Raw genomic sequence first — 72,089 nt, 5'->3', positions numbered from 1 at the left:
TCTCTTACTCCACAACTGTGACTCCCCAGCCCTGGTCACTGCTGAGCATGTACATAAAGTGCAGCACAGATTCATCTCATCTACAACTCCCCAGCCCTGGTCACTACTGAGCATGTGCATAAAGTGCAGCACAGATTCATCTCATCTACAACTCCACAGCCCTGGTCACTACTGAGCATGTGCATAAAGTGCAGCACAGATTCATCTCATCTACAGCTCCCCAGCCCTGGTCACTACTGAGCATGTGCGTAAAGTGCAGCACAGATTCATCTCATCTACAACTCCACAGCCCTGGTCACTACTGAGCATGTGCATAATGTGCAGCACAGATTCATCTCATCTACAGCTCCCCAGCCCTGGTCACTACTGAGCATGTGCATAAAGTGCAGCACAGATTCATCTCATCTACAGCTCCCCAGCCCTGGTCACTACTGAGCATGTGCATAAAGTGCAGCACAGATTCATCTCATCTACAGCTCCCCAGCCCTGGTCACTACTGAGCATGTACATACAGTGCAGCACAGATTCATCTCAGCTAAAAGCCGAGATCCTTAGATCAGGAAGAGAACAGACATTTATACACATTTCAGAACTTTCCCAAATTCTTATGAAAACATTTACAGCTCATTCCTGTTTTCTGTTCCATTTGTACAACAGCAGAAGAAATTTATTCACAATCAGTGTTGCTTCATAATTGGACAGGTTAATTTCACAGAACTGTAGTTGACTTGGAGTTACGTTGTGTTGTTTAATTATTCCCTTTATTTTTTGAGCAGTGTACATAAAAGCCCATAAAAGTTTTTAGAAGTGTGCTATATCCAATTTTTATCCATTTTTGGTTTGTTTTTCAGTTTTTACAATCATTGTGGCATTCATATTTCTTATATGCGTAAAAAAAGTCATTTCAAGCAATCCATATTCTGTTTTTTTCATAGACCCTTTGAATTGAATGGGTGAGTGTGATCTGACACGGGTATAAATAAATGGACATGTCTCCATGTTTTTTTTTTCTGGAGTAACTCAGTCTGCCAATAAACAAAGACATGTGAAGAACCACATAGACAATAATTGGTACCTGTTCTACTTGTGAAAAGCAAACATCAGAAAGAAGACTGAGGCTCATATGAAGTTCAACGCACACCACAGCTTTTGTAGAGTTAAAGAAAAGGCAATCATTCTGATTTTGCTTTACTCTTTCCCCTTTTGTTTTATACAGTGTTAGGGCTCGGGGCTTACATCAATTGATTATATCAGAAGGGTATTACGAAGCGGCTAACTCAAAAACAACCCTTATAAAATATAACTTTTAGTAAGTAAAATTAAAAAAAGTTTTAGACACAAGAAAAAGGTGAAAAAATGCAACATATTTCCCCCATGACTGGGTTCATCAGGAGATCTATAGATGTTGGAGTATGGCAGAGGATCAGTGTCCTGTGGATGAGGCTGCTGCAAGCTTCACCCAGGTTAAAAACACAGACGCACCGAAAATTGCTCCAATAAAAATATATAAAAACTATATAGAATATATATGAAAATATAGATTCAATAATCCGATGCTCTGTGAGAGAAGCGAGTAACACCAAACAGGAGAAACAACCCAAACAACCAATCTATGGATTACCAGAGAGGCACCACGCAGGTAACAGATTATAAAATGCCTTTATTAAATATTGGTGGCAAGATTAAAAAACAACAAATATCTGTGCGCATAACAGGACTGGGAAACAACACATATAATTGCTTCACGGCTTAGGTAGTAATGGCCGACCCTGTTTATATATAAATCCCTTAGGAGTGAAGTATAAAAAATAATGTGCAAATATATAACCATTAAAGCTGTGTAATCAAGTAATTCATAAGTAACCCCTTAATGTGTCAGGGGGTGCTGTTTCTTCAATGGTATCACTTTTGGGGGTTTCCCAATATATAGGACCCCTAAAGTCACTTCAAACATGGATAGGTCCCTACAAAATAAATTTTGTAAATTTGCTTGAAAAAATTAAAAATTACTACTACATTTTTAAACCTCCCAAAATGCTAACAAAATAAAAGAACATTTTTATAAATGGTGCTGATGTAAAGCAGACATGTGGGAAATGTTATTTATTAATGTTTTGCTGTGGTATGACCATCTGGATTAAAGGGATAATCAGTCAAATATTCAAAATTGCTATTTTTTTTTACATTTTTCTAAACTTTCTGATATTTTTTTATAAATAAACACAAAACATATCAACTTAAATTTACCATTATCATAAAGTATAATGTGTCATGAAAAAACAGTCTCAAAATCACTGGGATTTGTTGAAGCGTTCCAGAGTTTTTACCACATAAAGTGACACTGGTCAGATTTCAAAAATTTGGCTCCGTCACTAAGGGGGTAAAAAAGTGTATCAAATCCAGATATAGTATATTATATCATACAAAGTGCAATGTGCAAAGCAGTAATTCACATACCAAAATCTGGTCACACCACATAGTGTTTCAATAGAACGAAAAGTGCAATGTGCAAAAAGAGGGATAGAGAAATGCTCAATATCTACCTTTAGGGGTCGCCACGTCCCGTAAATGCGCACCCCGACGCGCGTTTGGGAAGTTATCCATCGTCAGGGGGTGGCTATTGTTAGATCCGGGGGTCTTTTTATACCATCCGTCCTCTCAACACTGTGGCCCGAGCATATCTGGCGCATGCGCGTTCAGGAAGATCCGGAAGTTCCAGCGTCAGCGACCTCTAAAGGTAGATATTGTCAGGGAGAGACTTGGTGAGCGAGAGCTAATAACCCGGGCTCCTGCAATTTCCCTAAGACTAGGGAAATCCTGACTGACCCTCTACCTGAAGTTTACACTGATGGTGTGCATGTTCAGGCCTCGAACCTCACCCTAACTCCTGAGCTCAGCCCTAGGCTGAAACCTCCACCCACCACCCAGTGAAGAGGTAATACTTAAATACCCACAGTTAGCACAGACAAGGGTAAAGGAAAATATACACCACGCCGCAGACACTCAGGAATACACTATAAATGTGCAGGGCAAAATAAACACAAATATAGGAAGGAGTAAATAAGACGAAGGAATATACACCACCAGCAACGAATCTCCAACCACCAGCTCTCCACTCCAGACCGAGATAACAACGCAAGACAGAAGCTATAATCGGTGACGCCCAATGATCAGGAGAACTATTTAAAGGCCATGGAAATGGCCCAGCTTCCAATCCGAGGATCAGGTAAATTAACCCCGGAAAAGCTAGACAAAATCTAGCAGACGCCAATGAGTAAATAGTGGTCAAAAGTGGAATTACCGCTGTCTGTCGGACGACCTGGTCTGAACAGCGTCCGACATGACAGTACCCCGCCTTCTACGAGGGACCCCAGGGCCCTCACGGCTTATAGGACCCGGCTTGTCCGGATGACGGCGGTGAAACAACCTGACCAGCCGGTCAGCATGAACGTCCGAGGCTGGTACCCAGGACCTCTCCTCAGACCCATAACCACGCCAGTGTACCAAGTACTGTAAAGTGCGACGCAATACACGAGAGTCAACCACCTTGGAGACTTCAAACTCCAAATTACCATCCACCAATACTGGAGGTGGCATAGGCGCCGCGTCCACAGAACCCACCACCTTCTTTAGAAGAGACCTGTGGAACACATTGTGTATCTTATACACCGTAGGGAGCTCCAATCGGTACGCAACTGGGTTAATGACGGCGGTGACCCTAAATGGACCAATAAACCGTGGACCCAATTTAAGGGACGGTATCTTGAGTCTTATGTTTTTTGTGGATAACCACACCCAGTCATCCACACTCAGGTCCGGACCTGGCACACGCCTACTGTCAGCCACACGTTTGTACCTAGCACCCACACTCAACAGGCGCTGTTTAACTCTCCTCCAGACTGATGACAATTGTGTTCCTAACTGGTCCTCCTCCGGAACGCCGGAAGAGCCCCTCTGACTCAAGGTACAAAATTGAGGATGTAGCCCGTAAACACAAAAAAACGGAGACTCCCCAGACGACTCCTGGCGGTGATTATTGATGGCAAACTCAGCCAAAGGAAGAAAGGTAGACCAATCCTCCTGGTTATCAGAAACAAAGCAGCGTAAGTACTGTTCCAAATTTTGGTTCATACGCTCAGTCTGACTATTTGACTGAGGATGAAACGCCGAAGAATGAGATAACTTGATTCCCAGCCGTGAGCAAAACGCTCTCCAAAATTTTGCCACAAACTGAGACCCCCTATCAGACACGATGTCAGACGGAACCCCATGAAGTCTGACCACCTCCTGCACAAATACCTGAGCCAGAGTCTTAGCGTTAGGCAACGCAGGCAAAGACACAAAGTGCGACATTTTAGAAAAACGATCAACAATCACCAAGATGACCGTGTTTCCAGCTGATGAGGGCAAATCAGTGATAAAATCCATGGAGATTTCCGTCCATGGCTTACTAGGTACCTCAAGAGGAAGTAGTGTGCCAACAGGACGGGAGCGGGGCGTCTTAGCCCTAGCGCACGTGGTACAAGCTGACACGTATGAGACCACGTCCTATCGGATCTTGGGCCACCAAAACCGATGTGACACCAACTCCAAGGTACCTCTAACCCCTGGGTGACCAGCCAGGACGGCATCATGATGCTCCGCCAAAACCTTTAGGCGGAGATGAAGCGGAACAAAAGATTTGTTGACGGGAAGCTCAGATGGTACCTCCTCCTGAGCCTCGGCAATCTCAGCCTCAACCTCGGTAGTGAGAGCCGAAACCACAACACCCTTTTGGAGGATGGGTACTGGATTCTCCCAAGGTTCTCCCCCCGGAAAACACCTGGACAGAGCATCCGCATCCGTGTTTTTAGACCCCGGTCTGTAAGTGACCACAAAATTGAACCGCGTGAAAAACAATGCCCAGCGAGCCTGCCTGGGGGACAGACGCTTGGCTGACTCCAAATACAGCAGATTCTTATGATCGGTAATAACAGTTACCTGATGGACCGACCCCTCCAAGAAGTGTCACCATTCCTCAAAGGCCAACTTAATTGCCAACAACTCCCTGTTGCCAATATCGTAGTTACGTTCGGCGGACGACAGTTTCTTGGAGAAATAGGCGCACGGACGTAAACCACTCAAAGATGAGCCTTGAGATAGTACCGCCCCCACACCAACCTCAGACGCATCGACTTCCACAACAAATGGTTTAGATACGTCTGGCTGCACAAGAATGCATAAATATATGAGGGGACAGTACAAAGACCTTTCTGATGATCTTTTTAATCATAGATCGGTGACAGGGACAAGGGGGCATCCTCTACGTCTGGAGGAAAAAAGGTTTAAGCATAATAACAGACGCGGATTCTTTACTGTAAGAGCAGTGAGACTATGGAACTCTCTGCCGTATGATGTTGTAATGAGTGATTCATTACTTAAATTTAAGAGGGGACTGGATACCTTTCTGGAAAAGTATAATGTTACAGGGTATATATATTAGATTCCTTGATAAGGCGTTGATCCAGGGAACTAGTCTGATTGCCGTATGTGGGGTCGGGAAGGAATTTTTTTCCCCATGGTGGAGCTTACTCTTACCACATGGGTTTTTTTTGCCTTCCCCTGGATCAACATGTTAGGGCATGTTAGGCTATGAGTTGAACTAGATGGACTTAAAGTCTTCCTTCAACCTTAATAACTATGTAACTATGAATGGGGGCTGAAACAAAACTGTTCTTCAGAAATTCAAATGCGCGCACAGCAGCCTCAGGCCAAACAGAGAAATTGGTACCCTTTTTAGTCATGTCAGTTAGCGGTTTAGCAATGATGGAAAAATCCTTGATAAATTTCCTATAGTAGTTAGAAAACCCAAGGAACCGCTTAAGTGCTTTCAGGTTATCAGGACGTTCCCAATGCAGCACCGCCTGCACCTTAGCGGCGTCCATTTTAAAACCAGAAGCAGACACAATAAAACCCAAGAAAGGCAACTCCTGAACAGAAAATACACATTTTTCAAGTTTAGCATACAGCTTTTTCTCTCTGAGAAGCTGTAACACCTGCCTGACATGATCTAAATGAGCCTCACGGTCGCAAGAATATATGAGAATGTCATCTAGGTACACGATAACGAATTTCCCCAAAACATGCGAGAACACATCATTGATGAAATGTTGGAACACTGCAGGTGCGTTAGTCAACCCAAACGGCATCACCAAATTTCCAAAATGACCCTCAGGGGTATTAAAAGCCGTCTTCCACTCATCACCTTGACGGACTCTTATGAGGTTGTACGCCCCCCTGAGGTCAAGCTTGGTGAACCACTTAGCACCTGCCACCTGGTTGAACAAATCTGGTATCAGAGGCATAGGGTATGGATCACGAACCGTAATCTGGTTCAACTCCCTGAAATCCAAACACGGGCGTAATCCGCCATCTTTCTTCTTCACAAAGAAGAACCCTGCTGCCACCGGCGAGGATGACGGCCTGATGTGCCCTTTGCTCAAGCTTTCCGCAATGTAATCTTTTAACGTCTCTCCGGACCGGAGATGTTAAACATCCTTGCTTTAGGTAATTTGGCCCCTGGTTTAAACCTGATAGAACAGTCATAAGGACGATGTGGCGGCAACTCTGAACAACCCTTCTCAGAGAACACATCCACAAAATCCTGAAGTGACTCCGGAACGCTTGAAGTCACCGTAGCCACACATGTGACCAGGCAATTCTCCTGGCAGAACTCGCTCCACCGAGTTATGTCCTGAGTTTTCCAGTCAATTACCGGGTTGTGCATAGACAACCAAGGAAAACCCAAAACCACCTGAGCAGGAAGATTCCTGAGCAACTTACATGTAACCCACTCAGAATGTAGAACTCCAATGTGGAGTTTCATCTCAGCCACAAATTCAGTAATCACCCCCTGAGAGAGAGGAGCAGCATTGATGGTGACCACGCGGATAGGATGAGACAGTTTTTCAATCCTAAAACCTGCTGTGCGCGCAAACCCCTCATCAATGAGATTTGTGGCTGAACCACTATCCAGAAAAACAGTAATTGGCAGCTCACTGCCAGCAACAAAAACCTTAGCAGGGAGCATGCACTGAGAAACCACCATGGAGGATATACATAAGCTCAGACTGGTCTCCTCCACATCCTCTGAGCTCAGAAGTTTTCCGCCGTTGTGTCTTTCTTAGGCAGCTGAGGACAGATGTTAATAAAATGACCAGTTTTACCACAGTAAAATCAGGCTCCCTGCTTCCTGAGCTCAGGGGCTCGATGCTTGACATGTGACACCCCTGCGATTTGCATAGGCTCCGTGGGCTCACCTGCAGCAACCTCACGTGAACCTAAACCCTCTCCCATAGGCGGTGTCTCATGCTCCCCCTGACGCAAACGGCGATCAATGCGGACAACCAGACTCATAGCGGAATCTAGAGAAGTAGGAGTCTCGTACATCAGAAGGGCTTTTTTAACCCTTCCAGAAATCCCATGTATAAACTGACTCCGCAATGCTGCATCATTCCATTGGGTATTGATCGCCCAGCGACGAAATTCAGAACAGTAATCCTCTGCAACTCGCTCCCCCTGGCGAATAGAGTGTATCTTAGATTCTGCCAGAGCCATTCTGTCAGGTTCATCGTAGATTTTCCCAAGAGAAGAAAAAAAACTCTCCACAGAGACAAATGCCGCAGAATCAGATGGCAAAGAAAATGCCCATGCTTGGGGATCCCCACTTAACAATGACAACACCAGGCCCACACGCTGAGCCTCATTACCCGAAGATATCGGGCGCATACGGAAATATAGTTTGCAAGCTTCACGAAAAGAAATAAATGTACTGCGTTCCCCAGCAAATTTTTCAGGCAATGGAAATTTAGGCTCAGTAACTCTTCCTGTCGCTCCAGCTTGCACATTGGACACTGCTAGTCCCTGTTGCTGCACTGCCCCCCTCAACTCAGTGACCTGTAGGGACAGCGCCTCCAACTGGTGGGTTATGGAAGTCATGGGATCCATGACAACAAAAAAAAAAAAAAAAGAAACCCTTTTTTTTTTTCTTTGTTGTTGTTGGGCCGATTATAATGTCAGGGAGAGACTTGGTGAGCGAGAGCTAATAACCCGGGCTCCTGCAATTTCCCTAAGACTAGGGAAATCCTGACTGACCCTCTACCTGAAGTTTACACTGATGGTGTGCATGTTCAGGCCTCGAACCTCACCCTAACTCCTGAGCTCAGCCCTAGGCTGATACCTCCGCCCTCCACCCAGTGAAGAGGTAATACTTAAATACCCACAGACAGAACATACAAGGATAAAGGAAAATATACACCACGCTGCAGTCACTCAGGAATACACTATAAATGTGCAGGGCAAAATAAACACAAATATAGGAAGGAGTAAATAAGACGAAGGAATATACACCACCAGCAACGAATCTCCAACCACCAGCTCTCCACTCCAGACCGAGATAACAACGCAAGACAGAAGCTATAATCGGCGACGCCCAAAGATCAGGAGAACTATTTAAAGGCCATGGAAATGGCCCAGCTTCCAATCCGAGGATCAGGTAAATTAACCCCGGAAAAGCTAGACAAAATCTAGCAGACGCCAATGAGTAAATAGTGGTCAAAAGCGGAATTACCGCTGTCTGTCGGACGACCTGGTCTGAACAGCGTCCGACATGACAGATATTGAGCTTTTCTTTTGCACATTGCACTTTTGGTTCTATTGAAACACTATGTTGTGTGACCAGATTTTGGTATGTGAATTGCTGCTTTGCACATTGCACTTTGTATGATATAATATACTATATCTGGATTTGATACACTTTTTTACTTATGAATTACTGGATTACACAGCTTTAATGGTTATATATTTGCACATTATTTTTTATACTTTACTCCTGAGGGATTTATATATAAACAGGGTCTGCCATTACTACCTAAGCCGTGAAGCAATTATATGTGTTGTTTCCCAGTCCTGTTATGCGCACAGATGTTTGTTGTTTTTTAATCTTGCCACCAATATTTAATAAAGGCATTTTATAATCTATTACCTGCGTTGTGCCTCTCTGGTAATCCATAGATTGGTTGTTTGGGAAGCTTCACCCAGGCAGTAGAGGCCAGGATGAACAGAATACATCTCCGTATACAGAAGATAATTGCGCAAGCGTAGATTAACGTGTCCAAGACTCTACCCCCAATTCTCAGGACGCTGATGACAATAAAGATAAAGATAAATATAGACGATCGACTGCATCCTCTGCGCATGTCCAGTAGCCGTATAGATGTATCTCAATGGACCACTTCCTGAATCCAGTTAAAAAATGCCATAGGGGAAATGTGTCCCTGGTGTGTGTACCGTGCGTGTCTGAAAAAAAATAGACGCTAGACTCTGTACAGGGACTTTTTTTTTCCAGAAGTCCGTTTTTTTGTTGTGGTTCTTTACCAAATAAAGTTTATAAATAAACACAGATTCGGACTGATACAGTAGGAAGCTGAATGAAAAGAACCAGAATACGCTAAAAATAATTTTTTCTTAATCCATAGTAAAAACATCAAGGAATAAGAGATAATCGTACAACAAAAACAGCACCCTAGCAAGGGGGGACACTGTGCTGCTATGCTGTAAATAATTTTAAAGAGAAAGTTGCCCTAAAGTAGTAGGATAACATCATAGCTAATATCCAGGTCAGTGACCTCCTAAAAAAAACTGCACAGTATGTATAGACTGCTCAGCAAGACAATGGCTAAAGTGGTAATATGTCATTTACAGTCTCTAATGCTAGAGTAGTGAAATGGAGCACAGCCGTAGGAAGACCTCAGTGTCCCTCCTCACCCCGACGTATATTTCGCATCCGATGGCGTCTTCACGTTTCGTAACTGCTGGTGGTGGGTGTCCCACAATACGTGGTTCCCAGCCACCACTACTTTTCCAAGCTAGCCATCCCTGCTCTGCACACACATGCTGCAGGCTAAAGCAGGTGTGCACTGCTCAACTCCATCACTGGCAAGGTTCTCATAACCACCAACACATGGACCAATAAACGTGGGCAGGGGCACTATATCTCCCTAACTGCCCACTGGGTAAATGTGGTAGCTGAGGCAGAAGGCATTCTGGCGAATGTCCTACCACCACCGAGGATTGCTGGACGTTTCGCTATCCATGTTGCCTACTCCTCCACCTCATCTGGAATACCACCTTCAGCACAGCCAGTGGGAAATGACAGCAGGCTATTCTGAAACTCATTTATGTGGGGGACAAATCCCACACTGCCCTGGAGCTGTGGATGGGGATCAAACAGCAGACAGATGAGTTGGTGCCGATGAACCACAAGCCGGGCCGGGTGGCATGCAATAGTGGGCAAAATCTCGTAGCAATTCTGGGCTTAGCCGGTTTGACATACATTCCTTGCTTGGCACATGTGTTGAATTTGGTGGTGCAGAGCTTCCCTAAAAATCACCCACATAGGTCAGAGCTGCTGCTGAAAGCGCAGGCAGTGTGCGCGCACTTTCAGCTTTCTCACCCTGCTGCTGCTCGCCTGTCTGTGCTGCAGCATCACATCTGGCTTCCCGCTCACCACCTCATATGTGATGTACCAACAAGGTGGAACTCGGCCTTACATATGCGGGAGAGACTGCGAGCAGCAGAAGGCAATAATGGATTTTCAGCTGCAGCACGCACAGGTGAGTTGCTCTGTGGAACAATACCACTTCACGACCAATAAGTGGGCGTCCATGCAGGACATGTGTGCCGTGTTGCGCTGCTTCGAATACTCTACATCATGAGTGTCACTATACCATTTCTATGCCTGTTGTAAAAAACACTTCAGGAGATGATGGATGAGGTGGTGGCAAAGAAGGAAGAGCAGCAGGAGGAATAGGGACCATTCATACCGTTATCAGGCCTGTCATCTGCACATGGCTCAGAGGGTGTGTTCCTGTACTAACAGCAGTCAGGTACACAACTGTCTGACAAGGGGACAAATTTGAAGAAGGAGGAGAAACTGTGTTCACAGCAGGTTGACACTCAAAGCAGCTCATGGGCATCACTGTAGCTGGGGTGATACAGAAGACCCGGATCATACACCTCACAGAGGACAGCTCCGAATTGCCTATGAGCAGCCTGGCACACAGGAGTTAATACATAACTCCTTTTTTTAATTATGTCTTTTTTAAAATAATTGTTAAATAAAAATCAATACTTTTTAGGCACTATTTTGTGTTTGGAGGATCCTTTTTTCCTTATCGATTTTTAGTCTTTACGGTCCTCCGTGTGACTATTTATGGCACAATAGGCTCTTATCAGTTAATATATGCTGCTGTGCCTGGGCGAGTCTGAATTGCCCGCATTGTTAAAAGTGCCGATTAATGGGTGGCAACCTTGCTGGATCCCTGCTACAAGGGCAACGTACCATCATTACCTCCATCAATAGAGTGGGATCGCAAGATGTGTGAATTCTAGCGCACACTGGTAGAGGCGCTACTGACGGCATTCCCACCTGACATCGGGAGCTCAGTGGAAGAACAGGGCAGTGGAAGAGGAAGAAGTGGCCAATGCAGCTGGAGCATCGGCACCACCACGGAAGTTAGGATTAGCATTGCTGAAATGGGGAAAAACTTCCTCTGCACGCCACAAAATTTGGCACCATCGTCTGATACGGTGCGAAGTTGCGGAAGGCAGGGTTGCGGTAACATGGTGTAAGAGTATGTGTCCACACGTCTCCACATACTAATTGATGGGTGTGCCCCATTTAACTCCAGGGTCTTCTAATTGGAAACATGGCCTGAGCTTCTCCTTTATGCCTTGGAGGTGCTGGCCTACCCTGCAGCAAGTGTTCTGTTGGAATGAATATTTAGAACAGGAGGGAGTGTGATCACAGACTGACATATCCACCTGTCCACAGCCAACGTGAGGAAACTAACATTGAAATTAACCACGTGGGATCCCACAGGAGTTGACTAGACAACTATACTAGCCGCGCTAAGCCATTATAGTCTACTTGCCATTCGTTTAATTCTGGGGGATCCCCAAATAATAAACCCCCCCATAAAAGCAGTGTTGGGGCTATCTCCTCTTCCACCACCAGGCACACCTCCACTTACGCTTCCTCCTCCTCTTGGACCTCCACCAACTGGTTCTAGATTGTTTTTTTTTTTTTTTTATTATTCTATCTTCTTTTAAGTAATTTCCCTAAAAACAAAGCAACAAAAACAGTGTTGGATAAATCCTCCAGTCCTTCTTCCACCTACACCGCCACACCCATCTCCACCTCTTCCACCTTCTCCTCCACCTGGACCTCTGCCTCCTGGTTCAAGATAAAATTACAGAGAATAAAAAAATATATAATAATTAAGTCAAATTGCTATCAACATTTGTTTGCAGAGCAACTGTCCTGCTCATATCCCCATTTTGCTTCCTTTTGCAGCCCCCAACCACTTTCAACCGTCATTTTATAGCACAAAAGTTTGGTCCTCTACTGGCTTCTATTGCAAGTGAGCTGATCTTATTATGCTGGGAAGGGCCCAATAACCATGGAGCGTCACAGCCTTTTAATTTCAGCCACAATTGTCTGCTTTGCCTCTGCTAGTTTTTACAAATAAAGGTGGAGCCTAAAATTAAAATCATGTGGGGTTCCAAGACACCTGTGAGCTAGTATTATAATGCTGGTAAAGGACCACTATCCATGGACCTTCCCAGCATGTTAAAGGGAACCTGTCACCCCCAAAATAGAAGGTGAGCTAAGCCCACCAGCATCAGGGGCTTATCTACAGCATTCTGGAATGCTGTACATAAGTCCCCGATGTATCCTGAAAGATGAGAAAAAGAGGTTAGATTATACTCACCCAGGGACGGTCCCGTTTCGGTCCGGTCCCATAGGCGTCGCGGTCCGGTCCTGGGCCTCCCATCTTTTTACGATGACGTCCTCATCTTGTAGTCATGCTGTGGCTCCGGCGCAGGCGTAATTTGTCTGCCCTGTTGAGTACACAGCAAAGTACTGCAGTGCGCAGGTGCCGGGAAAGATCAGAGAGGCCCGGCACCTGCGCACTGCAGTACTTTGTTCTGCCCTCAACAAGGCAGACAAAGTACGCCTGTGCCGGAGCCGCAGCGTGAATACAAGAAGAGGACGTCATCCTATGAAGATGGGAGGCCCCAGACCGGACCGCGATGCCCATCACAGCGGGACCACCCCTGGGTGAGTATAAGCTTAGCTCACCTTCGATTTTGGGCGTGACAGGTTCCCCTTAATATCATCACCCAGCTCTCTGCTTTACCTTAGCTGTTAATTAAAAATAGGGAAAAATCAACTGTTTTTTTCTCATTTATTAACAAATACAGTAAAATACACAAGCAAAGAACTGATCCACTCCTCAACTTGTGCTTCCTCCTCCTGGTTTAAGATTTTATATATATATATATATATATATATATATATATATATATATATATATATATATATATATATACACTGTGTTCCAAATTATTATGCAAATAATATTTCCTCATATTTTCTCTAAATTACCTATCTGAATTGCAGTCATTGTTATTTTCCAGTCATCTACTATTCTAGTATAATTGCAATGTTTTGGAACAAACTGCCTATGAAAACAGTATCTTTTTTTAAAAAAATGAACACTCAAAATGCATGTTCCAAATTATTATGCACAGCAGAGTTTTCAACCTTTTTTTTATTTTGAACAAAAAAATGGTCAATTGTGAAGTTATAAGCATTTTCAGCTTATTACAAAATGAAATCAAACAGTTTTCCAGTGAAAACTTTATTCTAGGTGATGTTACATTTGCACATAGGACCCCTTGTTGGAAAGAAGCGTCTGAACTCTCTCGTCCATTGAATTTGTCAGTTTTTGGATGGTTTCTGCGTCAATTGTTTTGCATGTGGACAGAATACCCTCCCAGAACTGTTGCTTAGATGTGAACTGACTCCCGCCATCATAGACACTCCTTTTGATGATGCTCCAGAGGTTCTCAATGGGGTTGAGGTCAGGGGAAGATGGTGGCCACACCATAAGATTGTCCTCTTTTATGCCCATAGCAGCCAGAGATGCAGATGTGTTTTTTGCAGCATGAGACGGTGCATTATCATGTATGAAAATGATTTTGCTGCGGAAAGCACGGTTCTTCCTCTTGAACCATGACATGAAGTGTTGTTTTAGAAACTCCACATAGATTATGGAGTTCATCTTTACCCCTTCAGGGATCATAAAGGGGCCGACAATCTCTCCCCATGATTCCAGCCAAAAACATTATTCCACCTCCTCCTTGTTGGCCTTAGCCGTGTTTTCATGGGGTGTCCATCAACCAGCCATCCTCCACTCCATCCATCTGGACCATCGAGCGTTGCACGGCACTCATCGGTGAACAAAACAGTTTGGAAGTCAGTCTTCATGTATCGTTTGGCCCACTGGAGCCGTTTCTGCTTGTGTGCAGTGGATAGAGGTGGTCGACAGGATGGCTTACGCACAGCTGCAAACCTCTGAAGGATCCTGCATCTTGTTGTGCTGGGGACGTTGGAGGCACCAGCAGCTTCAAAAACTTGTCTGCTGCTATGACAAGGCATTTTTGCAGCTGCACTTTTAACCTTACGCAATTGCCTGTTGGAAAGAGTCCTCAATTTTTCACACGTGTGTGGGAATCAGCTACATACTTCTTGATTGTGCGATGATCACGATCAAGTGTCTTGGCAATGTTGATTGTAGTCATGCTTTGACCTAAATACTCCACAATTTGTTGCTTCTCAGCAGCCGACACATCCTTTTTCTTTCCCATTTTGGCAAAAAATGTAGGCTGCTTAATAATGTGGAACAGCCTTCTTAAGTAGTCTTGCCTTTATTTGGACACACCTGCCAAACTAATTTGCACAGGTATCTGCAATTGCTTTCAGTGATATAAAGAGCCCTGACACACATCACAATCAATGAGTTTAAATGACAAACAAAAAAATTCTAACCTTATCACTCCTAAACTCTTTGTGCATAATAATTTGGAACACAGTGTATATATATATATATATATATATATATATATATATATATATATATATATATATATATATATATATATATATATATATATATATATAGTTATTTTAAGTAATTTCTCTATATACATTTGTTTACAGGGAAATTGCCCAGCTCTTACCCCTATTTTGCTTCCTTTTGTGTTGCGAACCCCTAGCCTTTACTCCAACCATTTTACAGCACCAAAGTTCAGGTCCCCATTGACTAATATCGGGTTCGGGGCCGGAGTCAAGTTTGGGTCTGATTCTGGTACCCGAATCAAACTTTGTACTAAAGTTCGTCCAAACCCGACAAACCTGAACTCTCACGAATCCGCTCACCTTAATATTAACTTAAATTATTATATGATGCCATGCTTAAAACAACCAAGGATGATAAATGCTCCCTCTTATTCATCTGACTTCACACCCTCCATGCACACGAAAACCGCTCTTGATATCGGCAAACATACTGTCTGTAACTGTACCTTGCAGTTTTATATGAAAATCCCTATTTATTATAATGGCTGGACCTGAAATAACAAGTGCTTTTCACCTATTGTACCCCCTCCCAATTCTTTGTAGATTGTAAGCTTGCGAGTAGGGCCCTCACTTCTCCTGTAAGTGTTTAACTGTCTTACCTGGTGTGGAATTTATTGTCCATATATGTCACCGCTTAATTTTAAAGTGCTATGGAATATGTTGGTGCTATATAAATAAAAATATTATTATTACCGTATATACTCGAGTATAAGCCAACCCGAGTATAAGCCGAGGCACCTACTTTTGCCACGGAAAACTTGGTGAACTTATTGACTCGAGTATAAGCCAGGTATGCATTGCCCCCTCATCCCTGTCCTGCTATGCATGGCTCCCCCTTTCCTGTTCTGGTATGAATGCCTCCCAGTTCTGTCCCTGTATGCATGGCTCCTATTGAAAAAAAAAAAAAACATCATACTCACCTACCTGCGCGCCATGAGTGCTGGCATGGCATCTCGTTCCAGCCACCGGCACCTGCCTGCAGCTCTTCCTGTGCTCAGCGGTCACGTGGTACCACTCATTAAGGTGATGAATATGCACTCCACTCCTATGGGAGTGGAGACGCGTCCATATTCATCACCTTAACGAGAGGTACTATGTGATCACTGAGCACGGGAAGAGCTGCAGGCAGGCGCTGGTGGCTGGAACAAGATGCCGTGCCAGCACCCAGGGCACGCAGGTAGGTGAGTATGATGTATGCGCCGGCTCCTGGCACCCGCTGCTCCGCCAACCCCCCGCCAGCTTTCTGTACCGTGACTCGTGTATAAGCCGAGTGAGTGTTTTCAGCAGAAAAAATGTGCTGGAAAACTCGGCTTATACACAAGTTTATACGGTAATAATGACATGATATCAGAGTATATGCATAATACAGACCAAGTGAGCATGCCACAAATCCAACACGCGTTTCGCTTCCGCTTCAACAGGGAGTGTGGTGGAGGGGTATTGGCTGGCTAATATAGTGTGAATACAGCTGCTGCAAATAGAAAATCAGGGAAAATGTCACCTTACTGGGCCCAACGCCCATGGACATGACATCTGCTGCCCGCCGACAGTAAGATGCGCATCAATGAAGAGCGACAATATCACCGTTCATGATGTTGGACCAGCTGGCCAGTCAGGACGGTGCACAACAATCATGGCAGCCATCTTTAAAATTGCAAAAAGAGTTGAAGATATTCTGTGATAATCTGGCTGTAGATCTAATAGGAAGGGGAATTGGGATAGAGATATTGTGAAGGAAAAGAAAAATATGAATGTAAGTGATAATGATAGTGAAAAAAACCCAGTAAAAAAAGTTTCTATGTGTATATGTATGTGCAAATAAATAAAAATGCAATTAAAGTGGAAAACAAAAAAATGAAATAAAACAAAATGTGTAAATGAATGTTGAAAAAAGTGAGTGATTGAATGTGACAATGATTATTCTCCCAAAATGGAATAATTTTTTGTTGTATAAAAGTATATAAAATATAATAAATGCGAGTATGTGAAAAAAAATGTTCTTTTTCCTTGATTTATTTTTCTTCTTTCCTATTCTTTCTTTTGTAAAATTATTATATTCATTGGGAACGTTTAGTGGATGAGCCCCATTGTGACATCACTCATGGGTAGCCCCGCCCACCATGATGTCACAGTTGGGTTCCATTTGTGATGTCACGGAATCCTTGGCTGTAACCAGCGATTGTGCAGTGAGATCCTCTGTCTGGAGAAGCTGATTGTGCCGTACACAAGTAAGCGATATTTCTCCAGGCTACAATGCTGTTTAGAATACTTCTAGTTCTCAGCGTGCTATTCGCACCTGCGGAAGGTGCTCCCATCTTCATCCGCAACCCTCGATCACAAGAGCAGATCACGATTAACGAAGGTAAGTGCATTACCAGATACACTCTGACTATGGGGTTAACCCTTCCCTCCTCAGTGAAATTTCATTTTTGGCCTTTTTTTCCTTCTCCACTTCTTCCAAGAGCCATAACTTTTTTTTCCATTCCTATGGCCGTATGAGGGCTTGTCTATCTTTTTGGGGAACAAGTTGTAGTTTTGAATGACAACATTCATTTTACCATTCAATGTGAAATTGGGGAAAAAATGCAGTTTGGTCTCCAGTGTAATAACATTAATACTGTTCTCTCCTGGCTGGATACTCTGACTACTACATGTAGCAGAAGGCGCCACAAGACACGTGATAAGCAGCTCAGAAATCAGATATGTCCTTCACATGTAGCATTTCACATCCGGCCCCAGAAACTATTAGGATCCATTATTAGGGCCCAGTTTCTGAGCGTCAGGCTCCGTGTCATTAGGGCTTCTGTAACTTTTCTTCTGTGACTGGAGATTTATATGGCATCACATAATACATGGAATGGAGGAATTTTCATGTGTTACTTGTAGTTTCATGTGTCATCTCCCATCCTGTATTTGTTCCCTATTCCAGGAATATAAAAGAATAGATCTTTGTATTCTCCATTATATATTGTTATGACGTCAAAAATAATCCATCATTTTTCCAAACTAAATCCCCCTCTCTGTAATAGTGATACTTGGTTCCTCAGTCCGCCCAGTCCATGTATTTGGTTTCCACTTCTGAGCACATTCCAGCTCTGGTTACCTGATCACTTATGTTCTTTGTCTTTTTAGAGAATATCACCGTGCCTCCAAAAACATCTGAGGATACAGTCTATAGGATTGTTATACCGGCTGCCGTTCTCTTCGTCCTTGCTGTAATTATTGGTGCCATTGCTATCATCTGTTGGTAAGTATAGTAAGTAATGATTTATGGGCTACACAGGAGTCTGTAGACGAAATGTCACATCTCCAGGTTACACCAGTAATGGGAATATTTTAGTGTAGACCTCTTGTGGCTCACACTCGTCACCCTGGAATTGTGCCCTGCGGGTAACTGATGGGTATATATTAGACTTTGCAGGGATTCACCCTCTCAGGTAGGCATTCAGTACCTTCACACAGTCAATGCGGTTAGGTTCAAACCTGTGCAGTTTTATTGCCTTCACAAAATTCCAAGGGATTCCAAACCGAAAACCATCCTCTTCTAGGCACAAAGGTGTCACAGCAAATACACAGTTCATTTAGCAGGGCCCATATGTCAGTGCGGGCTCACCCGAATAGATTACAGTCCTTTTTCCAGAAGCAAACTTCATACATAGAAGAGACACGATCCCACCAGTCTTGGTATCACCTTCAGTATGAGCTCCAGCAACCTCCAGTGCCAAACAGAAGTGTCCAACTCCTGGGCACGGTTCATACTAAGCAGGCTGCAGCTGACACACGGTTCCCTGCCGCTCCTGCACACAGACTGCTCAGCTTTCCTAGCTGACCCATGCTGTCTCCATTCATAGAGAGATTCCAGCATATCTCCCTCTCAGATACAGCTCAAATGTTGGCTGAACACTCACTAGCTCCAGTACACTCAAATCGGCTCCATCTAGCTGACTGACACAAATAGTGAACACAGGTCCTGGCTGCAGTAAAGAAAAAAAAAAAGCTAGGCGGTTGCATCTAATCAAATCCTGAAAAGCTAGGACTTAACCCTGTCCTACCTGGCTCTGCTACAACATGTATATACTTTATTAAAATAAATTGCTGATTGTCATGGACACCACAATGACTGACTGGTGATCTCTCTCTACAGATAGGACTAGAGTAAATGTTTCATTCTTACATTCTGCAGAATACAGACATGTTTTACTTTGTGATTTACAATGTGACTTTTATTTTTCCACTTTTATAGTTTTCTGAAAAAGAAAAAGCCAACGAAAGATGCTAAAAGCAAACATTGTGCCGATGATATTAGAGCGAGCAACACCGAACTAAATGGTAACTACAGCTTAACAAATCTGAAAACCTGAATCAGATGGATAGAGGTCCCAAAAATATTACAACTTAAGCTAAAAAAATCCCTTCTACTATATACAAAATTATCATAAAAAATGGGGACTTATAGATATAATAGAGTCACAGGGGGAAGGGGGCCTGGCCATAAAGCAGCCTCAATAAATGCCCCTACCTTGCTGCGGAGGTTCACACCCTAATATTGCGATATGGCACCCCTGCTCCTCGTCGGTTCTCCCTCCCAGACCCTATTATGCCACCAGAAAAGTGTGTGGAGGTGACCGTGATAATGAAAACAATAATGTAATTTTCACGTTGCTAAAAAAAGAGGCCATTAATGAGATGGTTTCTGAGCATCAGCACAAAAAAATGTGTATTTGGTCACGGTTACAAAAGAGGACCAAGTTAGCTCAAATAGATAAAAATCCCAAAAGATGGTATTAGAATACTTGCTGGTATAGCGATATACAGATCAATACGGTTGATATTACTAGATAGTTAAATGTCAGTGGTAAATCTGGTACAAACGTCATACAGACCACCTCAATCAGGTCAGATGGTGCAGCTACATCCTATATATTCAGCCAGCAAAGTACACAGTAACCAAAGGATATTCCTGGACACAAAATAGACAGAAAACAGGATTTAGTACACGTAGTAAACTCCCACATTCAATCTAAATATTAAGCAGGGAGTCAAATGCACCATCATTTAGGATGTAATAGAAGTAAATCCGTTACTCAGATACCTAAACATTATTAGTGTCCAGTGTAGAGGTTCGTACTCAGCTGTGGATGAGGTAGGCACAGGGAGCGGTATTGCTGAAATGTCCAGGCAGGTTTATTAAGACTGCATAAACCACTCAGGATAGCAAAACAAAAGAACAGCCTCTTCCGGCACAAAATGGAAACATAAAGTAAAAAGTCCATACAATATATAGCGGGTCCGCCCACTCAGGACAGTGTCCGGTTCTTTAGGCCTTAGCACAGACCAAGACACAGGAGACCCACACATCTCCAGCTCCAGGCACCGAATGACACACTCGGCCTCCATTTTATCTGCCAAACCACGCCTCTGGGATGAGGATATGTGAGCAGTCATTCCCACCCATCTATTATGACTGCTCATAAAAGCCGGCCCTGGAATAGGCTAATAACTCTCTCAGCGCTATATGTGCTGGAGCATGCTTCCGAGCTCACATCACTGAGTATTCGAACCGCGATGACACCTATCTCCCCTCAAGGACCCATCCGGCCGCCAATTAACACCAGATGCAAACACAAAAAGGGACAAAAGGGATAATATTCCCTAAACATCAGATTAGTGATCACTGGTTTTATGCACATGAGTAATAAAAAACAGTGGTGCATATATAGCATTATACATATAATTTGACTGCATATTATATATATACATACATTATACCTATTGTTTTTTTAAAACATGATAAACCGTAGCTCCCAACGTGTTTCCTCCCTCTATTTCAAGGGTTTTTTCAGGGGAAAAGGTTTCAAATTGGTTGACCAAAACCATCAGAACATAGCTTTGCTTCCACTTGATTATGGATATTTCAGTGTCACTTAGTAGCACCTATAGACATGCCCAATGCTGAAGGACATGTTGTTCTGATAATTTTGAATAAAAGTTTTGTATATAGTAGGAGAGTCTTTTTTAGTTTAAGTTGTTGTAGCTTAACTATTCTGATATTACAGAAGCATTCCAGCTACATATAGTAAATATTTCACTCTTTGTTTCATTGCAGCCATTTGGTAAATTCAAAAAAGTTCATTTTTTCACATTAATGCCCACTCTGCACTCCATCGTGACTGAAAAAAAACAAATGTAGTAATTTTTGCAAATTTATTAAAAAAGAAAAACTGAAAAATCACATGGTCATAAGTATTCAGACCCTTTACTCAGACACTCATATTTAAGTCACATGCTGTCCATTTCCTTGTGATCGTCTTTGAGATGGTTCTACTCCTTCATTGGAGTCCAGCTGTGTTTAATTAATCTGATAGGACTTGATTTGGAAAGGCACACACATCTATATAAGACCCCACAGCTCACAGTGCATGTCAGACCAAATGAGAATCATGAGGTCAAAGGAACTGTCCTGTTGTGAATTAGACTTTTTTGGCTCCCTCTAGTGGTTACTAGTGATATGACTCTGGGATTTCCTTCCCTCTGTCTGCACCCAGCTGGGTCGTTACTTCAGGGGTGTTGCTATATAAACCTCCTGGAACCTTAGTCCAGTGCCTGGCATCGGTGTTATCAGACACATTCTGTTTGCTCCTGTTTGCTGGTCCTGGTTCGTGCTAAATTAAGCTAAGTCTTGCTTCTTTGTTTTTTGGGTTATTTGTTTGCTATCATTTTTGTCCAGCTTGTACTAATTGTGATTCCTGACCTTGCTGGAAGCTCTAGGGGGCTGGTGTTCTCCCCCCGGGCCGTTAGACGGTTCGGGGGTTCTTGAATTTCCAGTGTGGATATTTTTGATAGGATTTTTTGCTGACCATATAAGTTATCTTTCTATATTCTGCTATTAGCTAGTGGGCCTCTCTTTGCTAAATTCCTAGCTCATTCTTGTGTTTGTCTTTTCCTCTTACCTCACCGTTATTATTTGTCGGGGGCTTCTATCCAACTTTTTGGGGTATTTCCTCTGGAGGCAAGAAAAGTCTTTCTTTTCCCTTCTAGGGGTAGTTAGCTCTCCGGCTGGCGCGAGACGTCTAGGATCAACGTAGGAACGTTCCCCGGCTGCTGGTATTTGTGGTGCTAGGATTAGTTATATGGTCAGCCCAGTTACCACTGCCCTATGAGCTGGTTTTCTGTATTTACTGACTTAGCATTATTCCTGAGACCCTCTGCCATTGGGGTCATAACACTGTCCAAGGAGCTCAGAGACATAATTGTGGCAAGGCACAGATCTGGCCAAGGTTACAACAGAATTTCTGCAGTACTCAAAGTTCTTAAGAGCACAGTGGCATCCATAATCCTTAAATGGAAGAAGATTGGGACCACCAGAAGTCACCCTAGACCTGGCAGTCAAGCCAAACTGAGCAATCGTGGGAGAAGAGCCTTGGTGAGGCAGGGAAAGAAAAAACGTAAGGTCACTGTGGCTGAGCTGCAGAGATGCAGTAGGGAGATGAGAGAAATTTCCACAAAGTCAACTATCACTGCAGCCCTCCACCAGTCAGGGCTTTAGAGTGGCCCGACGGAAGCCTCTCCTCAGTGCAAGACATATGAAAGGCCGCATAGAGTTTGCTAAAAAAACATATGAAGGACCCCAGACTATGAGAAATAAGATTCTGTGGTCTGATTAGATGAAGATAGATCTTTTGGTGATAATTCTAAGCGTATTGTGTGGAGAAAACCAGGCACTGCCCAATACAATCCCAACAGTGAAACATGGTGGTGGCAGCATCATGCTATGGGGGTGTTTTTCAGCTGCAGGGACAAGACGACTAGTTGTTATTGTAGGAAACATGAATGCGGCCAAGTACAGAGATATCTTGGATGAAAACCTGCTCCAGAGTGCTTTGGACCTCAGACTTGGCCGAATGTTCACCTTCCAACAAGATAATGATCTTAAGCACACAGCTAAAATAACCAAGGAGTGGCTTCAGAACAACTCTGTGACCATGGGTGACTGGCCCAGCCAGAGCCCTGACCTAAACCCAATTGAGCATTTCTGGAGAGACCTGAAAATGGCTGTCCACCAACGTTCATCATCCAACCTGACCGAACTGGAGAGGATCTACAAGGAAGAATAGCAGAGGATGCCCAAATCCAGGTGTGAAAAACTTGTTGCGTCATTCCGAAGAACACTCATGGCTGTCGTAGCTCAAAATAGTGCTTCTACTCAATACTGAGCAAAGGGTCTGAATACTTATGACCATGTGATATTTCAGTTTATTCTTTTTTAATAAATTCGCAAGAATTACTACATTTCTGTTTTTTTTTTATTTACCAAATGGCTGCAATGAAATGAAGAGTGAAAAATTTAAAGAGGTCCGAATACTTTCTGTACCCACTCAATGTATTGTCTAATCCCTTCTAGATATATCAGTAGTGTAATGTACATGTGATACAATGCTTACTATTTGCCATCTACTCTGGTTTCCAGTGCCATTCTGGTCTTCTCCTGAACCATATGACCACGATTCAGCTTTGTCGGCTCACACAATGTCTTATGTGTGGTGCGGTAGCGGTTTCTCCAATGTCAGCCTATGAGACTCAGAGAGAGGCTCCATATGCTTATAATGAGAAAGCAACTTCCAGTCCACACTAAGAAAGACATTGTGAAAGCCTTAGACAGAGTAGAAACATAAAGCTTTTATTATAGAAATGTTGATTTCTATGTTCTGTATTACAGGAAAACATGAGGACTACATCACAATTACCATTGATGATTCTCCTCATAGACCCGGGAATGAACAGAGAGACGTCCTCACAGGCAGCAAGATCTCAGTGCCTGGACCCCCTGATGTAATACCCAATATCAGTCCAGATGAGGATGAGGTCACCTCCTCTGACAGTAAGTTCTCAGGGGCATTCACAAAAAAAGATTTAAAAGAAAAAAAATAAAAATAGAAAAACAACCTTATAAATAAAAAACAATGGTCTCCTATAGGAACTTGTCAGTGAATGAGCCATTAATATATTGGTAGCTACAGAGGCTCAGCCCCTCTGTTGTCATAATTCAATGTACCATTCTAGGGGCTATAATATCAAATATCTGTAGAAAACATATTTTGCAAAGCTGGCCAGCAACCACATGGAGAGAGACTTGACAAATCTGGTGCTGCCCCCAGCTGGCATCTCCCCGTATCTATCTAGTTGACTGACAGGTCTCTCCCATATCTTTAATTAGGGTAGGTCTGACAATCAAGTGCAGCGGGCAGGGGGAAGCCGGCTGGGAAGAATGTCGGACCAGTCAGGTCTCACTTTAGTCCCCGGGTGGCTCTTTAAACTGTGCTTTCTCTGAAACACTGGAGTATTTCTCTGGAGATTGGGTCCCTCTTTTCTCAGTCTAATGTTATAATAACCTGTAAATGTTAATATTCTTAATCATATAGAATCTTGCATTTTATGAAATTTTATTGAAATGAATTTCAATATTTTGTGTTACAGGAGAATTTGACATTACAATGCCGCACAAGGCCGGTATAGTGGAGGTGAAAGAGTCCAAGATTAATCCGGACTTAAATGATTACAAACAGACACCTCCATCTATTCTAAAAGGAAGAAATCAAATGAAAAATAAAAACACAGGGAAAAAGGTTTCTTTTCAAGAATCGGATGATCGATATGTTTATACATATGATTCTGACTCCTCACAACCTGGATGTCAAATGAGATATTTCTGAAACAAACAAGGATGGCGTAAAAAGAAGCACCGGTAAGTGTTTTAATGTCTCAGCTCAAAGTTTATCAGAAGATCATCTTTCATTCCTTTCAAAAAGACTTAGAACCCCAATTTATCAACTCTTTTACACCAGTATTCTGACATTAAAAAGCTTTGAAATGTTACAACATTTTGGTGACACTCCAGGCTTCCCTAAGAGATTGTGACATTTGGCATTCTCACGCCATTTTCGATAAAGTGCCAGAGCTTGGACAGGAAGGGTTGTGTGCGCAGCCTCAGCTTGTCAAATTCATGATGATCGGCGGTATTTGTAAGCCACAAAACATGCCCCCACCGTTGTGGTGGGAATAGGTTCATTTATTAAAAGACTGGGGTCTTGGGTGCGGAATTATTACAGCCACTAATGGGGGAGATTTCATTGTATTTAAGGTGCAGTATACATGTTCTGCAAATACTGCCTGTTGTTAAATGGTTAACGTGCAGTGTTTCATAGCTGTATTCCAGCAGGCCACAGGATTTAACTATTGCTGCCCTGTCCCATTATTTGGATGATTACAGTGGATACATTAAAGAAATGAGTTTGTAATTTCCTCAGTGCTTTATCTACAGTACTTAATTCTATTTTTTTTCTTTTGAAAAGGAATCCAGCAAGAGGACACAACTCCACTACAACTCCTTTACATGGTGGCTACCATGGGAGGATCAGGCAACCTGTGATGAAGCAAAAAAGACACAGATTCCAGGAGGATTGTTCTCTGCTTTCGCCTACGGAAATTATAGTTACCAAACTTTCTACAGACATGTTCAAGGACAAGTGACTTACCTACCGCACAACAAGGCAGATTCCGGGCTCGGTCTCTGCTCTCACCCATGGGTATGACACTTACTGGACTTTCCGCAGTCAGGCATGTTCACGGACAAGTGACTTACCTGCTGCACAAGGAGGCAGATTCCAGGCTTGGACTGCTCTCACCTATGAATATGAGACTTACCGGACTTTACGCAGTCAGGCGTGTTCACGGACAAGTGACTTACCTGCTGCACAAGGAGGCAGATTCCAGGCTTGGACTGCTCTCACCTATGGATATGACACTTACCGGACTTTCCGCAGTCAGGCGTGTTCACGGACAAGTGACTTACCTGCTGCACAAGGAGGCAGATTCCAGGCTTGGACTGCTCTCACCTATGAATTTGAGACTTACAGGACTTTCCGCAGTCAGGCGTGTTCACAGACAAGTGACTTACCTGCTGCATGAAGAGGCAGATTCCAGGCTTGGACTGCTCTCATCCATTGATATAGACTTTCTGCAGCCAAGTGTACTCACGACACAGGTGAGGTTCCCCGCTGTTAGAAGAGGCAGATTCCGGGCTCGGTTTCTGTTCTCACCTATCCACAGCCCAAGGGAAGGGCACTCCTTTAACCATGGTTCCCTAGAGGTTTCTACCATTGGGGGATTTTCCTCTCCTGAGTGTTAAAGGATGACTCTTTTGGAGTCAAGGGCGGCACGGTGGCGCAGTGGTTAGTACTGCAGCCTTGCAGCGCTGGAGTCCTGGGTTCATACCCCACCTTGGACAACATCTGCAAAGAGTTTGTATGTTCTCTCCGTGTTTGCGTGGGTTTCCTCCGGGCACTCCGGTTTCCTCCCACATCAGGGCCACATTTAAGACTATTGTCCTGACTTCTAATGGAAACTTCCACATTATCCAACTTGAATAAAGTTATTAATGAAGTCAGCGTATATTATGTGTATCTGAGCCTTGTTTATGGACCTTTACAATACAGCAGAATATACATAGCACTGGACTACTTTGTATAGTTATTACCATTACAAATGATTGCTGATCATCCCGTTTTCTTGCACACATGTATGTAAACTAGGGTACAATTAGTGTTGTGCAATATATCCACTTCTCGACATGCGATCTACATGTACATCACATGTCTGATGCACTTCTGTGGAGAAAGTTCTGGAGCACAGCCCAATTCATATACTTTGGCATGTAAAAGTTTGGGCACTCCTGGTCAAAATTACTGTTATAGGGAACAGTTAAGTAAGTTGAAGATGAAATGATCTCTAAAAGGACTAAAGTTACACACAATACATTTTCTTTGCATGTTAGGTAAAAAAAATATAAATTTTCATCATTTACATTTTAAAAATTACAAAATAGAAAATCGGAAAACACAAATGGGCATCCTGCATGGTTAGATCCTAGTAGTACCCCCTTTTGAAAGTATCCCAGCTTGTTATCCATTCTTCCTTGGAAAATTCTTACAGCTCTGTGAGAATCCTTGGTCATCTTGCACGCAATACTATTTTGAGGTCTAGCAACAGATTTTCAATTATGTTCAGATCAGGGGACTGTAAGTCTCATTGTAAAACTTTCTACTTCCGCCTTTTGAGGTAGTCTATTGTGGATTTTGACATGTGTTTAGGATCATTATCCATTTGTAGAAGCCATCCCCATTTAGCTTCAGCTTTTTTATAGATGGTGTTATGTTTCCATCAAGAATTTGTTGAAATTCATTGAATCCATTCTTCCCTTTACCCTTGAAATCTTCCCCATGCCATTGCCTGCAACACAACCCCAACGCTTGGTTGATCCACTCGCATTCTTAATGGTTGGTGAGATGTTCTTTTCTTGAATTTCTGTGCCTTTTTTCCTCCACACATACTTTAGATCATTGTGGCCAAAAAGTTATTTTTTAACCTCATCGATCCACAGGACTTGTTTCTGAAATGCATTAGGCTTGTTTCGATGTTCTTTTGCATACTTCTGATGCTTTCTTTTATGGTAAGGATGCAGGAGAGGTTTTCTTCTGATGACTCTTCAATGAAGGCCATATTTGTGCAGATGTCTTCAGCAATCCTATCAGCAGCTCTCTCTCAAATATTGCTTGTTCTTTCTGGTGTCTTCAGCAATCCTATGAGCAGCTCTCTCTCTCAAATATTGCTTGTTCTTTCTTACCTTCTATTTACCTCCACTGCTCATATTAACTTACATTTCTTAATTACATTTCAAACTGAGGAAAGGGCAACTTGAAAACGGTTTGATATCTTCTTATAGCCTTCTGCTTTGTGAGCCTCTACCGTCACTCTAACAGACTAATTAATGTCCGAAACCTTGGTCAAAGTTATCTGAGCACACAAATCTCCAAGGGTGCCCAAATGTATGCATCTGACCATTTTCCTTTTTGTAACTTTTAAATTGTAAAAAATGACAATATTATTTTTTGCCTAAAATACAAAAGAAATGTTATCTTTAGGGCTCTTTAGAGATCATTTCATCCTTAACTTGCCTAACTGGTCACAATAACAGTATTTTGACAAGGGGTGCCGAAAAGTTTACATGTATACTGTATAGTAGGTGCCGGCTGCTTTATACAGTTACTGCTTTATGCTAGTTATTTGAGCAAATTTTGCATTCAAATGGTGCTCCTTTCCTTCCAAGCCCTGCCGTGTGCCAAAACAGTAGTTTTCGACTACATATTGGGTATCGGCATACTCAGAAATTGCACAACAAATTGCTTGGTACAATTTCTCATACTACCCTTGTAAAACTGCAAAGTTTTGGAGCTAAATTTTTTTTGTGTGGAAAAATGTGATTTCTTTATGTTCACGGCTCAACGTTATAAACTTTTGGGAAGCAACTGGGAGCTCAAACTGCTGACAACACATCTAGAGTTTCATGAGGGGTCTAGTTTCCAAAATAGTGTAATTTGTGGGGGGTTCCACTGTTTAGGCAAATCAGGGGCTCTCCAAATGCGACATGGTGTCCACTAATTATTCCAGCAAATTTTACATTAAAAAGGTGAAAATGGTTTTCATCGCAGTGCTCAGTAGAAATTGCACAACAATTTTTTTGACAATTTTTTTCCGGTTTCCCATGTGAAAAAAAAAATTGGGTGTAAAGTAAAAGTTTTGTGAAAAAAAGTTAAATGTTCATTTTTTTTTCTACATTCCATTAATTGCTGTGAAGCACCTGATCGGTTAATAAACTTCTTGGATGTGATTTTGAGCACCTTGAGGGGTGCAGTTTTTAGAATGATGTCACTTTTGAGTATTTTCTGTCATACAGACCTCTCAAACTCACTTCAAATGTATTGTGATTAGTGATGAGCGAACACTAAAATGTTCGGGTGCTCGTTGTTCGAGTCGAACATCTCCCGATGTTCGAGTGTTCGTTTCGAATAACGAACCCCATTGTAGTCAATGGGAGACTCGAACATTTTTCAGCGGGACCAAAGCTCTGCACAGGGAAGGTCGCCTAAAAACCTGGGAAGCTCAGAAAATGATGGAAACAACACTGGAATGGACAGGAAACAGCAGGGGCAGCATGCATAGTTGCCTCTGAGGCTGCCCAAATGCACCATTACGCCAAATTATGGCCAACAGCTTTGTGGTGACAGAGTGACCCACTTTGATGAGGTAGCAGGTGAAACACACCGAAATTGAGCCTGACACAGCATGGCAGCTATGGGCACGGCATGCGGAGGCAGCATCAGGCCGGAGAGCGGCACAGTGACGGACCCTTGAGGAGGCGGCAGCAGCATCATTCCTTACACATTGAGGCCACAGAGTGGCACAATTACATAGTTTGGAGGTAGCGAAGACCCAGCATGTGGAGGCGTCAGCACGGAGAGTGGCACGGTGATGGACCCTTGAGGAGGCGGCAGCAGCATCATTCCTTAATCCTTACACATTGAGGCCACAGAGTGGCACAATTACATAGTTTGGAGGTAGCGAAGACCCAGCATGTGGAGGCGTCAGCACGGAGAGTGGCACGGTGACGGACCCTTGAGGAGGCGGCAGCAGCATCATTCCTTTCACATTGAGGCCACAGAGTGGCACATTTACATAGTTTGGAGGTAGCGAAGACCCAGCATGTGGAGGCGTCAGCACGGAGAGTGGCACGGTGACGGACCCTTGAGGAGGCGGCAGCAGCATCATTCCTTACACATTGAGGCCACAGAGTGGCACAATTACATAGTTTGGAGGTAGCGAAGACCCAGCATGTGGAGGCGTCAGCAGCGTCAGCACGGAGAGTGGCACGGTGACATGACAGACTTCAGTTTGAGCTGCTTTAACACGGTGGCGAGTGGAAATCTGTAGAAATCCATGCTTTATTCATCTTGATAAGCGTCAGCCTGTCAGCGCTGTCAGTTGACAGGCGTGTACGCTTATCGGTGATGATGCCACCAGCTGCACTGAAGACCCGCTCTGACAACACGCTAGCGGCAGGGCAAGCCAGCACCTCCAAGGCGTACAGTGCCAGTTCTGGCCACGTGTCCAGCTTTGAAACCCAGTAGTTGTATGGAGCAGAGTGATCATGCAGGACGTTGGTATGGTCACCTAGGTAGTCCTTCACCATCTTTCTGTAAATCTCGCCTCTACTCTGTCTAGACTGTGGATTGGTGGCATACTCTTGCATGGGTGACATAAAACTGGCAAAGGCCTTGGAGATTGATCCTCTGCCAGCGCTTGACAAGCTGCCTGCTCCCCTCCTCTCCCTCGCTTGTTGGCCCTCAGAACCACGTCCTCTGCCGCTAGCGGTGTCAGATGGGAAGGCTATTTTCAGCTTGTGCACCAGGGCCAGTTGGTATTGATGCAGTCTCATACTCCTTTCCTCTATAGGAATTAGAGTGGAAAAGTTGTGCTTGTACCGGGGGTCCAGGAGGGTGAACACCCAGTAATCGCTGGTGGAAAATATTTTTCTCACGCGAGGGTCACGGGAAAGGCAGCCTAACATGAAGTCAGCCATGTGCGCCAGAGTCCCAACACGTAAGAATTCCCCCTCCGCAACAGGCCGACTCTCCATTTCCTCCTCCTCCTCCTCCTCCAACTCCTCCTCCTCAGCCCAAACACGCTGAACTGAGAAGAGGGAATGGGTACCGTCTTCAGTCTCGCCCACAGTCTCCTCCTCTTCATCCTCATCTTCCTCCTCCCCCTCCTCAGTTACACTCTGAGAAACAGACTGGCTGGTGTTCTGGCTCTCAGTCAACTCTTCTTCCCCCATCTCCTGTGACAATCGATGCGCCTCAGACTTCATGCTGAGCAATGATTTTTTCAGCAGACAAAGCAGCGGGATGGTGATGCTGATTATGGCGTCATCCCCGCTGACCATCAGTGTTGACTCGTCAAAGTGGCTTAACACCTTACATATATCAGACATCCACGTCCACTCCTCATTGTAGATTTGAGGAAGCTGACTAACTTGACTACCGGTTCTGGTGGAAGTGGTCATCTGACAGTCTACAATGGCTCTGCGCTGCTGGTAAACCCTGTTTAACATGTGTAGGGTGGAATTCCATCTCGTTGGCACGTCGCACAACAGTCGGTGAGCTGGCAGTTGTAAGCGCCGTTGCACTGCCCTCAGGGTGGCAGCATCAGTGGTGGATTTGCGGAAATGGGCACAGATGCGTCTCACCTTGGTGAGCAAATCTGACAGATTGGGGTAGGTCTTGAGGAACCGCTGAACCACCAGATTGAACACGTGGGCAAGGCATGGAACGTGTGTGAGTCTGCCCAGTTGCAGAGCCGCCACCAGATTACGCCCGTTGTCACACACGACCATGCCTGCTTTCAGGTTCAGCGGCGCCAGCCAAAGATCCGTCTGAGCCGTCATGCCCTGTAACAGCTCCTGGGCAGTGTGCCTCTTGTCACCTAAGCTCAGCAGTTTTAGCACCGCCTGCTGGCGCTTGCCCACTGCGGTCCTGCTGCGACTGCAGCTGCCGACTGAAGGTGGCGTGTCCACGGATGGAAATTTACAAGTGGTGTTTGTGGAGGAGGAGGAGGAGGAGGAGGAGGAGGAGGGGGGAGAAGTATAGTAATCCTGGGAAACAGTCACCGAGGTAGGCCCCGCAATCCTGGGTGTGGGCAACACATGAGCTGACCCCGGTTCAGACTCTGTCCCAGCCTCAACCAAATTAATCCAATGTGCCGTCAGGGAGATATAGTGTCCCTGCCCCCCAGCACTGGTCCACGTGTCCGTGGTTAAGTGGACCTTTTCTGTAACCGCGTTGGTCAGGGCACGGTTGATGTTCTGAGACACGTGCTGGTGTAGTGCTGGGACGGCACATCGAGAAAAATAGTGGCGGCTTGGGACGGAGTAGCGAGGGGCAGCCACCGCCATCAGGTTGCGGAATGCCTCCGTCTCCACCAGCCTGTAGGGCAGCATCTCCAAACTCAGGAGTTTGGAGACGTGGACATTTAAGGCCTGTGCATGTGGGTGGGTGGAGGCATATTTGCGCTTGCGCTCAAATGTTTCATGCAAAGACAGCTGAACACTGCGCTGGGACACATTGGTGGATTGTGGGGGGGATGGTGAAGGTGCAGGGGTGGTTGCATGGCGGGAGTTGCTGGTGCCGGGCTCCTGGGCTGGGGAGTTACTGGCAGAGCCAGCATGTGACACAGGGGAAGGAGCAGCGGTGCGACCAGAAGGAGGTGAACGGCCTTGATTCCAATGAGTTGGGTGTTTAGCACTCATATGCCTGCGCATGCTGGTAGTGCTTAGGTTGCTAGTGGTGGCTCCCCTACTGAGCTTGGTGTGGCACAGGTTGCACAACACAGTCCGTCGGTCCTCCTCACTTTCTTTAAAGAAGCTCCAGACTTTAGAACACCGAGGCCTCGACCAAACTGGTTCACTTGTTGAACCTCTGTCTGATGAAATTACTCTGGCCCTGCCTCTCCCTCTGGTCGCACGTCTACCTCTTGCAACGTTTTCTGATGTTACACTTGCCTCCCCCTCCGAAGCACTCTCTTGACTAGGCCTAACAACCCAGCTGGGGTCAGTCACCTCATCATCCACCGGCTCCTCCTCCTCCCATTCATCAGCCTGCTCCCCCCTGGGAATTACTGCACTGACAAGCACCTCACTGTCTGACACCCGTGTCTCATCCTCAGACACCTCTCCACAGACTATTTGTAAATCCCCACTTTCATCACCCACAGACTGGGAAAGCTCTCTATTTTGGGCATCGGGACAGACCCACTGGTCAGGTTGCTGCTCAGCAGTGCTTTGTGAATCTAGGAAGGGTTGGGAAAACAGTTCCTGGGAGTATGCAGGATTTGAATCACTAATTTCCAAGGAGGGGCCAGGCTGGGCGGGAGGAGGTTGAGCTGAAAGATCCTGAGGTCCACTCCCTTGGCTAGCGTTGGTGGACTGCGTGGAAGACTGGGCGGTGGATAAACTACTGGATGCATTATCCGCTATCCAGTTGATCACCTGTTCGCACTGCTGGGGATCCAATAGGGGTGTGCCACGTGACACTGTAAATTGGGACAGGAAGCTAGAAAAGGGTACTCTGCGGCGTTCCAGTGCTCCATCAGAAGCAGGTACTGTGTCACCCTGCCCAGGACTACGGCCTCTGCCTGCAACCTCACTTTGACGCCCACGACCACGTCCTCGTCCTCGTCCCTTACCCCTGGGGTTCACCATTGTAAAGGTTATGCTAGAAAAGCTAGTTATGAAGGTGAAATACACTCTATTTGTCCAAACAGAGGATATATTGCGTGTTGCAAAAAGGACTATTCGGTAAAGAGCGTATTTTATGCAACCAAACCTTGGTTTACAGCAAACTGATGTGTATCAGTAACAGATATAAAACTGTGTTTTATATTTGTGGTATTTCTTCAGATCAAATACCCCTTCTTTATGTAACTATTAGATATGGCGTGCACAAAACTGGCCACAGGCCTAGTCACTAAATACAGAGCTTATTTTTGGACCACAAAACTTGGGTACCAGTAACAGATATAAAACTGTGTTTATATTTGTGGTATTTCTTCACATCAAATACCCTTTATTTCTTTAACTATTAGATATGGCGTGCACAAATCTGGCAACAGGCCTAGTCACTAAATACAGAGCGTATTTTTGAACCACAAAACTTGGGTACCAGTAACAGATATAAAACTGTGTTTATATTTGTGGTATTTCTTCACATCAAATACCCTTTATTTCTTTAACTATTAGATATGGCGTGCACAAATCTGGCAACAGGCCTAGTCACTAAATACAGAGCGTATTTTTGAACCACAAAACTTGGGTACCAGTAACAGATATAAAACTGTGTTTATATTTGTGGTATTTCTTCACATCAAATACCCTTTATTTCTTTAACTATTAGATATGGCGTGCTATAAAAATGCAATTTTTATCTAATGCGGTTTTTTGGACACACAAAACCTTGGATTAGAATGTAGGGTATTCTATACTATATATATATACTATATATGTGGCAGAATTGCGTATTCTGTACACTGCGCTTATGTGTACGCTAAACAAATATTTTTGGGCCAGGTGTGGTATATCTGTATCACTCAAAAATGCATTTTTATATCTTATGCGGTTTTATTTTTAGGCCGCAAATATTTCCTTTTTTAATTTATTAATTATTGTTATTAATTAATATTATTATTATTAAATGAGGTGACAGCGTGTGCTGTACCACTCTACGGAGTCTGAGGCACTACAAGTCCCAGACAGCAGCACAAATGAGGTTACAGCGTGTGCTGGAGTCTGAGGCACTACAAGTCCCAGACAGCAGCACAAATGAGGTTACAGCGTGTGCTGGAGTCTGAGGCACTACAAGTCCCAGACAGCAGCACAAATGAGGTTACAGACAGCGTGTGCTGGAGGCTAAATGGAGTCTGAGGAACATCCAGCAGCCGATATTCTAATAGTGCGGCGTTCGCCCAAAATGGCGGACGCCGCACTATAAAGCCCAGCCTAATGCACACACGATCCCTGCCTAATGCCTAATGCCTATAAAGATTGACTTGGAGACTGAGATTGAGACTTGGCACTGAGACAGTGAGTGCGCAGCTAAGATGGCGGCCGCTGCACTCCTGGTCCCAGCTGCCACACAGCTAGCCAGCAAATACAAGAGAGGACTAGTAGTAGTAAACGTAGATTAGCCCTGACAAGGGCTGTTGATTTCTGCACCCTGCCTGCCTGATTAATTCTGGTCTTTGTCCCTGCTCTAGTCCCTATCAATTCCCAGTCCCCCCAGCACGTCTGTCCCTATGCTCTTTCACACTGCAAATGGCTGAAAGCGCCGAACATAATGAAAGCAGTCTATTGGCTGGTCAGGTCACCTGATCTGGCCAGCCACTCACTGCTCTCGTCTTGTACATGTCCCTACGTCATGCTAGTAGCTTAGAAGGCTCACCTAACATGATTGGCTCCTTGAAAAACCGCCAAAAATGAGAAAAACAAAAACGAGATTTCACTCGAGTACCGCGAGATGTTCGGCCGAATACCGAACACCTTCGAACGCCCTAATGTCCGATCGAACACCAGGTTCGAGTGAACACGTTCGCTCATCACTAATTGTGATCCCTAAAAAAAATAGTTTTGTAAATTTTGTTGTAAAACTGAAAAATCGGTCAACTTTTAACCCTTATAATTTCTTTAAAAAAAAATTATGTTTAAAAAATTGTGCTGATACAAAGTAGGCCTGTTGGAAATGTTATTTATTAACTAGGTTGTGTGACATGACTCTGATTTAAGGTAATAAAAATTAAAAGTTTTAAAATTGCTAAATTTTCTCCAAATTTACTTTTTTTCCCACAAATAAACGCAAGTCATATAGAACAAATTTTACCACTATCATGAAGTGCCATATGTGATGGAAAAAAAAACATTTTCAAAATCAGTGGGATCTGTTGAAGTGATCCAGAGTTATTACCACATAAAGTCACACTGGTCAGAATTGAAAAATGTGGCCTGATCATTAAGATAAAACAGGCTCGAGGGTGAAAGGGCTCAAATTATTATTTTTTAAAATTTGTTTATTAACCAAAACAAACAAAATATACATATATATGTAACCAAATCAGTATAAGTACAGTTGTCAAGGTGATTACAAATGGACAACACAATTTGTACATTAAAGGGAACCTGTCACCCCGGTTTTTCACTCTGAGATAAAAATACCGCTACATAGGGCATGAGCTGTGCTTTACAAAAGTGTTTTTTTTCTACCCTGATTCCCCACCTAAGCTGCCGAAATTACTTACCAAAGTCGCCGTTTTCGCTTGTCAATCATGCTGGTCTGGTCTGATGGGCGTGGTGACAAAGCTGTTTCTTCCCCCAGATCATGCTTAGGTTTCCGTTGGTGGCGTAGTGGTTTGCGACTGCACAGGTGACGAAAAAGAGCGGGATCTGTGCTATATCCCTGGTGATCGGTGGGGACGGCCATCTTCCTGTGGCCGCGTGTGCGCAGTTGGAGCGCTCTGCTGCCCGGGGCTTCAGGAAAATGGCCGCGGGCTGCCGTGCGTGCGCAGATGGAGATTGCGGCGGGCATTTTCCTGAAGCAGAGTTCGCATCTCGGCTTCAGGAAAATGGCCGCCGCGATCTCCATCTGCGCACGCGCGGCAGCCCGCGGCCATTTTCCTGAAGCCCCGGGCAGCAGAGCGCTCCAACTGCGCACGCGCGGCCACAGGAAGATGGCCGCCCCCACGATCACCAGCAATATAGCACAGATCGCGCTCTTTTTCGTCACCTGCGCAGTCGCAAACCACTACGCCACCAACGGAAACCTAAGCAAGATCTGTGGGAGGAAACAGCTTTGTCACCACGCCCATCAGACCAGACCAGCATGATTGACAAGGAAAACGGTGACTTTGGTAAGTAATTTCGGCAGCTTAGGTGGGGAATCAGGGTAGAAAAAAAACACTTTTGTAAAGCACAGCTCATGCCCTATGTAGCGGTATTTTTATCTCAGAGTGAAAAACCGGGGTGACAGGTTCCCTTTAAATTACTCGTACAATTTCAGTTTCATGAGTCCATATATTGCTGTACATATAATAAACCATTGGTCAGGTAAACAGAAGGCATTACTCAACTTTATGTCTATTTGGTGACTTGTGTCTTGACAAGATGACATTACACAACTAATACGATTAACTATCCTATCTTATTCTGCCGCCAAATACCTATATATTATAAAATAACCGTCTGATGCCATATAGTATATTTTGATTTTTACCATGTCATTCATGGTGATGGTACAGTAGAGTGAGAAGAATTCCATCTGTCCCAAATTTTGGCAAATTTCTTTAAACAGCCCCGATTTTGATATAATGTTCGCTCATATGGTATAATCGAGTTTACCAATTCTATCAATGCTCTAAGACAAGGATGTACACCACCCATCCAGCGCAAAGCCAGTACCTTTCTAGCCAGAAAGAATGTCTCACGTAGAAAATTTTTTTCATAGTGTCCCCAAACTTCTTCATCTAATACCCCAGATAAGCAGACTAGAGGGATGAGGGGAACAGGGGTTTGTACCAGAGAAGTCAACAACAACGTTACCTGACTCTAGTAGGATAAAATAGTAGGGCGGCCCCAAATCATGTGTATGAGGTTAGCATCCAGCGAGTGACACCTCAAACACTCTGATGTTTGAAATCGACCCATTTTAAAGAGCCGCAAGGGAGTTAAATAGGACTGGTGTATAATGCACAACTGGGTCCTTCTATTATTGATTGATGGGGACACCCCAATTGGAGATTCAAGAATTTCCTCCCAATCCTCATCATGGCCATCCAGAATGAGACCCTCCCAATTTCCCTTAATTGACACTATAGCAGATTTGGTTCCCACCAATAATATATATGTATATAGAGCAGAGATGAGACCGTGGGGACCCTGTGATTTAAGAATTCCTATTAGAGGGAAAGATGAGATGGTTTGAGTCATATCTATATAGTGCAGATGAAGAGCTGATCTGAGCTGAAGAAAATGAAAAAACTGAGACCTCGGGACATTATATTTAGATTGAACTTCTTCAAAGGACATCAAAATACCACCATCATACAAATCGTTAATCAAGGAAACATTATGTGAAATCCAAAAATTGGTAGATGGGAGACCCAGCAACACCGGAAAATAAGTGTTATTCCACAACGGCATTTCAGCTATAATATCCTCAAAGTGAGTTACTTTCTTAATTTGCCTCCAAACTGACTGCGCTAATCTAAGTAGAGGTAATAATCGAGGGACACCAAGTTTAGCTGTTTCCAAAAAACCCAATGGGCAATCAATGTTTACAGCATGAATTAAATGATGTTCTGAGTTAGGTAAATGATTATCAGGCATCCCCTTACTCAAGGCCTTAATCTGCCAAGCCAAATAATATAAATAAAAATCCGGTAGCGCTGCTCCCCCCATCTGTTTGGATCTTTGCAGAGTAGAGAGTTTAAGCTTGGGTCTGGCTTTCCCCCATATGAAAGATGTGGTCAGGGAGTTTAGATTTGTGAAAAAGGATTTTGGAATCAACACCGCACTATGTTGGAGGGAGTATCTGAGATTAGGAAGTAAAACCATTTTAATTCAATTTATACGGCCGGCTACAGATATCGGAAGTTTTCCCCGCGAGGCAAATTTGGTTTTGACTAATTCCAGTAAAGGAATGATATTGAGTTGTAAATCAAGCTCACTATCTCTGGATATGTTAATTTCCAAGTACTTAAAATTGAGACACCACAGGCAGGAGAGACAGGGTATCAAAGTGGGCTTTTGGACCATGAGTGAGGGGTAATAGGACAGATTTATCTCAATTAATATATAGACCGGAGTATTTACTAAACTTATCTATAATATCAATCACCTGTGGGAGCGTCTCTTCGCCGTATCCATAAACAATATCATATCATCAGCATATAAGCCAATAGTATCTAGATGATCAGCTATGCCTATACCCTCAATATTTTGGAAGGACCGTATGCGTATTGCTAATGCCTCAATCGCAAGAGCAAAAAGGGCCGGGGATAAGGGGCACCCCTGACGTGTCCCCCTGGATAGAGAAAATTACTCCGATATAGAGTTATTTATAATTATACGAGCTTTAGCTTTTGCTTATATTGCACTTATCCATTTTTGAAACTTGGCACCGAAACCATATCTTTGCAAACATGCAAACAAAAAGGGCCATTCAAGGGAATCAAAGGCTTTAGCCGCGTCCAGTGACGCTAGAGCCCAATTATTATCCGGCACCAAGGAACTGTATTGGATTACTGATTGGACCCGTCTATTATTAATAGAAGTGCTTTTACCAGGCCCAGGCATAAAGCCTGTCTGGTCAGGGTGTATAAGATTCAGTATAACCGTGTTCAGCCTAGTGGCCAGAACCTTAGTGAAGATTTTATAATCCACATTAACCAGCTATATGGGGCGGTAAGATCCACATTCAAGGGGGTCCTTCCCTTCTTTCTTAAGTATAATAATGTTAGCTTCATAAAAGAGGTCCGGTAAACATTCCCCTTCCCAAAGCCCCCTAAATACTTTTAAAAGAAGTGGTGCCAATATGTCTCTATATTTTCTATGCATTTTAATGGGAAATCCGTCTGGTCCAGGAGCCTTCCCAGAGGCCATATCCATCATAGCATGTTCCATTTCTTCTATAGTGAAAACAGCGTCCAAAAAGGCTTGTCCAGTAGAACTCAGCTCGGGGAATTTTATATATCGGATAAGTAGTCCAGACATTCTTAAGCCACTCCTAGAGCTGTATAATACTCTGTAATAATCATGAAAACAATTAAGTATATCCTCTGTTGAGGACACCACTAAACTATTTTCTCTCCGAATTTGGAGTATAGTGTTGGACGTATTGTGCTTATGCACCAAGAAAGCCAAAAATTTACTGGACTGGTTTCCCAGTTCAAAATAGGACTGCCGAGTAAAAAATAATTTACATTTGGACTTGGTGTCCGTATATTGAGTATATAGCCTCTGGGAGGTCAACCAAGCAACTCTATTCTCACTAGTTTGGATAGATAAATAAGCTGCTTCTGAGTCTTTTAGTTGCTGTTCCATCTTATCATCCTCTTCAGAGGTCATCCGTTTAATATAAGAAATTGTAGAGGACAAACATCCTCTCAAGTATGCCTTAAGGGCATCCCAGAATAAAGTAATATTCTGGGGTTCAGGATGGGACTTGATAAAGCAATTTAATTGATCTATAGTTTTATCAGTGAGACCTATTACCTTCAACCAGAATGGGTTAAGCTTCCAGAATGTATTATGTTTTAATTGGCCAAAATTCAGTTTAAGTATAACCGGACTATGATCTGAGATTCCCCTTGGACCATGTTCTATATCATCTACCCACATCGCTAGACCACTAGAGCCGAAAATATAGTCAATACGGGACAAGGTACGCCTAGTAGACGAATGACAAGTATATCCCTTTTTCTGAGGATGACGTAACCTCCATAAATCCAACCAACCACTTCCCCCCATGAACAGAGCTAATGGAGACAAGATTCTAGATGGGGTTATCCCAGAAATTCAATCCTCCATCCTGATTCTATTGAGGGAATTATCCATAATCAAATTGAAGTCCCCCATACATATAACATATGCATCTGGGTAGCTTAAAGCAAAGATCATTGTCTTTTGAAGAATTGACAAATTGGCCAGAGGGGAATTATAAATACACAATATATAACATATCCTCTTGAGTTTATCAATGAATACACAAAGACGAAACGTCCTTCAGGGTCTCTTTGGGCTTCTTTAACCTCCCATCTAACGTCCCTATGTATTAACAACCACCCATTGCACCCACGATTTCTGTACAAACCGGGCCGAATCTCTAGTCAGGTGCGTTTCGGACAAAGCCACAATATGAGGATGATAACGCTTGATCTGGAAACAAACCTTAATCTTTTCCGAGGAGACTTGAGACCCCTCACGTTCCAGGTCATACATATAACTTCAGAACCCATATTCCTTTATCCGAACATGGCACACATTATCACATAAATGAAAATTATTATTGTAGGCATCATGTAAAGACTCTTGGCAGCAGTACCTGCAAAAACAAGAACAAACAAAACTTTTGAAATAAAGAGCAAGAGAAAATTCAAAGATAAAGGAGCAAAGTCCTACGTTCCTATCTTGGATTGAATTGGGGGATGCCCTCAGTAAACACAATTTCCAGTATTGCTGTTAAATCGGACGCCAATGTGAAGAGCTCCGATTATTTAATTAGGAGAAAAGTTCCAAAAGATCCACCAGATTCGTAAAAAATATGGAGGAACCTTCATGGACAATTCAGAGTCGAGCTGGGTATAACATTGAACAGAGAACATTCTTTTCCCTGAGCTGCTTCTTAACTTCCGTAAATTGGGCCCGCTGCTTCTGAAGTTCCATGGAGAAATCAGAGAATGTCGAAATCGTGGCACCATTGAACTTAATGGGGCTTTTTTGTCTTGCCATCCTTAATATAGCATCTCGGTCTTTGAAATTGAGAAGACGTGCCGGAAAAGGTCTAGGTGGAGTACCTGGTGGAAGCGGCTTTGTGGGGACTCTATGAACCCTTTCCACAGAAAATGTAGAAGAGAAATCATCCCCCAAAGTGTCTTTTAGTTAGCCTTCTAAGAAATTCTCAGGTTGTTGGCCTTCTGAGCGTTCCGGCAGACCGATATTCCGGATATTGTTACGGCACAGTCTGGTTTCAAGGTCGTCTGCCTTTTGTTTCCAGGCATTTATGGAGCCAGCCATTTTTGTTATTTTAGTCTCCATGGGTGTAAAGTTATCTTCCAGATGGGATACTCTCGATTCAACTTCTGTAATACCACTCATAGCTTCCATATCCTGCCGGAGATGTCCCACCTCAGAATGCACATCCTCTATTTTCCCAGTCAGGGATGTTCTAGTTAAAGATATGGCCTGCATTAACTGTTCAGATGCCTGTCTAAGGGTTAGATCCTCCTGCTTCCCACCCTCTTCAACATCAGAAATACGGTTTTTACGTTGATCCGTAGCCTTAGCATGTGATGAAGTATTCCTAAGGGGTCGTGCACTTTCAGACGGATCAGTCCTTGCAAATTCTTTTAGTTTATCAGCCACCCCTGAGCTTCTGGGACGACTCATGGTTAATAATAGTGTATTATGGCAAGCTGAGTAGTATAATTATAGAGTCTCCTCTTCCCTGAGACCATCCGCAGCAGTGTTGTGATAAAGAGTATATATCAGTCAGCTGTGGGCAGATTTATAGAGCGGAGTGTGGGGTCCTGTGGCAGATCTGCTAGTGTTATGCAAGTCCTGTGTAGAAGAGCGAAATACAGCCCCTGCAGAGATAGCAGTAAGAGTATAGAGACCCCTAAAGTGGCAGGAGCCCACGTGTCAGTAATTTATCACCTAAGCGAGCGTGGGGCTCATATCTCAGATCACACACCACGCCTCCCTCACAAGTACCTCCAGGATACAGCCACGCCGCTCCATCAGCCCTCTCAGGAGCAAAATCCACTGTGCCGTGCCTCTTCCTGAAAGACGCACAGCAGAAAATGGCCGCTGTCCACAAACCCTGTCTTCCCGCCAGAGCCTTCACAAGGCCAGATGCACCGGGGGGAGCCACACACCGTACCTCCCTGAGTACCGGACTTCACTGCTGGCAGGTAGATGCACTTATCTGCGGTTATGTTCAGGATTGTGGCCAGGATTATGGGAGCTCCGTATAGCTGCGTCCTCTCAGCTCCTCTGAATCGCTCCGCCCCCCTTGGGCTCAATTTATTATGAACATCTAAGATACAAATGTAATAATCCTTTTTTTCCGTAAAAGGTGTTGAAAATTATTTTTTTCCACTCAATTATTTTTAGAACATTTTAAAGGACTATGAATAGTTTAAATATGTCTAAAACAGAAGGTATTGCTTTGAGAAACCACAGGAAATGAAAATCATTTGGACTATATAACACCAGTAACAGTCTAATTATGTTTTTGTATAAAAAAAAGAAAAGTTAATTATACTATAAATAATAAATATTTAATATTATAGCATGGGATCTTAACTGCAACCAGTGAAAAAAAACAAAACAAATCTTTGCCAGTTCAGTTTGGAGCTTTCCTTACTCTACAGGACTCTAGTAGTTTTTGGTAACACCCAGTTTAAAAAAGTTGTACCCTATTTTTCGGACTGTAAGATGCACTTTTTTCCCAATTTTTTTGGGGGGGAAACAGGGGGGGGTGGTCTTATAGTCAGAACGTACTTACAGTTATCGTGGTAGCAGCAGGAGTCGAGCGATTCTTCTGGTGGTCCGACACCACAGTGCGATGATCTCACTCCCATCACAGGCTGGTGCAGCTGGTTCAGTGGTGTGGGGGGCTCCGATGACATTTTGTGAAAGCCCGGAGGCCCTGCATTTCTATTGCCTCGATGCTGTGGCCCCGGGAAAATGGCTGCTGGAGGCGGCACCTGCGCAGATTGAGATCTCGGCTCTGACATCTCGTCTCCCAAGATCTCAGGACAAGATCTTGTTGCCGAGATCTGGGCAATCACTCTGGTCCCCGGGAAAATGGCTGGCGTCGCATGCGCAGAATAAGATCCTGGCTCCGAGATATTGATGCCAAGATCTAAATCTGCGCATGTGCCGCCTCCTGGAGGCCACAGCATCGAGGTGATAGAAGTGCGGGGACTTTAAGCTTTCACAAAATGTCACCATAGCCCCCGCACCACCGAACCTGCGAACCAGTCTTGGTCATATCGCTGGACTACCAAACACTCCCTGTGACTCCGCTCCACCATCGCTGCCGATTTCCCCAGGTAAGCTGAATTCAGGACTGTAAAACAGACCCCCATTTGAAGCACTAAAATTTTTCTCCCATTTTCCTTCTGAAAATGTGGGGTGCATCTTATGGTTCGGTGTGTTTTATAGTCCGATAAATATAGTACATTTCCTTATAATTTATTAATACATTTAAGATGTTTCAATGTAACAGCCATAACTATGGAATGACCCAAAAGTCTAAATCAACTTTATCTCCCAATTTCACCCTAGTCTTTCCGTCCCATCTCTTGGGTCATTTTTTATTTACATATATAATATTTTTCTCCATCTTAATTTTTTTGTGGATTGTGTCTTTGTTTGCTTTAACGTTATGCCAGCAAGGCTCTCTTTATTTTGCTGAACCCTGCCAAGGTTTATTCTATCTATAATAGACCAGCAGGTGATATAATAACAGAACTGTTCCTGTGTCTACATTGTTAAGCAGCTGAGTGCGTCAACCCTGCTCACATGGTGGAGAATGCGGGCAAAATTCCAGGAACATGCATAGAGGATTGTGAACAACTGCATGTCCTGGGTAAATTCTGCCATCCAGCATGAGACATCAGGCAGCATGGAAGAGCTTGTGAAACATCTCATCCAGGAAAGCAGCAGCACCAGCTCAACAGTCAATAGCAGCAATTGGCGCAACAGGAGACATAAGCGGTTAGCACAGCAGCTTAAAAAATAGCAGCAGTGACAGCAGCAGGAGGTGCCAACACAGCAAATGGAGCTCCTCGCAGAGGCAGTTCTTGAAAGGCTGACGGTCTCCTCACCATCTCCAGGTGATGATGCGTATATACGGAAAACAGTAAGACAAAACATGCAAAAAATAACCCCGTGTGGTGATGTGGAGGCCTTTTTGACTGTTTTTGAGCAGGTGGCTGAACGGGAGAAGCTTCCGCCGGAGAAGTGGGCGGAGATGCTGGCGCAAATTTGTGCACAACGTGGGTAGCGGATGCAGCTTTTCGACACATCCGCTGCCCACTCTGAAGTCCGGGGAGGAGGGGGCGGAGTTCCGACCGCGCATGCGCGGTCAGAAATGGCGGATGCGATGGACGAAAAAACATTCCCTTGAACGTTTTTTCATCACGACGGTCCGCCAAAACACGACGCATCCAGTGCACGATGGATGCGACGTGTGGCCATCCGTCGCAATCCTTCGGCAATAAAAGTCCATGGCAAAAAAATGCATCCTGCGGACACATTTGCAGGATCCGTTTTTTTACCAAAATGACGGATTGCGACGGATCGGAAAAAACACAAGTGTGAAAGTAGCCTAAGGATTCAGTGATTCCACCGCTAGCAACAAACCCCCTCGCTCCCAAGTGTTTGATTTGTTGCACCTAGTCCAAAAGTGGCTACAGCCAGAGACTTCCACTTTGGCCCAGATGGTTGAGCATGTGGTGATTGACAGGTTCATCCACTCCCTTCCCAGGTCAATACAGACCTGGGCTGCCCAGGGTGACCCTTGAAATGAGGATGACCTGGCTGGCCTGGTGGAGAGATACCAGGTAGTCAAAAAATCGCTCGGGAAACCGGATGTCGCTACTTCCTCGTACTGGGATACCCAAAGGAGGGTGGCTAGACCCACATATGGGGGACGTTGCAATCCTGCTGAAGGATCCCCTAAGGCTGTTACGAAGGATGTGGTCTGTTGTGGTGTCACTATCCTGGACAAGTAGCAGCCTGGTGTCATATGTCCCCTGAACCCATGGACTGCAGCCTAGGCACCATTATGTCTTTCTGGCCAGCAGTCATGTGCTGTGTCAGTCAATGGGGTAATGGTTCTGGGACTTTTGGACTCTGGAAGTCTGATCACCCTAATCAGCGCTGCACTGCCCCATCTGTCAATCCCTAAAAAGATTGTGGGCGTCTGCTGCGTACACGGAGACACCAACCATGAGGTTGGTGTAGTAAAAGACTTAATCCATTCTGTCATACTAGGGCGGGATTTTTCTGTTTTGGAATTTGTGGCAAAACGGGGCTGTACAGAGGGTCCTGATCCAAAGCCAGGCCCCTCCGAAGGTGATTTAATCAAAATTAAGAGGTAGAGAGTTGGTAGAGCATCTGTTAGTTCCAGGACCATATCGGCGGACGGTTTTAGACATGGCCCATTTGCATGTTTTCAGTGGGCATCTACAGGTAGAGAAAACTTTGGCGAGAGTGCTACAGAGGTTCTAATGGCCAGGGTATTACTGAGAGATCCTAAATTATTGTAAATCCTGCCCCACCTGTCAGATAACTGCTCCTACTTTTTACTTCTAAAGTCTCTTAGTCCCATTGCCTGTGATAGAGAAGCCCTTTGACAGGATTTGTATGGACCTGGTAGTTCTCCTTGTTAAATCAGCATGCCGCGGCCATCAGTACATCTTAGTGGCGATGGACTACGCGACCCGGTACCCAGAAGCGGTGCCACTGAGGAACGTTTCGGCTAAGGGTATCGCTTGGGAGTTCATCCATATCTTTGCCAGGACCAGTTTTGCCCAAGGAGATTGTGACGGACCAGGGTACCCCATTTATGAGCAAAGTGATGTGGGAGCTGTGCAAGTCCTCCAGATTTCCCAACTGCAAACATCCGTTTACCATCCGCAGACTGATAGCCTGGTGGAGCGCTTCAATAAGACCTTGAAGGCCATGCTCAAGAGATTCATGGAGAAGGACGGTCAAGACTGGGACTATCTGCTCCCGTTCCTGCTCTTTTCACCAGGACATGCTCAGTAAGGTGATTTCTGGACTTAGGCTCCAGAGTGTCAGGTCACCACTGCCTATCGTTCGTTACCATAGGCTTGGCTGGAGAGCCAGCAGTAACCAAATGAACACCACGAGCCTGAGCAAGATGCTGGGACCAACATCTATGCTCAGCAACACCCGCAGCGGCCAAACCTGAATGGGAGACTGCAGAGGCACCTAAGGCTTGGGATCTATCCCGTATAGAAGGAGAATCCCAATGCCTAACACTTACTAAACATTTGTTAAAATATCCAATACAATTTAGGTATATTTTTATTTATTTTTCAATTTTTAAAATGACCAACAATATCACAAACAAGGAACAAATACTGCCACACCATGACCAGACCACATATTACCACCACATGGTGACCGAAAAATACTACATACAAGGAACAAATACAGCCACACCATGTCCAGACCACAGTGACCAAATAATAGCATATACAAGGAACAGATACCGCCACACAATAACCAGATCACATATTACAACAACCTAGTGACCAAATACTACAATACTAATCATTAATTAAAAAAAACACAATACTAATATCACCATAAGTGCCATTATACACAGGAGATCTATACTTTGTATATAGTGTCCGTGTACAGGTAATACAGTGATCACCAGTGATATTATACACAGGAGCTCTGCATAGTGTCAGTGTATAGATAATACAGGGATAACCAGTGATATTATACACAGGAGCTCTGTATATAGTGTCAGTGTACAGGTAATATAGTGATCATCAGTGACATTATACACGGGAGATCTGTATATAGTATACAGTGTATAGTGTCAGTGTACAGGTAACATACTGACTCACCGATGACGTCGCTAGTTGAAATCTTTCATGTTGGCTTTTCATCTTCATCGAGTGCACACCGCCACCACTTCTTCCAGCCAGGACACGTCTCTGCAGAAAATAACAGTTATCTAGAGCACATTCCCCAAAGTCACCCTGCACAGTAACAGGACCTCTCCTCCCCCACACTGAAAACAGTATCCTCAAATATATATTTACATTCTGGACCCAACGTGTCTTCCCATTCTGCCTCATGTCTCTACATACTTTCCCCATGTCTTTAATTAATAAAATATTATTTATTGAAAAAAAAATGGCGTGGGCTCCCGTGCAATTTTCAAAACCAGCATAAGGAAAGCCAGCAACTGGGGGTGGATGTTTATAGCCTGGGAAGGAAGGAATATCTTTGGGGACTCCCAGGCTGGATAATTAGCCTTTACTGGCTATTAAAATGGGGGTCCCCCCAAACAAATGATGTGGGGTTCCCCCATAATTGCTAACCAGCAAAGGCTATGCAGACAGCTGTGGGCTGATATTAACCCCTTTCTGACATTAGACGTACTATCCCGTCGAGGTGGGGTGGGCCAGTGCAGCGCCCCAGAGTCCTGGTCGTTGCAGTAATGTCATTCTTCCACCAGGGGGAGTGATATTACATCTGATGGCAATAAAGATCTCCTGTTCAGGTGTCACAGCCACACCACACACTTCACACTCCAGTCCACTAGGGGGAGCAAAGGTTCTATCTATTAGGCCACTCCTCACAGTTAGGTAAAACTGGTGGGTTGGTTAGGAAGTGGAGAGAGGCGAGCTGGACTCCATCCAGTGAGCATCAGATGGAGTTCCTGGCTGGAGACCCAGAGAGAGAGATCTCCAGGCCGAGCTGGCTGGAGCAAGGCCCAGCCAGATCCAGACTATGGTCTGAGGTAGAAGAGGGTCCACGGAGCTGCGCCTGCACCCCAAGCGGCAGCATCCAAAGAAAGAGACATTGAAAGGAAGCGTGTTCTAGTGAGTGAGAAACGAAGGCATAGCAACAAGTGGATACCAGAGAGGATAGTAGATGTGAGGAGCTGCATCCTTCTGGTGTGCGTTCCGGTAGCCAGGATACCGAGGGAGTAAAGTGCTCTACGCCATTACTTCAGAGACTGGCAGGACAGTCAATTCCAAGTTGGCTGCCCGACCTAAAATACCTAAGAAGACACGGTGGCAAATTGTGGGGGTCGGGGCGTCTCTAGGGTCCCTATAAACAAGCCTCAGGCCATTCTGTCATACGGGTTTTGTTCTATCCGACCACGGGGAACAGAGAGCAGAGTAACAGCAGTGAGGACTTCATTAGAGCATAAGCAAGTGAGGACCTACTGAGTTACTGTGCGCATAGGAAGGCTATTGCATACCACCTGAATAAGGAGACTCTGGATTTGCCTTCAGACCGGCCGGACTCTGCCTACCCTGTGATCCAGTGCCTTGGACTGTGGACACTGAAGCCTTCAGTAAAAGGTAAAGAGACTGCAACCTTGTGTCCTCATTATTTCCTGCACCTTACAACTTCCACCATCACCATCTACACTTCTGGGAAGCCCTGGGGATACACTTCACCTGTGGGAAGGTATACCATCTTGCTGCCATAACATCACCCCAGCGGACCCCTAAGCAGCGTCGGTCACCCTGACCGAATACCACAGGTGGTGTCACGAACACCGTACAAACTACACCTTTAATTGGACGCCCCTCAAAGGGCCACGGACCGGGTCAGGCCACCATGACATCCCCCGAACCGAAGGACCCGGTGCCGAGTACCCCATTGCCCTTGCGTAGGGGCGCTCCACCCGTATGACCACCGACGGGATAGTATGTCATAGCGATTGGCCGCGCTCACGGGGGGAGCATGGCCGATCGCAGCCGGGTGTCAGCTGACTATCGCAGCTGACATCCGGCACTATGTGCCAGGAGCGGTCACGGACCGCCCCCGGCACATTAACCCCCGGCACACTGCAATCAAACATGATCGCACCATTCCGGCGCTACAGGGAAGCATCGCGCAGGGAGGGGGCTCCCTGCGTTCTTCCCTGAGACCCTCTGTACAAGGCGATGTGCTCACCTTGTACCGAGCGTCTCCTCCCTGCAGGCCCCGGATCCAAAATGGCCACGGGGCTACTTCCGGGTCCTGCAGGGAGGTGGCTTACCAGCGCCTGCTCAGAGCAAGTGCTGGTAAGCCTGCAGCCCTACATGTCAGATCGCTGATCTGACACAGTGCTCTGCAAAGTGTCAGATCAGCGATCTGACCATATAACATGATGCCCCCCTGGGGCAATGTTATAAAGTAAAAAAATATATATTCACATGTGTAAAAAAAAAATCCTCACTTGTACTCAGGACAAATTGCACAAACTCGTTTGGGGTCCAATTTCTCCTGTTACCCTTGAGAAAATACAAAACTGGGGGCTAAAAATAATGTTTGTGGAAAAAAAAAATTATTTTCACAGCTCTGCGTCATAAACTGTAGTGAAACACTTGGCGATTCAAAGCTCTCACAACATATCTAGATAAGATACTTAGGGGATCTACTTTCCAAAATGGTGTCACTTGTGGGGGGTTTCAATGTTTAGGCACATCAGGGGCTCCCCATCGCAACATGGTGTCCCATCGTCCCATCCCAGCGTACTCAGGACAAATTTCACAACAATGTTTGGGGTACAATTTCTTCTGGTAACCTTGGGAAAATAAAAAATTGGGGGCAAAAATTTCATTTTTGTGAAAAAATATCATTTTTTATTTTTACGGTTCTACATTATAAACTTCTGTGAAGCACTTGGTGGGTCAAAGTGCTCACCACACATCTAGATAAGTTCCTTTGGAGGTCTACTTTCCAAAATGGTGTCACTTGTGGGGTGTTTCAATGTTTAGGCACATTAGTGGCTCTTCAAACGCAACATGGCATCCCATCTCAATTCCAGCCAATTTTGCATTGAAAAGTCAAATAGCGCTCCTTCCCTTCCGAGCTCTGCCTTGCGCCCAAACAGTGGTTTACCCCCACATATGGGGTATCAGGGTACTCAGGACAAATTGTACAACAACCTTTGGGGTCCATTTTTTCCTGTTACCCTTGGTAAAATAAAACAAATTGGAGCTGAAGTAAATTTTTTGTGAAAAAAATTAAATGTTCATTTTTTTTAAACATTCCAAAAAGTCCTGTGAAGCACCAGAAGAGTTAATAAACTTCTTGAATGTGGTTTTGAGCACCTTGTGGGGTGCAGTTTTTAGAATGGTGGCACACTTGGTTATTTTCTATCATATAGACCCCTCAAAATGACTTCAAATGTGATGTGGTCCCTAAAAAAAAATGGTGTTGTAAAAATGAGAAATTGCTGGTCAAATTTTCACCCTTATAACTCCAACAAAAAAATGTTGTTTCCAAAATTGTGCTGATGTAAAGTAGACATGTGGGAAATGTTACTTATTAAGTATTTTGTGTGAATATGTCTGTGATGTAAGGGCATAAAAATTCAAAGTTGGAAAATTGCAAAATTTTCAAAATTTTCTCCAAATTTCCACTTTTTCACAAATAAATGCAGGTAATATCAAATAAATTTTAACACTATCAGGAAGTACAATATGTCTCGAGAAAACAATGTCAGAATCACTGGGATCCGTTGAAGCTTTCCAGAGTTATAACCTCATAAAGGGACAGTGATCAGAATTGTAAAAATTGGCCTGGTCATTAACGTGCAAACCACCCTTGGGGGTAAAGGGGTTAATAGCCTAGGAAGGGACCATGGATATTGACCCCCTGGCTAAAAAGATCAGCACTCAGCTGCTCCAGAACAGGCGCAATTCCGGCACTTAGCCTCGCTCTTCCCCTGTAGCGGTGGCAAGTGGGGTAATAGTTGTAGGGTTGATGTCACCTTTGTATTGTAAGGTGACATCAAGCTGGCTTAGTAATGGAGATCTGGCAATAAGACACCTATCCATTACTAATCCTTTAGTAGTCAAAGGGTTAAATAAAGATACAGCCAGAGAAAATCATCCCAGTTCAGGCTGTGAGGGAGCGCAGCTGCAGTAACGGCACCGCTAATCACTGACGCTGCTGTTCGCAGCCGTGATGAACTGTGATGACCTCTGTAGCGTGGGCAAATGCCAGAGAGAGACAGTCTCTGAGAGAGAGAGAGAGAATCCAGAATGGAAAAATGCAGCTACGGGCATGCTCAATGTAAAAAGACGGAATCGTACTCTGTATTCACTCATTTGACAAATGCGGCGCCATAGACTTCCATTATAGCAAAATCCGCAAGGCGCCGGATCCGTTGCTGACAGTTTTTTAGACAGACACAAAAAACGTTCCTCTGTGCATTCTCTCCGGCCGCTGGACCAATAATTTTTGATGGATCCGGTGAAAAATGGATGAAACGTGAGGCAGTCCGGCGCCAATACAACTCTATGAGAAAAAAACGGATCCGGCGGAAAAAAACGGATATTTTTTTTTCTAAGTTCGCCTGATTGTGCCTGATGGCAAAATCCTGATGTGTGAAAGTAGCTTTACATCCACATGTGACAAAAAAGCCAAAGTGAGTGGGACATGGGGGAGACAGGATGTGAACGTGCCCATCTGTATAATCTATGAAAAGTTACATCACTTTAGTAGCGTAACGAACATCAGAAACAACCAGTTTCTTATTGGAGTAACATTTCCAGCAAAACACACACAGGCGCACACCACTGAGAAGATCTACCTAATTCATTAAGTGGCCACACCTCTTAATTCCTTCACGACGTCTGACATACATGTATGTCATATTTCGTGTTTCTGCATTTGATGTGGGCTCGGACTTTGAGCCCACATCTCTCCGGCAGATAATGACTAATTTAATCAGCCATCATGTGCCACTAACAGCAGCGGATGGAGCGAAGCCCCGCGCGTGCTTATTAATCTGATTAATCCCACTGTCAGGGATTGACACGCCAGCAGGGGGCACATCATTCCACCTGCCCATCAAGACCCCTGTGACGTTATTGGAGCGCCCCCTCGTCAAGGCAGTGGGGTACTCGGCACCGGGTCCTTCGGTTCGGGGGAATGTCACGGTGGCCCGAACCGGTCCGTGGCCCTTGTAGGGATGTCCAATAAATGGAATAGTTTTTATGGTTTTAGGAAAGGTCTTTAAAGGGGTAGTTCGTGACGTCACTTGTGGTATTCGGTCAGGGTGACCGACGCTGCTTAGGGGTCCGTTGGGGTGATGTTATGGCAGCAAGATGGTATACCTTCCCACAGGTGAAGTGTATCCCCAGGGCTTCCCAGAAGTGTAGATAGTGATGGTGGAAGTTGTAAGGTGCAGGAAATAACGAGGACACGAGGTTGCAGTCTCTTTACCTTTTACTGAAGGCTTCAGTGTCCACAGTCCAAGGCACTGGATCACAGGGTAGGCAAAGTCCGGCCGGTCTGAAGGCAAATCCAGAGTCTCCTTATTCAGGTGGAATGCGATAGCCTTTCTATGCGCTCAGTAACTCAGTAGGTCCTCACTTGCTTATGCTCTAATGAAGTCCTCACTGATGTTACTCTTCTCTCTGTTCCCCGTGGTCGGATAGAACAAAACCCGTATCACAGAATGGCCTGAGGCTTGTTTATAGGGACCCTAGAGACACCCCGACCCCCATAATTTGCCACCGTGTCTTCTTAGGTATTTTAGGTCGGGCAGCCAACTTGGAATTGACTGTCCTGCCAGTCTTTGAAGTAACGGCATAGAGCACTTTACTCCCTCGGTATCCTGGCTACCGGAACGCGCACCAGAAGGATGCAGCTCCTCACGTCTACTATCCTCTCTGGTATCCACTTGTTGCTATGCCTTCGTTTCTCACTCACTAGAACACGCTTCCTTTCAATGATTCTTTCTTTGGATGCTGCCGCATGGGGTGCAGGCGCAGCTCCGTGGACCCTCTTCTTCCTCAGACCGTAGTCTGGATCTGGCTGGGCCTTGCTCCAGCCAGCTCGGCCTGGAGACCTTTCTCTCAGTCTCCAGCCAGGAACTCCATCTGATGCTCACTGGATGGAATCCAGCTCGCTTCTCCCTACTTCCTAACCAACCCACCAGTTTTACCTGACTGTGAGGAGTGGCCTAATAGATAGAACCTTTGCTCCCCCTAGTGGACTGGAGTGTGAAGCGTGTCGTGTGGCTGTGATACCTGAACAGGACCTGAACCTTTATTGCCTTCAGACGTAATATCACTCCCCCTGGTGGAAGAATTACATTACTGCAACGACCAGGACTCTGGGGCGCCCATGGCAGGTGTTCATAGGAGATTGTGATTTTCTCTATACACGGCCATGCTGAAGCCCTGCTATTTAGGTACAATCGATCAGACGATCGCAGCTTCAAGCCCCCTAACTGGACTATTAAATACAGGAAAAAGTGACAACATTTTTTGGGAAAAATATAGGAAAAAAAACAACACAAAAGTTCACATCACCCCCGTTTTGCCCCACTAAAAAACAATAAAAATAAAAACTACATGTATGTGGTATCGCTGCATTTCTAAAAGTCCGATCCATAAAAATATAAAGAAAATTTATTTGATCAGTAAACCGAAAAACAAGAAAAAAAAAAGCATCTTGTAAAATGGAGACAAAACCAAATTTTTTTCAATTTAAATTTTCACATTTTTTTTGGCCACTTAAATTATTATTATTATTATTTATTGTTATAGCGCCATTTATTTCATTGCACTTTACGTGTAAGGAGGGGTATACATAATAAAAACAAGTATAATAATCTTAAACAATACAAGTCATAACTGGTACAGGAGGAGAGAGGACCCTGCCCGCGAAGGCTCACAATCTACAAGGGATGGGTGAGAATACAGTAGGCAAGGATAGAGCTGGTCATGCAGCGGTTTGGTCGATCGGTGGTTACTGCAGGTTGTAGGCTTGTCGGAAGAGGTGGGTCTTCAGGCTCTTTTTGAAGGTTTCGATGGTAGGCGAGAGTCTGATGTGTTGTGATAGAGGGTTCCAGAGTAGGGGTGATACGCGAGAGAAATCTTGTATACGATTGTGGGAAGAGGAGATAAGAGGGGAGTAGAGCAGGAAATCTTGTGAGGATCGGAGGTTGCGTGTAGGAAAATACCGGGAGACGAGGTCACAGATGTAAGGTGGAGACAGGTTGTGGATGGCTTTGTACGTCATGGTTAGGGTTTTGTACTGGAGTCTCTGGTCAATGGGGAGCCAGTGAAGGGATTGACAGAGGGGAGAGGCCGGGGAATAGCGGGGGGACAGGTGGATTAGTCGGGCAGCAGAGTTTAGAATAGATTGGAGGGGTGTGAGGGTGTTAGAGGGGAGGCCACAGAGCAGGAGGTTGCAGTAGTCAGGGCGAGAGATGATGAGGGCATGGACTAGGGTTTTTGCAGATTCTTGGTTGAGGAATGTACGGATTCATGAAATATTTTTGAGTTGAAGTCGGCAGGAAGTGGAAAGGGCTTGGATACGTGGTTTGAAGGAGAGATCAGCATCAAGGATTACCCCGAGGCAGCGAGCTTGTGGGACTTAGGAGAGTGGGCAGCCATTTACTGTAATGGATAGGTTTGTTGGGGGGGTCGCGTGAGATGGGGGAAAGATGATGAATTCTGTTTTGTCCATGTTAAGTTTCAGAAATCTAGCAGAGAAGAAGGATGAAATAGCGGATAGACATTGAGGGATTCTGGTTAGTAGGGAGGTGATATCTGGTCCAGAGATGTAGATCTGTGTGTCATCAGCATAGAGGTGATACTGAAAGCCATGAGATTCTATGAGCTGTCCCAGGCCAAAGGTGTAAATGGAGAAGAGCAGATGCCCTAGGACTGAACCTTGTTGGACTCCGACAGATAGGGGGCGAGGTGAGGAGGTGGTGTGTGAGTGGGAGTCGCTGAATGTCCGGTCTGTTAGGTATGATGAGATCCAGGATAGGGCCAAGTCTGTGATGCCAAGGGATGAGAGGGTCTGTAATAATAGGGAATGGTCCACTGTGTCAAAGGCAGCCGACAGGTCGAGGAGGAGGAGGACAGAGTAGTGTCGCTTGCTCTTGGCAGTTAAGAGGTCATTGGTGACCTTAGTTAGGGCAGTTTCAGTGGAATGGTGTGACCGGAAGCCAGATTGTAAGTGGTCAAAGAGGGAGCAAGAAGAGAGATGGGAGGACAGTTCAAGGTAGACATGTTGTTCTAGTAGTTTGGAGGCATAGGGGAGAATGTTATGAACTATACTTTTGGGCTCCCTCTTGTGGTCACTTGCGGTATGGCTCTTGGATACTCTTTCCCCAGGTTGGTAGTCACCTGGTTCGTTAAGACTCTGGGTGTTTCTATTTAAACTTCCTGGAGTCCTAGTCCATTGCCTGGCATCCATGTAATCAGTCCTTGTCTGGTTGCTCTTGTCTACTGGTCCTGATTTTTGCAACATAAGCTAAGTCCTGCTTTCTTGTTTTTTGTTTATTTGTATTATTCTGTTTTTTGTCCAGCTTGTTCATAATGTGATTCCTGATTTTGCTGGAAGCTCTTAGGGGGCTGATATTCTCCCCCCATACCATTAGTCGGTACGGGGGTTCTTGGATATTCAGCGTGGATATTTTTGTAGGGTTTTTCGCTGACCACATAAGTCCGCTTTCTATATTTCTGCTATTATTTAGTGGGCCTCTCTTTGCTGAATCTAGTTCATACTTACGTTTGTCCTTTCCTCTTACCTCACCGTTATTATTTGTTGGGGGCCTGTATCTACTTTGGGGTACCTTTCTCTGGAGGCAAGTGAGGTCTGTATTTTCTCTGAAAGGGTTAGTTAGATCTCCGGCTGGCGCGAGACGTCTAGAACCAACGTAGGTACGTTCCCCGGCTGCTATTAGTTGTGGGCTAGGATCAGGTATGTGGTCAGCTTAGTTACCACCTCCCTAAGAGCTAGTTTTTATGTTTGCAGACTTTGCTGAAGACCCTGAGATCCTCTGCCATTAGGATCACAACAGTATGCCAGGCCACTGAATAGTTAATGCATTGCAGAAGTGGGATTAAAAGAAAAAGAAGTTCTGAGTTTTTTTTTTTTTTCTTCCTTCCCCTTTATCTCTGAATGGCTTGAAACTCTGCTGCAGACATGAATGTGCAAACTCTGATTACTAGTGTGGATCAGCTTGCTGCTCGTGTGCAGGGCATTCAAGATTTTGTTATTAGCAGTCCTATGTCAGAGCCTAAGATTCCTATTCCTGAGCTGTTCTCTGGAGATCGATTTAAATTTAGGAATTTTAGGAATAATTGTAAATTGTTTCTATCTTTGAGACCTCGTTCGTCTGGAGACTCAGCTCAGCAAGTTAAAATTGTTATCTCCTTCTTGCGGGGCGACCCTCAGGATTGGGCTTTCTCATTGGCGCCAGGAGATCCGGCATTGGCGAATATTGATGCGTTTTTTCTGGCGCTCGGATTGCTTTATGAGGAGTCCAATCTTGAAATTCAGGCAGAGAAGGCTTTGCTGGCTATTTCTCAGGGCCAGGATGAAGCCGAAGTGTATTGCCAAAAATTTCGGAAATGGTCCGTGCTTACTCAGTGGAATGAGTGTGCTCTGGCCGCAAATTTCAGAAATGGCCTTTCTGAAACCATTAAGAATGTGATGGTGGGCTTTCCCATTCCTACAAGTCTGAATGATTCTATGACGCTGGCCATTCAGATTGATCGGCGTTTGCGGGAGCGCAAATCCGCTAATCCTTTGGCGGTGTTGTCGGAACAGACGCCTGATTTAATGCAATGTGATAGAATTCAGACTAGAACTGAATGGCAAAATCATAGACGTCAGAATGGGTTGTGTTTTTACTGTGGTGATTCTACACATGTTTTATCAGCATGCTCTAAACGCCTAACAAAGTTTGTTAGTCCTGTCGCCGTTGGTAACTTGCAGCCTAAATTTATTTTGTCTGTGACTTTAATTTGCTCATTGTCTTCCTACCCTGTTATGGCGTTTGTGGATTCAGGCGCTGCCCTGAGTCTTATGGACTTGTCGTTTGCCAGGCGCTGTGGTTTTGTCCTGGAGCCTTTAGAAAATCCTATTCCTCTTAGAGGAATTGATGCTACGCCATTGGCGGAGAATAAACCGCAGTATTGGACACAAGTGACCATGTGCATGACTCCTGAACATCGGGAGGTGATTCGTTTTCTTGTTCTGCATAAAATACATGATTTGGTCGTTTTGGGTCTGCCATGGTTACAGGCTCATAATCCTGTTCTGGATTGGAGGGCTATGTCTGTGTCAAGTTGGGGTTGTCAGGGAATTCATTGCGATTCCCCGTCGGTGTCTATTGCTTCCTCCACTCCTTCAGAAGTTCCTGAGTATTTGCTTGACTATCAGGATGTGTTCAGTGAGTCCAGGTCCAGTGCTCTTCCTCCTCATAGGGACTGTGACTGCGCTATAGATTTGATTCCTGGTAGTAAGTTTCCTAAGGGACGATTATTTAATCTGTCGGTACCTGAGCATGCCGCGATGCGTTCTTATATAAAGGAGTCTTTGGAGAAGGGACATATTCGTCCATCCTCTTCCCCTCTTGGTGCGGGATTCTTTTTTGTGGCCAAGAAAGACGGATCTTTGAGACCTTGTATAGACTATCGGCTTCTGAATAAAATCACGGTTAAATTTCAATACCCTCTGCCACTATTGTCGGACTTGTTTGCTCGGATTAAGGGTGCCTGTTGGTTCACCAAGATAGATCTTCGTGGTGCGTACAACCTTGTGCGCATTAGGCACGGAGATGAATGGAAAACTGCATTTAATACGCCCGAAGGTCATTTTGAGTACTTGGTGATGCCTTTTGGGCTCTCTAATGCTCCTTCAGTGTTTCAATCCTTTATGCATGACATCTTCCGGAAGTATCTAGATAAATTTGTGATTGTTTATCTGGATGACATTTTAGTTTTTTCTGATGATTGGGATTCTCATGTAAAGCAGGTCAGGGTGGTGTTTCAGGTTTTGCGTGATAATGCTTTGTTTGTGAAGGGCTCAAAGTGTCTCTTTGGAGTGCAGAAGGTTTCCTTTTTGGGTTTTATTTTTTCCCCTTCTGCTGTGGAGATGGACCCAGTCAAGGTCCGAGCTATTCATGATTGGACTCAACCTACGTCTGTTAAGAGTCTTCAGAAGTTTTTGGGTTTTGCTAATTTCTACCGTCGTTTTATTGCTAACTTTTCTAGCGTTGTTAAACCTCTGACGGATATGACCAAGAAAGGTTCTGATGTCGCTAATTGGGCTCCTGCGGCCATTGAGGCCTTCCGGGAGCTGAAGCGCCGGTTTACTTCGGCGCCTGTTTTGTGCCAGCCTGATGTCTCACTTCCCTTTCAGGTTGAAGTGGATGCTTCTGAGATTGGTGCAGGAGCTGTTTTGTCGCAGAGAGGCTCTGGTTGCTCTATGATGAAACCATGTGCTTTCTTTTCCAGGAAGTTTTCGCCGGCTGAGCGGAACTATGATGTTGGTAATCGGGAGTTATTGGCCATGAAGTGGGCATTTGAGGAGTGGCATCATTGGCTCGAGGGAGCTAAGCATCGTGTGGTGGTCTTGACTGATCACAAAAATCTGATGTATCTCGAGTCTGCTAAACGCCTGAATCCTAGACAGGCTCGTTGGTCATTGTTTTTCTCCCGTTTTGACTTTGTGGTCTCATACCTGCCTGGTTCGAAAAATGTGAAGGCTGATGCTCTCTCTAGGAGCTTTGTGCCTGACTCTCCTGGAGTCTCAGAGCCGGCTGGTATTCTTAAAGAGGGAATGATTTTGTCGGCCATTTCTCCTGATTTGCGATGTGTATTGCAGAGATTTCAGGCTGGTAGACCTGACTCTTGTCCACCTGATAGACTGTTTGTTCCTGATAAATGGACCAGCAGAGTTATTTCCGAGGTTCATTCCTCGGTGTTGGCAGGGCATCCTGGGATTTTTGGTACCAGAGATTTGGTGGCTAGGTCCTTTTGGTGGCCTTCCTTGTCACGGGATGTGCGTGCTTTTGTGCAGTCCTGTGGGACTTGTGCTCGGGCTAAGCCTTGCTGTTCTCGTGCCAGCGGGTTGCTTTTGCCCTTGCCTGTCCCGAAGAGGCCTTGGACACACATTTCCATGGATTTCATTTCAGATCTTCCGGTGTCTCAGGGAATGTCTGTCATCTGGGTGGTGTGTGATCGTTTTTCCAAGATGGTCCATTTGGTGCCCTTGCCTAAGTTGCCTTCCTCTTCCGATCTGGTTCCTTTGTTTTTTCAGAATGTGGTTCGTTTGCACGGCATTCCTGAGAATATCGTGTCTGACAGAGGATCCCAGTTTGTGTCCAGATTCTGGCGATCTTTTTGTGCTAAGATGGGCATTGATCTGTCGTTCTCGTCTGCCTTTCATCCTCAGACTAATGGCCAAACGGAGCGAACTAATCAGACGCTGGAGGCTTATTTGAGATGTTTTGTTTCTGCGGATCAGGATGATTGGGTGACCTTCTTGCCATTGGCTGAGTTTGCCCTCAATAATCGGGCTAGTTCCGCTACTTTGGTTTCGCCATTTTTCTGCAACTCTGGTTTTCATCCTCGTTTCTCCTCGGGTCATGTTGAGCCTTCTGACTGTCCTGGGGTGGATTCTGTGGTTGATAGGTTGCATCGGACTTGGAATCATGTGGTGGACAATTTGAAGTTGTCACAGGAGAAGGCTCAGCGTTTTGCCAACCGCCGCCGCGGTGTGGGTCCCCGACTTCGTGTTGGGGATTTGGTTTGGTTGTCTTCTCGGTTTGTCCCTCTGAAGGTTTCCTCTCCTAAGTTTAAGCCTCGCTTTATTGGTCCTTATAGAATTTTGGAGGTCCTTAATCCGGTGTCTTTTCGTTTGGATCTTCCTGTGTCGTTTGCCATTCACAATGTGTTCCATAGGTCTTTGTTGCGGCGGTACATTGTGCCTGTGGTTCCTGCTCTTGACCCTCCTGCTCCGGTCTTGGTTGAGGGCGAGTTGGAGTATGTGGTGGAGAAGATCTTAGATTCTCGTCTCTCTAGACGGAGGCTTCAGTATCTGGTCAAATGGAAGGGCTATGGTCAGGAGGATAATTCCTGGGTGGTCGCCTCTGATGTTCATGCGGCCGATTTGGTTCGTGCCTTTCATGCTGCCCATACTGATCGCCCTGGTGGTTGTAGTGAGGGTTCGGTGACCCCTCCTTAAAGGGGGGTACTGTTATGAACTATACTTTTGGGCTCCCTCTTGTGGTCACTTGCGGTATGGCTCTTGGATACTCTTTCCCCAGGTTGGTAGTCACCTGGTTCGTTAAGACTCTGGGTGTTTCTATTTAAACTTCCTGGAGTCTTAGTCCATTGCCTGGCATCCATGTAATCAGTCCTTGTCTGGTTGCTCTTGTCTACTGGTCCTGATTTTTGCAACATAAGCTAAGTCCTGCTTTCTTGTTTTTTGTTTATTTGTATTATTCTGTTTTTTGTCCAGCTTGTTCATAATGTGATTCCTGATTTTGCTGGAAGCTCTTAGGGGGCTGATATTCTCCCCCCATACCGTTAGTCGGTACGGGGGTTCTTGGATATTCAGCGTGGATATTTTTGTAGGGTTTTTCACTGACCACATAAGTCCGCTTTCTATATTTCTGCTATTATTTAGTGGGCCTCTCTTTGCTGAATCTAGTTCATACTTACGTTTGTCTGTCATGATCTCTGCAGGCAGAGATCATAGCAAGCCTATAGAGGGACAAGCTCTCGGAAGATGGAACTATACTGACCATGAACTAAGCCTGCCGCGCAACTAGAAATAGCCAGGTAGCATTTCCTATTTATCGCTAGATGCCCAGCTCTGGCCTAAGACCTAAATAGCTAGCAGAGGGAAATATAAGACCTGGCTCACCTCTAGAGAAATATTCCAAAGAAGACAGTAGCCCCCCACATATAATGACGGTGAGTTCAGATGAAACAACAAACGCAGCAGGAAAATAGTCTTAGCAAATTTGAGGTCCGCTTACTAGATAGCAGAAGACAGATAGTATACTTTCATGGTCAGCAGAAAAACACTAACAAAACACCATCCAGAGATTACCTTAAACTCTGGCATTAACTCATAACGCCAGAGTAGCAATCCCTGATCAACGAGAGCTTTCCAGACACAGTAACAAAACTTCAGCTGTGAACTGGAACAAATAGGCAAAACAAAACATGGACAAAAGTCCAACTTATCTAGTAGTTGTCTAGAAGCAGGAACAAGCACTGAGAGGCATCAGATAACATTGTTGACCGGCAAGAAACCACCAGAGAAATGAGCTTAAATAGCGACACCCACTACTGATGGAACCAGGTGAAACAGGAAAGAGGATGACAAGTCCAATTCCACAAGCGGCCACCGGGGGAGTCCAGAATCCAAATTCACAACAGTACCCCCCCCTCAAGGAGGGGGCACCGAACCCTCACCAGATCCACCAGGGCGACCAGGATGAGCCCTATGGAAGACACGAACAAGATCAGAAGCATGAACATCAGATGCATTGACCCAAGAATTATCCTCCTGGCCGTAACCCTTCCAGTTGACCAGATACTGGAGTTTCCGTCTGGAAACACGAGAGTCCAAAATTTTCTCCACAACGTACTCCAACTCACCCTCAACCAACACCGGAGCAGGAGGCTCAACTGAAGGTACAACAGGTACCTCATACCTGCGCAATAACGACCGATGAAAAACGTTATGAATGGAAAAGGACGCAGGGAGGTCCAAACGGAAAGAAACAGGATTAAGAATCTCCAATATTCTATAAGGGCCGATGAACCGAGGTTTAAACTTAGGAGAAGAGACCCTCATAGGGACAAAACGAGAAGACAACCACACTAAATCTCCAACACAAAGCCGAGAACCAACACGACGATGACGGTTGGCAAAACGCTGAGTCTTCTCCTGGGACAACTTCAAATTGTCCATAACCTGCCCCCAGATGTGATGCAATCTCTCCACCACCGCATCCACTCCAGGACAATCCGAGGATTCCACCTGACCGGAGGAAAATCGAGGGTGAAACCCCGAATTACAGAAAAACGGGGACACCAAGGTGGAAGAACTGGCCCGATTATTGAGGGCGAACTCTGCCAATGGCAAAAAAGCAACCCAATCATCCTGGTCAGCAGAGACAAAACACCTCAGATATGTCTCAAGGGTCTGATTAGTCCGCTCGGTCTGGCCATTAGTCTGAGGGTGAAAAGCAGATGAAAAAGACAAATCTATGCCCATCCTAGCACAGAATGCCCGCCAAAATCTAGACACAAATTGGGTACCTCTGTCAGAAACAATATTCTCAGGAATACCGTGCAATCGGACAACATTCTGAAAAAACAGAGGAACCAACTCAGAAGAAGAAGGCAACTTGGGCAGAGGAACCAAATGGACCATTTTAGAGAAACGGTCACAGACCACCCAGATGACAGACATCTTCTGGGAAACAGGCAGATCTGAAATAAAATCCATCGAGATGTGTGTCCAAGGCCTCTTAGGAATAGGCAAGGGCAACAGCAGTCCGCTAGCTCGAGAACTACAAGACTTGGCCCGAGCACAAACGTCACACGACTGCACAAAGACTCGCACATCTCGTGACAGGGAAGGCCACCAGAAGGATCTTGCCACCAAATCCCTGGTACCAAAAATTCCGGGATGACCTGCCAATGCAGAAGAATGTACCTCAGAGATGACTCTGCTGGTCCAATCATCCGGAACAAACAGTCTATCAGGCGGACAACGATCCGGTCTATCCGCCTGAAACTCTTGCAAGGACCGCCGCAGATCAGGAGAAACGGCCGACAAAATTACTCCCTCCCTAAGGATACCTGTGGGTTCAGAATTACCAGGAGAGTCCGGGTCAAAACTCCTAGAAAGGGCATCTGCCTTAACATTCTTAGAACCCGGTAGGTATGACACCACAAAATTAAAGCGAGAAAAAAATAAAGACCAGCGCGCCTGTCTAGGATTCAGGCGTCTGGCAGTCTCAAGATAAATCAAATTTTTGTGGTCAGTCAATACCACCACCTGATGCCTAGCCCCCTCGAGCCAATGGCGCCACTCCTCAAACGCCCACTTCATGGCCAAAAGCTCCCGATTCCCAACATCATAATTCCGCTCTGCGGGCGAAAATTTGCGAGAAAAGAAGGCACAAGGCCTAATGACGGAGCAGTCGGAACCTTTCTGCGACAACACTGCCCCAGCTCCGATCTCCGAAGCGTCAACCTCAACCTGAAAAGGCAGATTCACATCAGGCTGACGCAACACAGGGGCAGAGGCAAAACGGCGCTTAAGCTCCTGAAAGGCCTCTACAGCATGAGGGGACCAATTAGCAACATCAGCGCCTTGTCTGGTCAAATCAGTCAGTGGTTTAACGACATCCGAAAAACCAGCAATAAATCGGCGGTAAAAGTTGGCAAAGCCCAAAAATCTCTGAAGACCCTTAAGAGAGGAGGGCTGAGTCCAGTCACAAATAGCTTGCACCTTGACGGGATCCATCTCAATGGAAGAGGGAGAAAAAATATACCCCAAAAAGGAAATTTTCTGGACCCCAAAAACGCACTTAGACCCCTTCACACATAAAGAATTAGACCGCAGAACCTGAAAAACTCTCCTGACCTGCTGGACATGAGAGTCCCAGTCATCAGAAAAAATCAGAATATCATCCAGATATATTATCATAAATCTATCCAGAAAATCGCGGAAAATATCATGCATAAAAGACTGGAAAACTGAAGGGGCATTAGAAAGACCAAAAGGCATGACCAAATACTCAAAGTGGCCCTCGGGCGTATTAAATGCGGTCTTCCACTCATCCCCCTGCCTGATCCGCACCAAATTATACGCCCCACGAAGATCAATTTTAGAGAACCACTTAGCACCCTCTATACGAGCAAACAAATCAGTAAGCAATGGCAATGGGTATTGATACTTAACAGTGATCTTATTCAGAAGCCGATAATCAATACATGGTCTCAAAGAGCCGTCTTTTTTTTGAGACAAAGAAAAACCCAGCTCCCAAGGGAGAAGAAGATGGACGAATATGTCCCTTTTCCAAAGACTCCTTTATATATTCCCGCATAGCAGCATGTTCCGGCACAGACAAATTAAACAAACGACCCTTTGGATATTTACAACCCGGTATCAAATCTATGGCACAATCGCACTCACGGTGCGGAGGTAACGACCCAAGCTTGGGTTCGTCAAAGACGTCTTGATAATCAGAGAGGAACTCAGGGACTTCAGAGGGAATGGACGACGAAATAGAAACCAAAGGTACGTCCCCATGAATACCCTTACATCCCCAGCTCAACACAGACATTGCTCTCCAGTCCAAGACTGGGTTGTGAGACTGCAACCATGGCAATCCCAGTACCAAATCGTCATGTAAATTATACAGCACCAGGAAACGAATAATCTCCTGGTGATCCGGATTGATACGCATGGTTACTTGTGTCCAGTATTGTGGTTTATTATTAGCCAATGGGGTGGAGTCAATCCCCTTCAGAGGAATAAGAGTCTCCAAAGGCTCTAAATCAAAACCACAACGATTGGCAAAGGACCAATCCATAAGACTCAGAGCGGCGCCAGAGTCAACATAGGCGTCCGTGGCAATGGATGACAAAGAACAAATCAGGGTTACAGACAAAATAAACTTAGACTGAATGGTGCCAATGGAAACAGACTTATCAAGCTTCTTTGTACGCCTAGAGCATGCTGATATAACATGAGTAGAATCCCCACAATAGAAACACAATCCATTCTTCCGTCTAAAATTCTGTCGCTCGCTCCTGGACAGAATTCTATCACACTGCATACTTTCTGGCGTCTTTTCCATAGACACCGCCAGATGGTGCACCGGTTTGCGCTCCCGCAGACGCCTATCAATCTGTATAGCCATTGTCATGGACTCACTCAGACCTGCAGGCAAAGGGAACCCCACCATAACATCCTTAACGGCATCAGAGAGACCTTCTCTGAAAGTTGCCGCCAAGGCGCACTCATTCCACTGAGTAAGCACAGACCATTTACGGAATTTTTGGCAGAAAACTTCAGCTTCGTCTTGCCCCTGAGATAGTGCCATCAAAGTTTTTTCTGCCTGAAGTTCCAAATGAGGTTCCTCATAAAGCAAGCCCAAGGCCAGAAAAAACGCATCCACATCGCGTAACGCAGGATCCCCTGCTGGCAATGAGAAGGCCCAATCTTGAGGGTCACCCCTGAGCAAGGAAATCACAATCCTAACCTGCTGAGCAGGGTCTCCAGCTGAACGAGACTTCAGGGACAAATAAAGCTTACAATTATTTCGGAAATTCTGGAAGCTAGCTCTATTCCCTGTGAAGAACTCCGGCAAAGGAATTCTCGGCTCAGATACCGGAGCATGTACCACAAAATCTTGTAAATTTTGTACTTTCGTGATGAGATTATTCAAACCCGCAGTTACACTCTGGAGATCCATAATTGTCAGGTGCACACAGAGCATACAGAGATTAGGAGGAGAGAGAGAAAAAAGACTGCAGCAAGGCAGACTGGAAAAAAAAAAAAAAAAAAAATTCCAGCAGACTTCTTATAACTCTCCTTTCTCAACCTGGGTCTTTAACACTTTATTGGCCGGTCAAACTGTCATGATCTCTGCAGGCAGAGATCATAGCAAGCCTATAGAGGGACAAGCTCTCGGAAGATGGAACTATACTGACCATGAACTAAGCCTGCCGCGCAACTAGAAATAGCCAGGTAGCATTTCCTATTTATCGCTAGATGCCCAGCTCTGGCCTAAGACCTAAATAGCTAGCAGAGGGAAATATAAGACCTGGCTCACCTCTAGAGAAATATTCCAAAGAAGACAGTAGCCCCCCACATATAATGACGGTGAGTTCAGATGAAACAACAAACGCAGCAGGAAAATAGTCTTAGCAAATTTGAGGTCCGCTTACTAGATAGCAGAAGACAGATAGTATACTTTCATGGTCAGCAGAAAAACACTAACAAAACACCATCCAGAGATTACCTTAAACTCTGGCATTAACTCATAACGCCAGAGTAGCAATCCCTGATCAACGAGAGCTTTCCAGACACAGTAACAAAACTTCAGCTGTGAACTGGAACAAATAGGCAAAACAAAACATGGACAAAAGTCCAACTTATCTAGTAGTTGTCTAGAAGCAGGAACAAGCACTGAGAGGCATCAGATAACATTGTTGACCGGCAAGAAACCACCAGAGAAATGAGCTTAAATAGCGACACCCACTACTGATGGAACCAGGTGAAACAGGAAAGAGGATGACAAGTCCAATTCCACAAGCGGCCACCGGGGGAGTCCAGAATCCAAATTCACAACAGTTTGTCCTTTCCTCTTACCTCACCGTTATTATTTGTTGGGGGCCTGTATCTACTTTGGGGTACCTTTCTCTGGAGGCAAGTGAGGTCTGTATTTTCTCTGAAAGGGTTAGTTAGATCTCCGGCTGGCGCGAGACGTCTAGAACCAACGTAGGTACGTTCCCCGGCTGCTATTAGTTGTGGGCTAGGATCAGGTATGTGGTCAGCTTAGTTACCACCTCCCTAAGAGCTAGTTTTTATGTTTGCAGACTTTGCTGAAGACCCTGAGATCCTCTGCCATTAGGATCACAACAGGAGAAGTGATATAGGGCGATAGCTAGATACAGAGGATGGGTCAAGAGAAGGCTTTTTGAGGATAGGTGTGATGGAGGCATGTTTAAAGGTTGAGGGGAAAACACCAGTCGTTAGTGATAGGTTGAAGAGATGGGTTAGGTTTGGGATGAAGACTGTGGTGAGGTTTGGGATGAAGTGGGATGGGAGCGGGTCAACTGCACAGGTGGTGAGATGCGATCTTGAGAGTAGAGTGGAGAGTTGATATTCTGTAATGGTGGAGAAGTTGGTTTTGGAGGTGGAGGGCTGGGAAGTCGGGAGAAAGGGCTCTGGGGGTTGTTGACCAAAACTGTCTCTGATATTATCGATCTTCTGCTTGAAAAATGAGGCAAAGTCTTCAGCTGAGATAAGTGGGGAGGGAGGAGGTGCTGGGGGACGAAGGAGAGAATTAAAGGTGTTGAATAACTGTTTAGGGTTGTGAGACAGGGAGGATATGAGAGATGAGAAGTAGGTTTGTTTAGCTGTGGCGAGTGTGGTCTTGAAAGTAGTGAGGGACTGTTTGAATGCGATGAAGTGTTCGTTGGAGTGGGATCTTTTCCATCTGTGCTCAGCAGCAGCTCAGGGCTGTCTGTTGATTTTGTGAGCTTTGGTATGTGTAAGTGTGGCAGCAGATTCCAAAGCTACAGCTATTGTGGTGTTATATAGAGCGGCAGCGTCATCCGCATTGTGTAAGGAACTTATATCTGTGAGAGGGAGGAGGGATTCAGAGAATGAATGTAGGTCAAGATGTTTAAGATTTCTGCGAGGGTGTGAAAGTTTGTGAGGTGGGGATTGTAGACATGGAGTGGAGAGGGAAGAGAATGTGAGAAGGTTGTGGTCAGAGAGAGGAAGAGGTGAGTTAGAGAGGTTAGATAAGGAGCAGAGGCGGATGAAGATGAGGTCCAGTGTGTGACCATCTTTGTGAGTGGCTGCAGAAGACCATTGAGTGAGGCCGAAGGAGGAAGTGAGAGATAGAAGTTTAGTGGCAGCTGAGAGGGAAGTGTCAATGGGGATGTTGAAGTCGCCCATGATGATAGTGGGGATGTCCGCGGAAAGGAAATGAAGTAGCCAGGTTGTGAAGTGGTCAAAGAAGGTGGTGGCTGGCCCTGGGGGGCGATAAATGACAGCCAGTTGGAGGTTGGAGGGGGAGTAGATGCGCACAGAGTGCACCTCAAAGGAAGGGAGGGTGACAGAGGGTTGCAGTGGGATTGGGGTGAAGGATCAGTTATCTGACAGGAGAAAACCAGCTCCTCCGCCATGTTTGCTGCTGGGCCTGGGTGTGTGAGAAAGGTGGAAGCCACCATAAGAGAGTGCAGCAGGGGAGGCTGTGTCAGAAGGGGTGAGCCAGGTTTCGGTGACGGCGAGGAAGGAAAGTTTGGTAGTAACAAAAGGATCATGGATGTAGGAAAGCTTGTTGCCGACAGAGCGAGCATTCCACAGAGCTCCTGTTAGTGGGACTGGGGAAGCGGGGGCTGGGTGAATGGGTATAAGGTTAGAGAGGTTACAGAAGTTTGTGATAGAGCGTAGATGGGGGTAGAACTAACTGTGGGTATGTGGTGAGGAGGACCAGGATTTGGAGAGATATCACCAGCAGTGAAAAGGAGTAGAGAAAGTGTTAGCAGGTGGGAGCAGGAGAGGGCATGAGGTGGCTGCCTGTGCTTGGAGACAGAGGATTGTATGTTAAGGAACAGTTCTGAGGAGGAGGTGAGATGGATGGGGAGGATTGAAGCAGAGATAAACAGTTCCTTAGTTGGTGTAGGGATTAGGGAAGGTAGCATAAAGTGAAGGATTATAGGAGTGAGAGTGAAAATAAACAGAAACATTGTTTACAGTGACTGGCCAGTTACCTTCAGTTTCCTTCAGGTTCAATTCAGGTTTTAATTCTACTGAAATCTTCACACTTCTAGGACACACTTATAGGAATCACACTGCAGACTGAAGTCTATGCAGAAATAAAAAAGAACTATACAAGTTTGTTGTCTGCGTACTCGTACTGACCTGGAGAATCATATTGGGAGGTCAGTTTTACCTTATAGTGAACATGGTTAATAAGAAAAACAAAAAACAATTATGGAATTGCACTTTATTTTCAATTTTAACAAACCTGGAATTTTTTCACATTTTCCAGTACATTACATGGTAAAATGAATGGTGTCATTCAAAAGTACCACTCGTCCCGCAAAAACCGAGCAGTCATACGACTATGTTAATGGAAAGTAAAAAAAGGTTATGGCTTTTGGAAGAAGAGGAGGAAAAAAAAAAAAAAGGAAAACAGCCATGTTAGTAAGGGGATAATGAATTTGGTGCACCCAACTTCAAAATACCCATTCATTAAGACTGGTGTTCACTGTACAATGCCAGTCTTAATGAATCGGTTCCCCTAATGTTCTCATATGATATTAATAATAACATTTCAAAACCTTCTGTATAGAGTCATAATGCTGAGCCCCAGATTATCTCCACAGCTTCATATTATACGCAGAATTATAGCATGCATGTATGAAACACACTGCAGAGAAATAAAAGCGTACTGTCCCTTTAAATTCAGTGTGTTATATGACACTTGTCAGCCAATAGGATTACTGGATTTGAATTTGAAAAAAGCAAACTGTCAATCGTCGTCAGTCTGTTCCAGGACAGATAGCAGAAAAGATGGATGTCGGTGAGTGCTCCTATCCCATCATCTGACACAGACTTATCTCATCACTCTGAAGCTTCATTCATTCATTCATTCATTCATTCATTCATTCATTCTACTGGTGCCCTATACTCCCCCTAGTGGCTGCAGGAAGTTGTATCATTAGGTCACACAGGACGCTCTGCTGCCAGTGTTATTTATTGAGGGAATATTTGCGCCACTCGTGTTATTGGAATTAGTGTCCTGGCACTGATTATGGGGGTTGGGTTTTACACGCTGGTAATAAAGTCCCTCCGGCTGTGATTTCTGGGGCGTTTCCTGTACTTATGGGCATGAAGGACATAGAAATTCATGTATGCCATATATCTTTATTACAATCCAGTGCACCATATGTTTAGCATGTGGTGTTACCTATACTGGTGTCTCTACTATGAGGAGACTCTACAGACCCCAGTAAGGGCTATGCTCCATGTGATCATATTGCCTACATGTGAGTGCAATGGGGGTCCGATACCTGGGTGGGGGTTCACTATGATCAGGTGTGGAAAGCTGTGGTGTTTGTGTCTGACTGTGATTAAATCTTTGTAAACTTTTCCTATGACTTCTACAGCAGAGGATATATACAGGATGGCAGCGAGCCGCAGATATATGGAGGTCAGCAGCTTCATTATATATGGACCCTCGTCCTATTCTCCATCCCTGATGAGTGATAAGTGGACACTCACCGCTTTCTGTTTTCTTTAGGATTTCTACCTCCGCCAGGATTGTGTCTTCGGACCTGGATACTTCTCATGTGAGATTATTTTTTAAATAAACAAAATTTCTAGTTTTTCTGAAAATATAGTGTTATTCCTTTAATCCAGCATTTAATAATCCAGAACATCTATTACTCCCATTCAGGATTGCATTACAATGTAGACTGAGCAAAAAGTCAGTTGGAAAATAGTTTTCAATAGTAGATTGTAAGTTTTCAAAGCCGGGAACAATTCAGAATCCAGCAGGTCCAGCTAAATAACTGGTTAAATGAATTTACCTGTAATTTAACAATTTGATGCCTCTAGACTTTGTATGATAGACCCATTTTCTGCTTGTGTTTTCTTTCTAGCTTGTCCCACCACAAAGGAAGAAAGAGATCAACAACTTCTGATATACTGCATGAGATTCCTCCCATCACCGATCTTCAACATGGAGGTCACTGATCATACCGCATATTATGTCATCCATGTTCTGTCCATAGATGTAAAGGAATGTCTTAATAGATAATTGACTGAATCTATTCTTTTTTTTTTGCGCCTTATGCCAACCAATCATGAAGCTCAGAAAAAATATTTACCATTTCCTTTGGATGAGGAAGAACCTGAGCCAACATCAATGACACCAGAGCAGCCAAAAGAAGAGGAGCTGCAGGAGGCAATGAAGTATCGGAAGGAAGAAGATGAGGCAGAAGACGCCAAGAGGAAAAAAGAAGATGAGAAAAAGTCAGAAGTGAAAGAGGAAGAGAAGAGCAACTCAACAAGAAGAGTTCCGAACCAGCCGGCAAAAAGACAGAGGATCCGTCACAGTCCATGAAATCAGGAATGAAAGAAGAAATTCTGCCAAAGAAGAACAACTCGACCAGAAGAGTTCAGAACCAGCCGGCACAAAGATGGAAGATCCACCAGCGATCCATCCTCAAATACGTCAACACCAACCTCAGAGGAAGGAGGAACATCGTCTGGACCATCCTCCTCAAACCAATGGGACTCTGATGGACCCAATGGATCCAACATTCCAGCTGTAAGAACATCCACAGCTTCAAATCTATTACTAATAAAAAAAATAGACGTAAAATAGTATTTGTTAAATTTAAGGAGCTTAAAATGTAGTAAAATCATTATAAAATTTTTTGTAATATTAGGAGCAGTAATATAGTGTCTAATATTATAATAAGATGACTAACTATAACATTAATTGTAGAATAAAGGGCATAAAAATAGCATGAGCAGGTTTGATCCAGGGTTGTAGGACTGATCGCCTTTCCCCGGGGTCAAGAAGGAATTTTCCCCTTGAGACACTAATTGGTTGAATGTGTCCAGGGGTTTGTGCCTTCTTCTGGATCAACAGCTTTAGTAATTAGGAAATAATTTATAGTTTTAGTGAAATATCACTATAAATGTTAGCAATAATGGTAATAATAAAATAACAATAATCCAACGATATCTAGAATAAAATATTAAGAGTAGAATATTAGTAATATAATAGAAATAAGATCAGTAAAATAGTAACTAAGTAAATATAACATAAATAATAGTAATAAAACAACAGTACTTAGAATATTGATTATAATAATTAATACATAATAAATAGATATTTGATTTTTTGATCCAGGGTTCTAGGACTGATAGCCTTATCCCGGGGTCAAGAAGGAATTTTACCTCTGAGACACTAATTGGCTGAACGTGTCCAGGGTTTTTTGCCTTCTTCTGGATCAACAGCTGTAATTCTAGGGATCCCATAGTACGAGAGAAGTAATAGCAATATTAAGTATAGTTAATATAATAGTAATGATAATAATATATACCGTATTTTCCGGCGTATAAGACGACTTTTTAACCCCCGAAAATCTTCTTAAAAGTCGGGGGTCGTCTTATACGCCGGGAATCGTCTTGTACGCCGGTGTATATGGTGGGTGGGGAGGGGGAGTGATCCTGATGACGAGGGGGCGTCTCACAGGAAAGTGAGTAATCCCCATTACCTTATCCTAGCGGTGCAGCGTGGGGGTGTCAGTGCTGGGAGCGGCGGCGGCTGCTGTGTTCTGGTGCGGCGGCTCCTCTTCTGTGTGGGGCCTCTGTGCTGTGGGGTGGCGGCGGCAGCGGCGTATCTTTATCCAGTTGGGGCTCCTCCGGCATCTCCTTAGCCCTGGAGGCCCCGCCGCAACTCCATCGGTGCAATGTGGTGGCCTCCGGGAAAATGGCCGCTGCTCAGATTCAGATCTCGTGTCCCGAGATTTCGGGACGAGATCTGAATCTGAGCAGCGGCCATTTTCCCGGAGG

At 44.7% G+C, this 72,089-nt stretch overlaps 1 protein-coding gene and 1 long non-coding RNA gene across 2 annotated transcripts; both read left to right on the top strand.

Annotated features, from left to right (window-relative positions):
- Positions 1-16,972: 16,972 nt before the first annotated feature.
- LOC143784946 (uncharacterized) lies at positions 16,973-26,524 on the top strand. The gene is made up of 6 exons (XM_077273560.1): positions 16,973-17,387; positions 18,158-18,272; positions 19,269-19,354; positions 23,742-23,903; positions 24,500-24,767; positions 25,375-26,524. The coding sequence occupies exons 1-5, from the start codon at positions 17,279-17,281 to the stop codon at positions 24,733-24,735; spliced, it is 708 nt and encodes a 235-aa protein (XP_077129675.1). The 5' UTR covers positions 16,973-17,278; the 3' UTR covers positions 24,736-24,767; positions 25,375-26,524.
- Positions 26,525-42,029: 15,505 nt separating this feature from the next.
- LOC143784945 (uncharacterized) lies at positions 42,030-70,798 on the top strand. Its single transcript, XR_013217928.1, has 3 exons — positions 42,030-42,145; positions 69,802-69,850; positions 70,163-70,798. It is a non-coding gene; the product is annotated as an uncharacterized LOC143784945 (long non-coding RNA).
- The last annotated feature ends 1,291 nt before the right edge of the window (positions 70,799-72,089 follow it).

Source organism: Ranitomeya variabilis, chromosome 7, assembly GCF_051348905.1.
Source record: "Ranitomeya variabilis isolate aRanVar5 chromosome 7, aRanVar5.hap1, whole genome shotgun sequence".
Lineage (NCBI taxonomy): Eukaryota > Metazoa > Chordata > Amphibia > Anura > Dendrobatidae > Ranitomeya > Ranitomeya variabilis.
This window is presented reverse-complemented; position numbering and strand designations above follow the sequence as displayed.

Bases quoted from the DNA above. Each gene is read 5' to 3' on its own strand.
- LOC143784946 (XM_077273560.1), top strand. From the start codon at position 17,279: ATGCTGTTTAGAATACTTCTAGTTCTCAGCGTGCTATTCGCACCTGCG. The intron at 17,388-18,157 runs GTAAGTGCATTA...TTGTCTTTTTAG, and splicing joins GCAGATCACGATTAACGAAG to AGAATATCACCGTGCCTCCA. The intron at 19,355-23,741 runs GTAACTACAGCT...TCTGTATTACAG, and splicing joins GAGCAACACCGAACTAAATG to GAAAACATGAGGACTACATC.